The 72089-nt window shown below is 38.1% G+C and overlaps 1 protein-coding gene and 1 long non-coding RNA gene across 5 annotated transcripts; one reads left to right on the forward strand and one right to left on the reverse strand.

The window, feature by feature from the left end:
- Positions 1–1729: 1729 nt before the first annotated feature.
- LOC135170381 (uncharacterized) lies at positions 1730–37086 on the reverse strand. Of its 4 annotated transcripts, none has more exons than XM_064136153.1 (4): positions 37074–37086; positions 8261–8547; positions 5099–5359; positions 1730–4425 (listed from the first exon to the last, which is right to left on the reverse strand). In XM_064136153.1, the coding sequence occupies exons 2-4, from the start codon at positions 8426–8428 to the stop codon at positions 3979–3981; spliced, it is 876 nt and encodes a 291-aa protein (XP_063992223.1). In that variant the 5' UTR covers positions 8429–8547; positions 37074–37086; the 3' UTR covers positions 1730–3978. The 4 variants fall into 4 exon arrangements, with proteins under 4 accessions (XP_063992223.1, XP_063992222.1, XP_063992221.1 ...); XM_064136152.1 differs by lacking the exon at positions 37074–37086 and adding an exon at positions 32456–32680; XM_064136151.1 differs by lacking the exon at positions 37074–37086 and adding an exon at positions 27259–28353.
- On the forward strand, positions 15820–18560 carry LOC135170383 (uncharacterized). Its single transcript, XR_010300376.1, has 3 exons — positions 15820–16408; positions 16506–17061; positions 18224–18560. It is a non-coding gene; the product is annotated as an uncharacterized LOC135170383 (long non-coding RNA).
- Positions 37087–72089: the final 35003 nt, after the last annotated feature.

Genomic DNA, 72089 nt, shown 5'->3' on the forward strand with positions numbered 1-72089 from the left:
GAAAGGGGGGTGATTGGGGGGAGGGGGAGGGGCGACCACTTGATGGGGATGTCAGCATCGGTATATGGACTCCTGGTAGGATGATTTGGTGGTTGGGGCCGTTTAGTTGTTGTAAAAAGTCGGAAATTTTAGTTTTTTTTTTGGAACGTTTTTGTTAATTATTGGAATGATTTTTAATTATTTATTGTTGGAGGCGGTTATTGATTGTTGACAGTGAGAAGTGTTTAGGGGGAATCCTCTAGAATTTAGATTGAATGTGTTTTTTGAAGAATAAAAATTGAGGGAATCATTTTCTGTTTCGCGATTTGAAATTAAATTTTCGGTCGTTTTTTATTTTGGGTTCGACCCACTCAGACATTTTAGCAACAATTTTTCTGCTCATTTCAGTTTAAATGTTTTTGTTCTGAGTAATCGATTCAAAGGATCATTTCATGGTATTAAATTCATCTAAAACTGATGAATTCTTCGTTCGGATGAAATAAACAGTCGTTTTTAACCGCAAAAATATTCACTTGACGTAAAATATTAGAAATGAGAAACAAAAATTGAGGTGGGATAAATTAATTAGTTTGTTTTAAAGGGTGACGTGACATAGCCATTTTTAGATGACGTTGATTCACCTAAAAATGACGGTAATGTAACGCATCGATTTTCTGACTGCAAAGATCATCACAAATAATTTTCCAGTAAATTGTTATTATATCACTTATACAGATCCCCAACGATGGTCGTAATTAATATTTAATTTGTGACTCCCTCAAGTAAATGCAAGAATTTCATCTGGAGAATTTCATCTGGATCAACTGTCACCTGGCAACTGACAGGTTGAAAATGTTCAAACGAAAGTGAACCAACAATTACCGCGTCTCTGAGACAGATTTGATTGGAAAAAATAAAACTTACTCTTTTCCGTAATTCTAGAGTAAAATACCGTTGTCGGTAATTTTACCGAACCGTCATGAAATTTTTCCTGAAAGTTCCGTAACTTCACAGCTGAATCGACTGTGAGAAATTACGATACTGTCGCGTCAAATTTCCCAGTCAATTCCGTAATCGGTGAGCGACCAGTGACTTCCGTAATTTTTACGGAATTTTTCCCGCCGTGAGAAGATCAATTGAACGATTGATATCATTTCATTCAATCAATTTACTCATCGAAGCATTCATGTCATCAGTACAAATAACTCCACTCGCCATTTGATTTAATTCAAATAAATATAACTCACTAAAAAGTTATTAATATTCCCCGCAAGATGTCAAACATTTCTAATTATTTCTAGTGATCAATACATAAATATTGATAACACATTAATTACCAAAATTCAGTAATTTTTTTCTAGTTTCTTCAACTGAATCTTTGGGAATAAAAATTTTGCAAAAATTTTCTCTCACAAAAAATCATCTGAATAAAAATCATTCTTCCGTCACTCTCAATTTCCTCCGAAGAAATAATGTTCCTCTCAGTTGATTATAATCTCGTTTCCGTAATAATTTCGTGCGATGTATCGCGCAGGTCCTCGCACATGGATATTGGTGATTGTAAAATCCGCCCAGCGCCTGCCTCATAGCCCCCTGATATATATAATTAAATAACTAGAGTTCATTGAAATTATTTTGCCATTTTCCTCACCTGAAAAACGACGAAACCAAAAAAAATGAAAGAAAAATGAAATTCCGGGAATAGGATGGCTCAGACGGGTAAATAAATCCACAAATTAATTTACGAAATGGTAACGTGGTATAATAAATAGTTTATCATAATACAAATAAGTATGCGTGTATGCCCAATAAATACACTATCAGTAAAATCGGTAAAAAATACATTACAATAAATTTATAAAATACTATTCTAAATTCATTTCACTCGCAATTAGAAGACGGAAATATTCATTAAAAAATGAATATCACCCATCGAATGCTTAAAAAATTGTCACGGTTTGTGAATGGAGTGTTCTTATCAGTCGATAAATAAAAAAATGTTTTTTTCTTTAAATTTATCTCTCCAGTAACGCATCAGCAGAAAAGAGACTGAAGTTCTCAGTGAAAATTAACGAGACCCTCCGAGATTCCAAAAACCTCAGTTAATCGATTAGAATTTAGTGTAAAAATCCCTTAGAAAATAACATTAATGAAAAATCTTATGTTCACAATATCACAGCTAATAACTTTAAGCTCGCCTGTGCCGCGCGTTAAAGCTAAAACAAATAAATAATTTTTCCTATTTCATCCGAGTTACATATGGAACATGGAATTAACCGCAAAAGGCACATGATGAGAGTGAAATACTCAGTATTTACAAGTGTCTATTTTTTTACACGGGAAACTTGTCCTCTGCACGAAGGGAAAAAATACTGGAAAAAGTACGTGAGAAGTTCCGTGAAATTTACGGTACCATTTTTTTTATCCAAACGATATTTAACTCAAGACCTCTGACATGTCAAGCGAGGCTCTGACCCATACGCTAGACGTTTGTTATTGTTATTGTGTTGACCTTCACCTTCAAGACACTGGCGATGTGTCAACACGGCTGTCAAGGTCATGTGTTTACAACTGTCAAAAGTACTTTCTTCGTCAGGAGAAAGTGAGTAATTTTTAGTTAAAATTCTGGAAATTTTACGAGGTGAAAAAAAATGACTGATGGTACCGTAAATTTTCCGGAGGGAATGATAAACTTTTAATTTTTGTCTCGTATTTTTTAATGTGAATTTTGATAAAATTATTGGAATGATTATTTGGTGCACTATTACGTGACTAGTCACGTACTTTTTCCGGGAATTTTTACTCTGTGTTAATGTTGCAAATTGTTATTCGTTGATGGAGACATTTGCTGCATTGTAATACTGCTTCTAACTCTTAAATAGCATTTTTATAATACTGGTCTCAAGTCCGTGGATGGTTTAGATACCCTGATTATTGAATTTAATTCGAATAGTTTATTTAGATTGTAAATAGGCAAAAGACGCGTCTTATTATTATTTTCACATTTCAAAACCAGAAAAGACGTTCATGTCGTTTCATCTTAGGGAAAATTTCTGTTCAGACGAAGAGACTAATGGGTTTGTTAGTTATCCAAATTTTTCACGTCTTAAAAAATAGGACAAGTGCTATAAGACGTGTCAATTTAAGACATGCAAATATGACAGCACGACGTAGTCGTCAGAATCCAAAATTCTCTATTTAACAAATACGTCTCAAGTTTTTGAATTGCGATACCAAGAATGACTTAATTATGTCTTAAATGTCATGGAAGTTTTCGTCCTCTGAATTATTCTCAAAATATTTTCCTCCCCTTCACACCACAAACATTTCTTGTCGTGCTCGGGAGGGGAATAATTGCCGGAAAAAATAGTCTAGTAATAATAGATCTTGAAAAAATAGCTTATGGAAAAATAGGAAAATATTTTCCGAAATCTGGTATTTTTCCGGAGATTATTCTGTCCATCGGTTGTTTTTTCCTTGTACTGAGAGACATATTCAACCAATGAAATTCCAAATTACGTATTTTTTCAATGTTTCGAGACCAAATTGCGGTTCCGAAAAATTTCCGGAGCTTTCCCGCAATTTTTTCTGAATTTTTCGTAATTTTCATCTAAATCGTCAGTAAAAAATTCCGATATTTTCACGTAAAGATTCTCAGTCAATTTGGTAATCGATAAGCGAACTTCGAGTTCGGTAATATTTACCGAATATTTCTCTCCCTTTAGGGTGCTTTTCCACCGAATATTTCTCCCTGAGCTATTTTTTTTAAATTATTTTTTGTGAATCAACTTTTGACGAACTATTTGTTCAGGAGCTTTCGCCTCAACCAGCGATTCACTTAAATCTTTAATTAATTCTTGAAAAAATGAAAATCGAATGATCAAGTACATTTTGGGTCTTAAGACACCTCAAATGAATGTGAAAAAATGAAATAAATAATTGATGATTTTCATTCGCGAGTTTATGGTTTATAATTGAAGTGTAAAAAAATGGAAAAATTCACTGAACAATTTTTCGTCGTCGATTTCTCATGAGCCTCCGTCTCATCCCACGTCGTCGGGCATTCAGGCCCTCTTCACTGGGTCCCACGCCATTTCGTTTCCTAAATTGACCGTTTGGATTTTTCTTCCTGTTTTGAGGCGGTCGTTTCGCCTTCATGCGCACAACTTTCTTCGGATTTTTCGGCTTCGGACGGTAAGCAGACAGTGGCTTAACAGTCTTGGGATCGCATGTACCGGGGCCCGTGGCTGTGGCGTTGCGAAATGCACGAGTCCAGTCGTTTAAAAACGCCTGATAAAGTCGAAGGACTCCCCAGTCCTGAATAAGCATGAGGGTCAGGTCTCCCTCCGTCGCCCAGTCCGGACTCTCCGTGACAATTTTCGCCTTGTGCACAACCGGGAGTTGAAGACCGAGGTTCAAGATTGCTGTTTCTACTTCGCAGAGCATCTGAGGAGGAGAACAAATAAATTAAGTTGTGCGAGGGGAGGGGGTTCGCGTGCAGCAACAGAAATCAGGGACTTCAATCAATTTCAATTTTTTAGTTATCATTTTGGGGTGAAGTGAATCGAATTTTGGGTGGGAGAAAATTTAACGCTGTCAATATTAAATTTGGGAAAAATTTCTTAAAATATCTGGGAAATTTCTGAGAGTAGATGGAAAATTTTGTAGAAATATGGGAAATTTCTGAGAATAAATGAAAAATTTCTAAGAATATCAAGAAAATTTCCGAAAATTCTGGAAAAATTTCCGAAAAAGTTGGAACAAATATTACATTAAAGCCAATAAAATTTTCGGTGCTGACCCTGAATTTTTTTTCCTCTTCACCAATTGTTTTTTTTTATTCTACAGATTTTTCCCTAAAGTTAAGAGAACAAAGTAAAAATCTGATATTTTTTTCACCTAAAATAACATATTTTTATGTGTTTTTCTGATCGGATTTAAGAAATTGATGTTCTCCCCCTTTACAACTTAACGGGAGAGATTGGAAAATGGGGGTTGCTTCAAAAATTACCGTATCAATCATCGAAATTTGTCGACCGTTTGGTAAATATTCTTAACTCGTTGAAAAAATTGAACTCAGTCCGGATTTTCGCTTAAAATGTCAAAAATTATTTCTCACCCTCAACACTTCGTTCTGCATTCCCCCGATAATCTCATTTCGCCTGTTGATCGTTCGTTCGGCATCGATATTGGACTTCAATCGAAATTTCCTGAGTGAATGAAACGTGATAGCGAACCTCTGGAGTGCATCGTGAAGTCTCGGTAACGCGTGCTCGGCCTTTTTGCTCTTCTCCTTACACCACAATTCAGTGTGATACCACTCCAGCTGGTTCTTCGGTAGCCATGTCATGTGGTATTGCCCCTTCAGCACTTTATAAACCTGTGGACGTAATACGACGTTAATATTTATACTGTCATTCAGATCGATGCTGCAATCACGAAAGGAAATATTCAATAAAAATTTCAATAAATTCTCACATATAATACCACAAGTGGTTCAAAATTATCGAATATTTCCCGATAGATTCGTTGCAAACAAATGAAGGAGTCAAGTTTTTCAGGCTAAAAAATCACGAGTGCGAAGCACGAGTGATTTTTCCTGAAAAACTTGACGACTTCATTTGTATGCAGGGAACCTAAGGGAAATATTCTATAATTTTGAAGCTCGAGTGGTATTCAGGGGATTATTTTTCCTATCCAAATTTCGGCCAAGAGAATTGTGCCATGACATGAAAAGAGGTTTATTTGGTTAAGTGTCGTTTGTTTACCAAAATATTCAAAAAATTATCGCTGATATTCGAGGTAGGCTATACAAAATATCAACAAATGGTGCAATTCTATTGGCTGAAATTTGGGTGGGAAAAATAATCCACAATAATTCACGAACCAAGAAATTTTTTCCGTATAATTGGAAAATTTTACAAAATTTTTCCCATATAATTGGAAAATTTTACAGAACTCAGAACAGGCGGGTTTTTCTCGGTAAAATTTTACAGAATTTTTTCCATAAAATTTTCCAATTTTACGATTTTTTTCCGTAAAATTCTCCAATTTTCCGATTTTTTCTCGTAAAATTGGAAATTTTACCATATTTCTTATCACTAGAATTGTTCTAAACATCCGTCATCCGTCATTCCGTCATTTTGTTCTTGATCATCCGGAAAAAATCATGATCTTGACAGCTAAAATTTCCCGACTGATTGCGTAATCGGTGAGCGAACCGGGAGTTCCGTAATTTTTCCGAATATTTCTCTCCGCGATTATCGGCTTCTCAAGACTATTTTATCTCATGTTTTTTCATGTTATCACTCCAGTCGCGCGCGGAGATCGCGGCAAAAAATAATTTCCTGAGTTAAGAAGATAAGGTAATAAAGTAAATAGTCGATTGATCGGCGATAGCAGTAGGAAAACTTGTCTTCGAAATAAAGACCTTTCTCTTTTAATCTCTCAAACGTTTGTTTCCGTATATTTGAGGTATTTCCAATCTCTAAAATTAATTCCATTGCGTTCGCATTAATTATTCGAGTGAGATAATAAATTATTGAGATAAGATTACAAATTATAGATTATTTTGCACACAATGAGGTGACTCAGAAAAAATTTATGGAAATAAATCCATTGCTGATAATTTATTTCCTCTACAGATGTTCATGTTTCCACTAATCGATTATAAAAAATCGATTATCGAACGGTCTATTAGCAATGCTATCTGTCGGAATTGCGACGCTACTTATCACGATTTTCGAGCTATTTCGAGTTTCGACATCTCGATTGCGATATTTCGATTCGAGCGATCGAAATATGGCGCTGCCCAGGTGCCCCTTTCCCTTTACACTAGCGTCACCGTGGCATTGACGTCTGCTTCGCATTTTTAACTTTTACGGCCATGTTTCGATTATGGCCGCCATTTTCGATTAATCGATTACAGATGTCATGTCTTTTTTACATAAAAAAATGATATGAAAACAATTTTAATAGGAACATGAGAATTTAACAGCCGATGATTGTTGATGGGACACATTTGTGATAGTGGTGTCTTAAATTAAGAGAAATTTAGGCCTAGTTAGGATCAGTCTTAACTAGGCTAGACTAGGACTATTTAAGACTAGTTAGGACTAGTAAATTATACTAGTTTGGGCTAGTTAAGTTCAGTCCTAACTAGACTAGACTAGATTACGACTATTTAGGACTCGTTGGGACTAGTAAATTAGGACAAATTTGAGGACTAGTTATAACCAGTCCTAACTAGACTAGACTAGGACTATTTAGGACTAGTTGGGGCTAGTAAATTATAAGAAATTGAGGACTAGTTCGGACCAGTCCTAACTAGACTAGAGTAGGACTATTTAGGACTATTTAGGACTAGTTGGGACTGATAAATTAGAAAAAATTTAGGGCTAGTTAGGACTAGTCCTAGCTGGACTAGACTAGGACTATTTAGGACAAGTTGGGACTAGTAAATTAGGGGAAATTTAGGACTAGTTTGGCACCAAAAGTCGTAGTTTTTCACTATCACTCGCGGTGGCTGAACATGCGAGGGGACTATCTACTCGTCAACAAGTCTGGACAATGGCAGGAATTTGAAGGGATATGGCACTAGCATACAATGCTCGTGTTGTTTAAAAAGTCATCAGGTGTAGTGTTGAATCGACGTGGGATAATGGAGAAGCTTTTGTAATAGATACGCGTGGAAATGCGGAGCATACGGCACAACTGCTTGACTTGCAGGCATATAGACTAAACAATATCTCAGTTGACAGTATTTTCAGGCGCCATAAGGTGCCGAGAGGCTGGACAATTGTTTTGAAAATAATGGCTCTTTTATCTCCGTGCTGATATCAATGGCTCAAGTCATTTTTGGACATCTTGAAATTTAAGACGAGCAGTTTAAGACTATCATCATTCGCTAGTTGCAGATCGTGATTTTTTAAAATTTATTTGTCGCCCAAAAATTCAGCCAAAATTGTCCAACAAATTATCTACTACTTCAACATATCCGAAAACCTCTTAGAATTAAAATAAAAGAATTAAATAATAATTAAATAATTAAATTAAAATAATTAAAATTAAAATTTTAAGAGGCAATTTTCTAAATTCAACCCACCTTCCCCCCATCCCCCCACCCCTATCTTTGATTTTGAAAAATGTCTCACTAAATTCGACCTATAGACATTTCCTATTGAACCATAAAAATTATCCAAAAAATGATACCATAAATTAACTAAAAAAATAATCTTAACAAAAATATTATCATTAAAATCACCAAGGGCATGAGACGTACCTTCGAATAAATGTCGTGAACATCCTTCAGGTCCTTTCTGAAATGATTTTGAGCAACTCGAAGTTGAGTTCGAACGCGTTTTAAGGCACGATGAACGCTGTGCCGTTGGGGTGATCGTTTCAATGCCGCACCCAAGGGGGTGCCACAGGGTTGCTCCCAGGGTTCCATCGGATGGCCCTCGATGTCCCCAAAACTTAGGCCGTATTGAGGAGCTGCCGATGCCCCACTCAATCCTGAGCTCAGGAACAACGCCAGGCTCGTCAGGGTAGCCGTTTGTGCTACCGGATCTGTAAATATTAAATCACATAATCCATTATTATTATTGATATATCCTTTTAATCATTGTTAATATTTATTACCGAAAATTGTATGAGAAAATTCTATAAAAATCATGAATATTGAGAGGATCATTCGCATCACTTTTCAAGTCGAAGTATTTTTTCATAAATAAATAAATTATATTAAATAATTTAAACAATTTAATGTCAATGTGAATAAATGTGTTATGACTCTGATCAAATGATTTTTATGATCAAAAATTGATTGGTAATTAATTATTTATGAGAAAATGTTTGTAATTTCAAGAAAATTATATTTTTCTAACTATTTGATGTATATTATATATTATATATTATATAGAGATATTTTTATATCCATTGAAAACAACATTTCAACAGATTTTGTCGGCGAATCATAACTATAGAGCCATAAAAATAAAGACTTTGTAATTATGTGCGTAAAATCGAGCGGAACGTTATTTTCCTATGAATAATTATCACGTAATTTATTTTATGTCGTTACTGTGCTCCGGAGTAACGCTTTTGCGGTACCGAAATTACGGTACTCTACCCCGATTTCGTAAGCATGGGGGTGTGCTTATGCATAAATTAGGGTCTCACGCGTGATATTTCCGTATCTTTATGTCATCACCGCGTGGTTTCTTAAATTTTGTGATGCTGATAGTGTTATACCTGTGGGCAAGTCGTTCAGTTTTTTTTTATTGCAAAGTATTTGCAGATGTTGATGTGATCCGGGGCTCAGGGGAGACGTCTGGAGTGGGGTAGACGGGATGGCGTATGAATTGATAATTTTCAATCTCTTCTTGGGGATTTTGATCGGTTGTTGATGCGTTGACGATTTTCTAATTGTTTTTTTTTCGTGTTTTCTAATCACTGCTGGATAATTATCAACTGAAGTGCGAAAAAAACAAATTGTAGTCATTTGAAGCCCAATTCAAAAAACACGAAATTGTGGTTTTCAAAAAACACCAGTTTTTACACAAATTAAACGAGTTTTTAATGACATTTTTTAAAGCTTTGAATTCTGTCAGAAAAATTTCGAATCAAATTATTAAAACTATCGTTCATTGAATTTCGAAAATCCATTCAAATTAATTGAAAAAATTCAAATTGATTGGAAAAATCGATAAAATAATAAACCAATTAAATTTCAATTAACGTCGATGAACATCAAAAACTTGAAAGACATAACAAATATATTTTTAAATTATCAAACAATAAACATTTTGAATTTACTCGCAAAGTTGCGAATTAAAATCGATTCTTGTGCTCATCAAATTAATCCCCTTTTCCCTAATTAATAAATTAACCTCTAGTTTCCTTTTTAGTTTCGTTTCTAGTCCCAAATTCAAATGAACCAGACCCCCAAATCGTTAATTCTGTCGTTTACTTTCAATGAATGATTAATCAAAAAATCATATCAATCATTTCCTGGGATATTTCCAAAAATATTGACAATTCGTTCATCACCACCTGTCACTTCCCCACATAATAAAAAATGAATTATCGATTCTCCATCGTCTGCGAGATGAGTGAATGATTGACCTCCGGAATCAATTTTTGCAGTCAATATAAGACGAGAGGCGGTGCCCTGTATGGTAAAGAAAATAACACGAGCTTCTTCCGACTTTCACACCCGGCAGAATTGCATTCACGTGTGGGTATTGGCTACATGTATAAACTAAAATCCTCCGTGTGTATCACCCACGCGGATTTGCGATGAAGCCGCCCCCGCAGTAGGAAATAGGTTGCAAATCGGAGAATCACGATTTATTGTGCAATTAAATACCCCGGCGGGCAACTTCCTCCAATGGACAACCATCGAAACTCCATCCACTTCCTCGGTGTAATTCATTCATTTCTCGAGATTTTACTCCAATTTTTCAACTGTCGATTTAACGAATTATTGTCCACGGAAGTTGTTAATTTTCCGATTGAATTTAATTCCCGATGATTTTTTCATTCAATCGCGGTTACTAATGAAAACCTACGCAATGAGAAAGTCCATGATCATTAATTATTGAGAAAAATTTATGAGGTATGACGTCAATCGCAGAAGAGTTTGAACTGTTTTAATTGAGAGGATGATTTTATTCGGAGAAAAAAATTTTCGGTTGCGATTTTTTTTTTTGATCTACCGCGAAAAATTCCTGTGGTGTTTAGGAAAAATTCTGGTGTTGGTGCGGGAATTTGTCTGAATCTGAGGGCGAAGTCCAGGGTGAGAGCTCAAGTTCTGGTACCAGCACCAGAATTTTTACGACAGAGACTCGGAATTTTACTGCAAAAAATTATTGTTGAATATAGCAAATGTCCAGGGTTAACAATTCAATGTTAATGACTTTGTCTTTAAACATTGCTGCAATGTCTAGTAATATTTCTAGTCCTGGGACATGAATTTGTTCCAGTCTAAGGGCGAAGTCCAGGTTGAAAGCTCAATTTTCTGGTGTCAGCAACAGAATTTTTACGACAGAGACTTGAAATTTTTGTAGTATTACAGTAAACAATTATTATTGAACCCAGCAAATGTCCAGTGTTAACAATTCAATGTTAATGACTTTTTTTTAAAACATTCCTGCAATATCTGGTAAAAATTCCGGTGCTAACACGTGAATTCCTCTGAATCCAAGGGCCCGGTCCACATTGATAGTTCGTTTCTGGTACCAGCACCAGAATTCCTACAATAGACTATGATAATTCTATACCCTAGAATTTAGGCTCATAACCCACAAACTTTTTAAAAATCACTTTCGCCATTTAATCCCACAACTAACTACCTCACGTTAAGCCACTTAAAATGGATTAATTTTCCATTTAAGACCTTTCTTTTTGGCCATTGAATGAGAACGTGAACATTGACTTTCTCTGTTGGAAAATTAGACCACAGCTTTTCTGTTTATCTTCAAAAATCACTCGACAAGGTTTAGGACGTGTTTGAAAGTCTCCAAAAAAGGACTAATTTATGATCTGTTGGCCTCCGAACTTGACAGCATTCTGATCCTCACCAGATGTGGTATTCAAAAGAAACTCTGCCCTCTGGAGTCATAAAAGTTCTCTTGTTTTTTCCCTTAATAAAGGGTTTTCAAATAGTAAAAATTCAGTCTCTGGACACCGGTCCTCTAGGTCAGTCGTGCCATCCTCGTGCCAGTAATGAAGAGTTCTAGTTGAAGTAATTAATTGTGTTGCTACATTTATTTATATACTTTTACCCATATCCCAATACTCTCATTCAGCTGCGCGATTAAAAATCTGCTGCATCGTCACCATAGACCACACGTGTGAGCAATTAACACGCGAATTAACAGCACGAGTGCGTGTATTAACACGGACGTTAACCCAGCAGGACACCCATGTCGTAACAATTCCGTCACGCGTGTCACGCGTGAACAGGCATCATCGATGTTTTCGTCCCCTGTCGCACTCCCGTGAAAACGAGAGGCATCATTTATTACCAACTCGTATCAAAGTACAGCGCATGCGCATAGACTGCTTGATGCCGGTTTCCCAGTTTTATGCCGGTACTGCGGGGAGGCATGTACGTAGTGAGTTAAGAAGTCATTCCAGGATCGTTTTATTACCTGGATTACCCGCACAAATTTATGGATAAATTTAAGATGCCGCGTGGAATGAGAGAAGGGGGCGCCAGGTGTCTTAAGGTAGCTCCGCCCTTTCAGTAAATTCGGGGGTTTCGGGAGTATCAGAAGTTTTGGAAAATTCGATGACATTTGGAATCGCAATTTTTTCCTGAATTTAATCGTCGTTTTTGTTTTTCAAAAAAATTTGAAAAACCAGAAATTAACAGAATATCTTATCGAAAAATTAACATTTTTGTTGCCGTAAAAAATTGAAATCCCAATTTTTGGGGATCGAAGTCGTCAGATAACACTATTTAATTATTTATTATCGCGATTAAAAATAATTAAAAATATATTTACTTATGAACTGATTGAAAAATGGAAAAAAATCGTAATTTGGGTTCATTCATTGCACGGGAAGTGCTAATTTGTTTAAAAAATGATAAAAAATCGGGATTTCCACACATTCTCACGAAACAATAATTAATTAACCCATCGCTCCATCCATCAATTATATCAATAATTTTCTTTATTTCCCAACTTTCAAAAACTTTATTCAATTTGTCCACCCGAGAACTCGGAATTCGGGCACATAAACGTCCGAAAATTGGACCGGATCATTACGGATGTCGGCACCGGTCAAATATTTGCGGTTAAGCGGGTGGCGTTGGGTAGGAAAGGGGGGGAGGGGGCTGTGAAGACCGTTGGTAAGGGTGCAGAGAGCGTGTCCAGTGAATGTTTCATCTCCCTCCCCTCATTTTTAAAAAAATTTTTGTACTTTTTCTGCGTGAGTAAGGACGAAGATTGTTGGTTTTGCGTTTGCACCGCGGTATACAGGAGAGGTGGAGGGGGGAAATGCCCTGAGGGCCCAGAGCGGGAGGCGCATTATTCTGGGAACGGGTCCGGGGTCGGGCCTGACCGGGAGCGGTGATTGCGTGGTGATTAGACCTCCACCTTCGCTTCCTTCGTTTCGTCAGGCGAGCCATTGCTCTTTCGCGAGAGAGAATGAGGGAAAAAGGGCCCAGTATACAACAATATAAACCATCGTTGGCAGTGGAAAACAAGTGGCTTCCATCTTCATTCAAAATATCAAACGTAAGTTCCCTCAAAACGGTTCGCAAAAAATTTTTTTTCAATATCAACACATTGACATGTCTTAATCAAAGTCCTCGATAATTTTTAATTTAAACAACTGAATTATCTGAGATGTTAATCCGCCCCATTTCGGGGCCTCATCATCGTCTTAATATACCACACTCATCTGTCTTAATTCACCCCCTCAAATAATTCTAAATTAAGCTGTTGATACGGCTTAATTAAAGCCGCTTTTGTTGTCTTGGATTAAGACATGTCAACTCGATTGGAAACTCAATGTTTGTCGTCGTTCAAAGGGATTAATTTAATGCTCAATTTACGACAGTTCAATGTCCTAATTTAAGACATTGATCCGCCCTTCTGCTGCATTTTAATCCACCCAAGACCTTTGGCGACATTACGTGGCGTCACCAGAGAAGACGCGTTTGTACCGGTGTCACATATTTTTCAATAAAAGGTGAATGGAAAATAGTCAAAAGGAGTACATTGAAAAAGAAAGGATAAGGATGTTGCACGCGTCCCACATATCTTTGTGGACGAAACACGTGGTTGTAAACCGGCCCAGAGACTGGGTAGACATACATAAACCCCTGACATACGGTGTTGTATGAGTATCCATTCGTATAGGTTAGGTTAAGTCGTACGTTGTGTTCGTAGATGAGTATATTCACATTGAAGTGTCCTCGATGGTGGAGTGCCCGGTTGTTTCTTGGTTGTTTGTACAGCGGGTTTTTGTGCTTAGCCCGGCGACAGTAATGCAATATTTACTGAAAAATTCTCTTCGAGGACACTGCACGAAGTACTATGTACACTTGATCATAAAATAAAACTGAGACGGTATGAAAAATTGGGAGAAATCAGTGCTAGGACGGATTAATTATTTGTTTTCGAGGCGGATCAACGTTGTATGCATGACCTAATGCTAGTCTTACGTTGACCTAATGCTAGTCTTAACGTAAGACTAGCATTAGATCGACATTTTACGTTGAGACGTCGTTGTCTCCACCTTTAAGACATGGGAACACTTTGCTTTAACTATGATGATGATTATTTAGGATAAATCAAATTTTACAATGAAAAGGCAGTTGGTTTTAGCATTAAGACATGGGTATATCAGAAGTTAACACAAGACCTAGTTGACATGGATTAAACGCTTCAATTCAGACCCATATTTTCGTATTTAAGACATGAGAACACCCGCAGCGACTTAAGAAAACACTTCTTCCAGTTCGGTAAAATACTTCGATTAAGACACAGTTGTGTGTATATTTAAGACATGAGAACGTTCACACTAATTCCCCACCAAACTTATTTAACATAGATTAAACACATCAATGAAGACGCAGTTGTTTTCACCCATAAGACATGGTAACGCCCAAAGCGACTTAATAAAGACTTCTTCCAAATGCATTAAGAAATTCAATTAAGACGTAGTTGTTTCCACCATTAAGACATGGGAATTTCCCGACTGACTAGAATACAATCCATACATCAGGGGGCTTACGTCTTAAATTGAGGACAAAACCATCTGTTTTGTCCTCACGATTAATCCAACTCTTGCAACCAAATCTCAGTAACGTTTATCACTTTGAATGTTCTATCCACAAAGGCACATCAGTGGGACACGGACACGATCCTCTCCTCCTCCTCCTCCCTCCAGTCAATGTAATATTCCTCTAAACAATCCTCCATTCACCTCTTTATCATCCAACAATATGCGACACGAGTGCATATCCACACTCGCATTACCCACTCCGACCATGCATTCTTTCAAAGTAAATGCATGAGCAAATTACGATGGTATCCGTAGGATGAAGGCATTAGTTACTGGCGCATGAAAATGTTAATGTAAACTTGAATAATTGAGTGAATACTGAAAAGGGGCGTCATTGATTTCTCCGAGTAAGCCACACGGAAGATCGTCTCTTCGTTCCCTCTTGACGTTAAAAAATTGAATAAAAATAAATAATTAATTGATTATCAATTAATTTTTCGAAGAAAAGTTGATGTGCTCCGAAGAGCGGTTTGAAACTTTTCCTAATTCGTTATTGTGTTTGATGGTATTAGTTAGGTTTTCGTACAGTTAAACAAATAGATAACAATTAGGTGAATGTTATCTGTATTTTTATGCAATAGATCTTGATATATTTGGATAATTACTGACCCTGGGGATGAGACAGACCATTCACCGAGTCAATCCAAATAATACTTTGAAGAATTACCGATTAATTCAGGGACGCCACCGCCAGATGGCGCCGTCTTAACTCTACCATCTTAACCCCATTCAACACCCGATCATTTCTACCAACTTTACCACGCGATTTTGTCTTTTCATCAGTCTTTTCTCGTTTCCTCCGAAAAAAAACTACCGCAGTGAAAATATGAAGAAGAAAAAAACGAATAAAATCGATATGTCGTAGTCGGTCGTTAAAATCGCCGGCGGATGTTTCAGACAGATTAGTAGACGCGCGCAGGCAACATTTGCATTTTGCGTCTGCGGGTATCCGAAAATCGAATACAGGAGAACCCACCCATAAACTGCGGCGACGCGAACTAGGGTGGAGGAGGGAGGAGGGGGGATGATGGTGGTGCCTCCTCGGGACCTTTTATATACCTGCAAAACCGCTGCCTCTGTGAATTAACGAAGACGCGGGTTGTACAAGGGCCCAGGATGATATCCGTTCATCCGTACGCCAGAACGACTCGTTGTTCTTCGTGTTTCATTCGCTGTATAACACCTTCTGCCCACACGAGTCTATCTGATGTAGAAGGAAAGTTGGATAAGGAACAATCGATGAGTTGAAGGAAGGGTTTGGATGGAGGACGTCAAGTTGCGGTATAAGAGGACTTGTGTCATCTTTGGGACTTTGAGTTGATGATCAGATGATTTTGATGGCTTACGGCGAAACGGCTTAATGACGGGGCAGTTTATTTTATGGGGGAGATAACATTGACTTGTTGTGGTGTGTGTGTATAGGTTTGGGATTAAGACCTTTGGGCCTGTGGTGCTTTAGGCCCCAGTTGGGGGGTCAAAGTTTTTTGAGGTGTAATGGAATATGTTGTTTTTGTCGCACAGAAGTCTGGGATCAGTTTTTGGGATGAGGCAGTCCAGTTGGTGGGTTGAAGGGGGCGAAGAGCGAAGATCTGCGGAGTAGGTTCATCTTTGGATTCTTTTACTTGTGGTTTGTGATGCAATTACTGTAATTAGTTTTCATAATTTTAATAAACTAAAAGTGTGAGTTGATGATGAGGCTAATGACTCAAATGTTTTCATTTCAGGGAGAGTTGACTTCAGAATTGAAAGTTTTCAATGGAGTGGTAAATGAAATTTGAAAACAGAACATGAGACTTCAAGTTTCACTTAAAATTCAGCAAATTGAGTGGGATTATTGTTAACATGAATCGTCAGGTCCTGGGTGCTGTGGCCCTTTAATCTTTCTAGTTAGTTCCTGTAAGGAAACGAATTGGAGCGGTTGTGCCTTTCGAGCGTATAAAATAAAAAAAAAAATAAATAAATATAGAATAAAAAAAATAAGTTAAATGATGCTAAATGTGTGAATAAATAACATTCACACGTTTAGAATCATTAGAACTATCCCATTTCTAATAAACCCTATTGGGATATGGGTAAAAGTATATAAATAAATGTAGCAACACAGTCAATTACTTCAACTCACTAGAACTCTTCATTACTGGCACGAGGACGGCACGACTGACCTAGAGGACCGGTGTCCAGAGACTGAATTCTTACTATTTGAAAACCCTTTATTAAGGGAAAAAACAAGAGAACGTTTAGGACTCCAGAGGACAGAGTTTCCCTTGAATTCCACATGTGGTAAGGATTGCAACGCTCTCAAGTTCAAAACACAACAAATCATAAATTAGTCCTTTTCTGGAGACTCTTTCAAACACGTCCTAAACCTTGTCGAGTGATTTTTGAAGATAAACAAAAAAGCTGTGTTCTAATTTTCCAACAAACCCTTTCATGAATTATTATATAATTCCATCAGAAGCACTAGAACACTCGATTTCTCAAAATATCCCCTCCCCCCCATTTTCTCGCACTTGAAATCGATAAAAATTTCCCAATTTCAACACAAAAACCTGTCAATAATTTTCTAAAAATTTCCTATATTCGTCTTAATTGTCCAATAGTCTTCTCATTCCAACGCGACAAAAATCGTGTTGAATCGATACCGCGTAGAATTATTAAACAGTATCGACTATTCTATCGTGGGTGGAGTAGTCTCTCGGAATCGTGCCTGACCACCGACAACTTTGATTCACTGCGATTGTTGGGTTTGTGTGAGCGAACGTGAGCCCAAGCCAAGTTCAATGATCGGCGCCGGTGCGCGGGCGCGCGTTACAAACCACCAGTTGCTTGTGTTTTGAATTACCACATTCAAGGACTGACCCCTGATCTCCAGGATCGGCCGTCAATAAAACGAATGTTAAATAATTTGTAGGAAATTTATCAGCCGTCCAATAAATCATTGACGATGATTAAATTATGCACATTGTGTTAGCGGTTTTCATGATGCTGTAAAGAGTGGTAAATAGGTAGAATAGGTTGCAATTTTGTTATTATAATTCTTGGATTGTCACCTCAGGTTATAAACGGACTATGACGTCAGGTGCTTAAGACCAGCGTAAATGACATCAGTTGATCCATATCGCTGTTGACTTACAACTGGAAATTATATGGTGCATCGTAGAGGATATTGAACATATAATCGTTGCGTCGCATAAATAAAAATTTTGCCATATCTTAATTTAAGACGTTAAACCCACTCTCAACTATTGCCTCAATAACCGAAATAAAAGTAATGGCTGAAATCGAGAGATTATATCGACTTTTTTAAAACCTTTGCCTCAAATTGACACGTTAAGACATGTCAGAATACTCGAGTCTTATTTATTGTCCCTCCGTGACTTAATTGAAATGTCTTTAAGACCAGAGTTTCTACTTTGTCATAAATTATTTTCCGACATTTCAGTTTCAGCGGCGGATTATTCGACAAAGGGATTGAGGACAGCAAATAAGTCAGTGTGGACATGACGCAGGGTTTATCGAGGGAAAAAGACATGTCAATAAAAATAAAAGTGAGTTTGAAATTTTTGCAGTTGAAAATTAATGTCTCGGGGATAATCGCATGTTTGTCCACCCTCGCAGGAAAGATTTTCTTCGACCGGTGATCGATATATGGACGATTTCGATCGTGGGTTCAATTGCTGGTTGTTTATCCCCCGGGTTTTATAGGATAATAGCACCTGGCGTGGACACGCGTCGGTGGGATATTATCGATTGCTGTTTATCATTGAGTTGATGGTGTATCGTAGCGCGGGTGGATATGGATAAGAACGGTTGTAGAGAGGCATGAATGGACGCGCCTGTGGCCTCGGAAGGCGCCGGAGATCTCGGTGATTTTAGGTGGGGGACGGATGGGGACTACAGCAGGCTGATGTCTTAAATTAAGACGTTTTGGTACAGAGGGTTGTACCAGATCGTCTTAATTTGCATGGGTTAAGGCGTGAATTCAATACTTCAACGAGGTTTCGCGTTTTGACGAAAAACTTAGGTCTTAAATTAGGACATGTTGGAGTCTTAAATCGATTTTAGGCTGACAGTCTGAGGGGAGTAAGTGAATGGACAAGACAGAATTTAGATTTTAATGAAGACAAACATCCATTGAATTGTGTTTTACTTTACATTCATGTTCAGTCTTGGTTATCATGTCCTAAATTAAGACCTCTCAAGTTACCGTCCTACAATGAGACATTTCCCACGTTCATTCATCTCCGAATTTATGGGGTTGCGTACAAATCATCAATATTGGTACGGCTGTCATGTCCTAAATTAAGACACCTCAACTTGGCGCCCCAAATTTACAAATTTCGAATGTTCTTTCAACTGACAGGTCCCACACAAACCCTCATCACTACTTTCAATCCCGACCAGTCACAGCACGGGGAAACATCCCAATTAAGACCCTTTCACACATGTCTTAAATTAGGACCCTCTTTCAAACACCTCTACGACACTACTTTTCACGCTGAATAATGGAAGACATCATCGACCAGAAAAAATCGAGACCACTTCCCCTCCCAACCCATTGTTTCACCCGTGCGCATCCAATCATAAGTGTCTCCATTCATGCCCCACACAAACCCATAGACGTATTCATGAATCAACTCCCCACAATTGACAATTTGCAAGTAAAAAAAAATTTTTTTTTTACTATCCCCCGGGTCTGTCCCTGCGGTCGGAGGTGACGCGTCGGCAAGAGGTGCCGACATTTCACGAAGGCGTTACGGAAATGTGTGATGTATTGTAAAAACCTGTGCGTACGCGACGCGTAGCCGTAGGCACTGTAATTGCTACGGTAGACGGTTATAGGACAGGGATTTTTGAGGGGGGCGGGAGGGAGGGAGGGGGACAGAGCCGAGGGCATCGTAAAGCTCGGCCGTGTAATTTAAACATTGCCTCACTTTCTATACGCACACGAAGACTCTACATCCTCCACCCCCTTTTTTTACGGTTTCCACAAGTGTCATTTTTTCTCCTTTGAGAGATTAAAAAAGTGACCCATTTTGTCCCATGTCTTAAACAGATGTCTTAAATTTTAAAAAATGTTGTATTTTGTGGAAATAATTGTTGATGAAATTATTAGGGATTTAACGAGAGTGGGGTTCATGTCTTAAATTAAGACACTTTAGGCCATTGTTTTTTTTGTTTGAGACGCTGATGTTTTCGGATTTAAGAGGTTTAGGTTATGATATTCAGGTCCTGGGGAGTGTCTTAAATCAAAGGGTTGACAGAGGCGTTGACTTATTGAGTTAAGACGTTTAAGTTAATGTCTTGAATTAAGACATTCAAGTATTGAATTTCTGGTGGACAATCGTCAGATTCCTCAATTTCTGTTTCGGCGTCACTTGAATTAAGACACGTTGACTCAGTGTCTTAAATCATCCCACGCGGGCTTTTCTTTTCGAAACATTCAGTTTGGTTTTAGTACTTCATCTTTGCCATCTTAAATTGACAGACTCGAGAATTTTATTCACGTCTTAAATTAATTTACTGCACCCTTAAGCAGGGGATGAGCACGAGGGGGGGAGGCACGTACGATTTGGACCTATTTATATCCCTTTACACGTTTCCATGTATACATCCTATTCGATCATGACACATTAAGACCTCGTGTTGTACCCTTTCATTCTATTGTGTGTACAATAAGAAACTCAAGTAAAAAATTTTGTTTCATCATTTAAAATGAAAATAAATTTACTAATTCAAAAATAATAAATGCTATGTCCTTATATTGTTTACAAAAATTAATTTTAAAAAGATGAATTGTACACATTTTTTTTGTACATTATGAACAGAATATTAATTGTGCACACGTGTGTTGAAAAGATTAACAAAAGTCCAGTGGATAATTGTTTCTAAACACCTGACTAAATTATTATTTAATAGTTTTATCACTATTCGAGTGAACAGGCGAATTATGCACACAATATCATCTGGAATATATAACGACGTACACAATATTTGACTCCAACACTGAGAGAAAAATATAATTTTGTCAATTAAATATTTTTCTGGCAAAAATTTACAGCGGATTTTCCAATGGAAATTTCGAGCAATTGTTTGTCCAAAATAAATATGATTCACAAAACTATATTTTTCTCTTAGTGACTATGTCTATAATTAAAATGAATAAAAATAATTCTATTCGCAGCGCGTACTCAGCAAATCATCAATTTATTTTAACGATCTCCATGAAAATCCGATAATTGATACAAATATAATGAATGAAAAACGTCAAGATGACACACGACAAATCGAAGCCATCAGTATCCTCAACCCCCACGTGCCCACACACAACTTCACTCCTCGTCCTTCGTACCAAGAAGGCGTAACCCACATATTCTACCATCGTTGTCGGGTGCACCATTAAACCGATTAACGTATCTCGTGAATGTGTCGAGTGACTGATTGTGCGTATGGAGACCAGCTACGAGAGAAATCATAAATGAAGTCTGATCGCATAACAGTGTAACCCAACCCCAGTGACTGCCGTTGGCTCGATTCGATGATATAAAGACCCGTTGGAGCATGAAAAAAAAAAAATTCAATCACTGATATGTCCACTGACCAATCAAGTGGCATTACTTTGTTATCTCTTGCATGATCATTTTTTTTTTCATTAACATAACGACTGCAAAAATTCTTGGACGTGTTTTGTTGTGGCTTTGGATTAAAATGGGTTTGTTCTGGGGGAAATTTAATGACAGAGACATTGCCAGGTGTTTACGATGGATTTTTTTTTCCGACCCTTCGATAATTGGAGATCGTTTTCAAGGTTTGCAACAGTAGGCATAACTGTTTTTTTATGGCCGGAGGTGAGGAATGATATTTTAAATAGTTTTAATGGTGCAGAAATATTTGCGATTTTAATATGAAAGAGAAAAAAATGTTATGAGGTGAAAGAAATATTCGAGGTCTGGGGAATTATTTTCAAATTGTGGAAGAAAATTGAATTTTATTGCGTTGTCGGGGAATTTTTTAGTCGATTAGTGTGAGGACGCCACCGCCAGGTGGAACTCCTGCGGAGACGATGCCCTAGAGACGTCGTATATTCGAATCGTCTTACTTTAATCATTTGGAATGTCGTAAAGATAACGTGAAGTGAGTCGACTTAAAGAATCTTCAATAATTAAGAACACGATTCGCATAGAATGTTTCATCGGAATTATTGAAATAATTTCGAAGAAATATCAATCAATAATAATATGAAGAAGTAAAACAAATATGAGGCTAAAGAACAGTCTGAGGTCTCGGGAGAATTGTTGGGGGATTATTTTCAAGTTGTGAGAGGGAATTGTATTTTATTGCGTCGTCGGGGGATGTTTAGTCGACTAGTGTGGGGACGCCACCGCCAGGTGGCACCCTCACGGACTCATCCCACATTGGAAACGTCTTAATTAGCACATTTGGAACGTCTTAAAATTCGCGAGAAGTGAATCGCCATAAACATCGATCAGGAATTAACCACATGATAGACATAAAAAATTTCACCGAAATCATTGAAATAATTTCCAATAAATATCAATCAATAATTCATAAAAACGTCACATCGACAATCAACAAATCGATACATCAATTCTACCTCTTTCCACAACCCATATTTCAGTTGATACATGGGGGCAAAACGGTTAGCCACAACTATTCATGAGAAAATTACTATTTCATGGTACAATGACACCCAGTGAAGTCAACGTCGGCCAAAAAAAATTCAAGTCACCGAGTAAATAGTGAATAATTCTCCGGTCTCAATCAAAAAGTTCTCAACGAGTCGTCTATTTGTTAGAATCCCCCGGTTTCCCGACGGACGCGTCGGAATATATCACACAGGGCCCAGGCAAAGAAAGAGGGTTCGCCATAGAGCTGTCCCCCCCCCCTCGACACTGCCCCTCCCCCACCACCCGCTGCGTAGAGGATCCACGGTCGATCTCTCCTTTTTTTTCGACTTTTATTCTTTTTCAATATTTTTTTTTTCTCCTCCTTTTTGCTCCACCGCTGGCTCTCTCGCATCTCGAGGAACGAGTGAAAATCATGCACATACGTCATGCGACTGGTGTATTAGTGAACAACTCGCACGCACGTCTGAGAGAAAAGAGACCTCGTTTAGTCAGTTTTTTTTTTAAACCCCTAATTTTTATCCTCTCGCGTTTCACCTCAAAATCATCTTCATGTTCAGAATATTATCCGAAAATATAAAATCGGAGCGGAGAGTAGAAGAAAATGTAAGAATTCTATGGGATTTGATGGTATCAATCGGGTAAAAATCAATAATTTCGGCGATTCCTAATGTTAATAACAACAATGTTTCATCGTTTTTTAAATAATTATTGATAGTTGGAATGTGTTGAGCGGAGATTATTCTTTTTGACTGACTTTCGTGTGAGAATTGATTCAGTTTCCGATTGTTTTATTTCATCGAATTTCGCGGCTTAAATTAAGACACTTTAGGCTATTGAGCTGCATTAAGACTATCTTTTGCCTTTTCATGTATTCGACGAGCCGCACTCATGTGCCTCGTTAGGTCCTAAATGAAAATGTTAATAATAGGACGTACGTCTTAATTTAAGACATCGCAAGGTGACGTCTTAAACAGCTAGACTTTTGTTATTTCGTTTAGATGATTCACGTCAAAAACTTGAAATCATGATCATTATTATTATCATGTATTTAATATTTTCGAAATGTTATTCCTGAGAACTTGAAACATTTTGAACTTTTGTCTTAAATTAATTTTCCCGATAACGTGATTTCCTTATCATCATCTTCATTTCGTATTTTTAATTAATTTTTATGTTAACTCGAGTGATGTAATTTCATATTTCATCGTCTTAAAAAAATCCGGAGCTTAAATTAAGAAAATTTAAGACAGCGGATTGCATTAAGACCTTGAGAATTTATCTCACGTGTCTTAATTTAAGACCCTTGAAAGCAATATTTTCAATATCGATTTTTTCATTTTCTCGTTTAGACTATTTACGGCGTCGGTTTAACATTATTATTGTTATTATTACTGATATAATACATTGAAATATTTTAAGCTCGTGGATTAAATCAAGACCTTTTGCATCTCGATGCATCTTAATTCACAGTGTGGACTATAAATAGACGACTTAATTTGAGACAGATTAAGACGATGACTTAAATAACCGACATTTTTATTTTGATTTTTCAGGAATATTTAATCCACAGGGCTTAAATAATTTTGAATATCATAAATCACGATTCGTACGAGTATTCACATCTTAAATTACCGCATCTGAAGCTTGTCTCTTAAATTAATTACCGAGATATCATCGCGTTCTCAACATCATCATCATTTCATATTTTTCAAATAATTTGATGAATTAATTTGAGATAACCACATTTATAAAATAAACATAATCGACTCCAGTAAATAACGAGCGGTGAATCATCGTGTCATATATATCCGACGATTTTTGACCGATAACGATAGCACTTCGAGTCAGATGATTGAGACTATCATAAATACTACAAACTCCCGACACCGAAACATTCACTAAATACCGATAAAAAAATAATGCCCTTAAGAGGTTTTTACAATTTTCAAAATCATGAACATTAATAATAAGTCTCACAATACCACAATACGTGATATTTAAACACCTCAATATTATAATTCGTTGACGATGAGTCCCACAGCGTCTCAATTCGACTGGGCCTTATCTCAAAAATTGAAAGTCAAGCGGAACCCCATTTACTAATCCTTGTCGAGCTAATCGTGTTTTATTTGATAAATAAAATGGCCTTTGAAATATATTTGCCCACGCTTTTGTAACTCTACTAATGTTGTGACGCGAACGCCGGCGACGGCCCTCTCGGGATGGGTCGTAGGACCCTTGGGCCTTGATGCCTCCCAACGTGTCCGTCTCCTCGACTCACTCCACATCCCATCGTCGTTTTGTGCAAACAATCGTGTGTGTCCCGAGCCAACAGTGACAGCCATACCCTATCCGTATCCCACCTTCTCAAATTCGTTGATAGCAGGTGGTTTGGGAAATGTCAAACATGGAGATGGTCAATTTTTTTGGGCCTTTTTAAATGGCAGTGTCTACATTGATAGAGCGATTCATTTATTCCAAATGGCATTGGCCGGATATTAACGAATAGGAGAGTTGAATATAAAGAAATAAGTATTGTTAATAGTTAACGATATAACTATGTACATTTGTTAATAGTTAACGAATGGCTGAGTTAGCGAATGCCAATTCAAATAAAATTTGTCAAATATGGACTCATTAACTATTAAAAAATGGTGGAGTTGAATGAGGAAAAGATAATATTTGTTAATAGTTAACGATATAACTATGTGCATTTGTTAATAGTTAATGAATGGTCGAGTTACATAGCGAATGTCAAGTCAAATAAGGTTTGTGAAATATGCATTCGTCAACTATAAACGACTTGTGGAGTTGAATATGAAGAACTGAATGTTCGTTAATAGTTGACGAATGACGAATGTCAAGTAAAAGGTTTTCCAAACAATCATTCCTTAACTATGAACCAAAAGTGGAGTTGAATATGACGAAGTGAATATTTGTTAATAGTTATCGAATGGTTCACTTGGATGGCCCATGTCAAGAAAGCAGGTTCATCAGATATCCATTCGTTAACTATTATCGAATAGCTCTGTTAACGAAGAAATCGCTTTCGTGATTAGAAATTGTCTTACGTCGTGATAAGACACTCATCCCCACGTTAAACTGTCGTAATAAACTTTTGAAGACTGAACTGTTTGAAACTGTGACTGCAACTAATTATTACCTATTTAATTTAAAATAAAATTATTAATAATTATTAGTTAATATCCACAGTTCAACTTGAAAGAAAGTTCAATAGCATTTGATTCATTTTTTCATTTTTATCGTTCCATCTGGACCACTGGGTTTGGCTCACCAGAAACTGTCCCAATTACCTCAGATACTTATGACTAAAAAGGGTCCAATGCCCAGTCTTGTTACCGTAAATCTGGGGGAAAAGGGCCCGATGCATTAATCAATTTACTCTATATATACGACTGGAGTTATCTTAGGGTAGCCCTAGCCCTTTAATCAATTCAAAAATTATCTAAAACTCGACCAAATTTTTAGAAAACTCGATCACATTTGGAATGACAATTGTTTAATTGTAAAATTCACTGTGGCGCGTATGATTAGTCGGTTAATTGCCTCTTTAAATCACTCAACTCGGTGATTATGGGAGTGTTGTATTTCGCCATTGATCGATGTAATCTATTTTGTGTTGTGGAAACATTTCCGAGAGCGAAGCCTCATAAACACTCGCGCGGTGGTCCAAGGGGGTCGCCCTTGATGACGGAATCACCTATCGCTTAGTCATAATATAAGTCCCCTAATTCCTTTATCGGCTGATTGATTTATTGGATATCAAAGACATGAAATGATTTCGCCGCGTCAGGAAGAATAAAGAACTCAGTTGAAACGGTTTTTCAATCTTAAAAGTCTTAAAAAGGTCTCCCTAAATTAAGACGTTCGGAAAATGAATTTAAAACGGACTAAAACGGCTCAATGAGACGAGTATTTTTTGCTAGATGTCTTAAATATTGATTAGGACACTTCAGACGTTAATCCAGCAAAGTCTTTGCAAAAGATCCGGAAAGGCCATAAATAAGGGCTGCTTGTCTTAATTTAAGACGGAGCAATACGGATTTTTCCTATTTTTAAGGCGTTTTTCAGTCTTCAAATGTCATTTAGATTCTGGAACGATTAGAAAAATTCGTTATGCCCCGTCACCTGAGGAATTATGCGAGGGAATAATTACTGTCACTGTGAAAACTGATGTCTTAAATTAGAAGAGGGGTTTTAAGACGTTTATACTAGTAGATTTAAGCCTGAAAAATCCAGGAATCGAATCTTTTTTTTCTACTTCCACAACATTACGGTAAAATTCTTCCATTTGACATGGAATAAGTTGTCTTAAATACGATGGCTTAAATTTTAAGTCATCAAAAAATATCTGGCATGTCAAGAGTTTTCTTTAAGACCTTAAAGAAAAATCTATTTCAGAGCCTTCGAAAATTGAATTATTCTCATTCAATACTTTCTTTACTCTCTTAAAAATGTCAACTTAATCCGGCACTAATTAAGACCGCGTAAGACCAAAACCTTTCAATGAAAAAAATCCAAATATCGTATAATTCAATATAAAACAGGGGAAAAGGTCGTTGGCAATCAACAGGTTTTAAATTAAGCCGCTCCGTCATAATTCATGTCTTAAATTCGTCTTAAACGAAATCAGATTCACGGAAAGAGAGGGAAACCTCTTGAATATGGAATGGAATGTTCTTTTAATCCAGTTGCGGACGTTTTAAATTAAGACATGTGGTATTAAACCCCCACTCGAATTAAGACATTAATTTTACCAGTGACAAATTAACTACAATGGAATTATAAAATTCAGCAATGTACACACACCGCCTTATTGTGGCGAGGGCGATAACACCGGCCACCAGCAGACCGTAGATCATCTCTTCCTCTTTCTCCAGTGTCTGGAGTGTCCCCGTCTTCTCCCAATAACACCACCACGTTCTAGCATCCACTCGCGCACTTCAATCCCTCTCGCCGTTAACGATCAACAAATTTTTAACGTCAAATCACAATAAAAATATTGCCGTTTATTAAGTTTTGTCTCACCACAAATACATGGAGTCATCAATAAACAATGTCTAATCGCGAGAGGCACGGCACATCGCCGTCGGCATGACGTATCAAACTCGAAACTTCCATTATCAGTTTATCGTCTGATACAGAATCGTCACCAACCGATTATTGCCGATCTCTACCGATTTGCGAGCACTCAACAATTTATTTAGATCAAGAGAACGTCCAATTTGTTCAATGAAATTTTTAGTAACAATCACTTGCCGATTTTTTTACCGATCTCAACCAATTTACGCACTGAATGATCGATCAATATGGAATGAAAGTTTAACGTGTTGGATCGAGGTTTAAGGAAATACTACCCGCCGATTTCAACCGATCGCAACCGATTTTTCAGCATAAAATTGTCGATTAAAATCCCACCGTCTCGTTTATTCAATAGACAATTGAAAAATCGTCAATCGTCGATTTTTTCATACCGATTTCAACCGATTTTCAATCATCAAATCAACAGGTGGACTTGAACTATTGTATTGTCTGTTACGTTGAATGAGGTAAAAATTATCCCTAAACTTTGACACGACACGACACATCTGACCATTCGGTTTGCCGATCTCGTGGTGACTGAGAGGGTCCCGTGGCGACTCCCAGTTACTCACTTGTGCGGACCTCACTACTCACTCACCGCCTCGGTCCCACCTCCTTCTTCTCCCTTCTTTCCGCACTCTCCGGCTCCTCAAGCCACCTTTTTTTCCCCTACCCGTTTTGTCGACTTGAAGGCAACCGGGGCACCTCTTGCAGGTCTCTCTCAGCTTCACTGCCACCCTCACCGCGCGCGCGCGATTGTGTGGGGGATTATTGTTGGAGACGGGGGAGAAGTGTTCGGTGGTTGAGACCCCCAGCCCCCCCTTCCTCCGCCTTCACCCCCACACGGCGCCCGTCGACGGGGAACAGGCGAATTTCATTACACGTGTCATTGAACACGAGACAACGATATCATCTTACCGATGTCAAGATCTTAATTTAATTTTCGGTGAAATTATTGGGGGCAAAATTACTGTCCAGATTAATTTCTAAAATGTGGAATATTACTGCTGGGAATTTTTTGAAAATCTAGGGAAGTTGCCTTTCAAGTCTAATTGTTGTCGACTCAAAATTGAATTTGGTTCAAATTATTTATCGAATCTGAGACGAGATTGTCAATCCTCACATTCGTTAAATATATTCTGAACACAGTTACAATTTTCTAACATCTTTAGTTTATAAATAAATAACTGGAGTTGTGTAAAATTGCAAACAGATTATTTTTATGACGATAAATCTATTATTTATAAATTATTTAATCGATGTTCCTCGAACACGCAACTTTCAAACATTTTTTAGACTGAATCCATTTTTCCCAGCGGCTCAATATCGAGATTTGGATTTAGACCCATAAAATCGAAATAATAAAAACACAGTAAAATGTACGGAAACTCGCGATCAAACGGCTCTCTAATTAAAGCTCTGATGTTCGGTAATAAAAGTAGAAAAACCTTTCACTGCAGGAAAAAAACTTTAGGTACTCAGACACAAATGGATTTAACACGAAGAGAATGAAATAAAAATCATAATATAATATAATATAATATAATATAATATAATATAATATAATATAATATAATATAATATAATATAATATAATATAATATAATATAATATAATATAATATAATATAATATAATATAATATAATATAATATAATATAATATAATATAATATAATATAATATAATATAATATAATATAATATAATATAATATAATATAACACACCAATATATTTCAAGACATTTCCGCAAATTTATTTGTAAGAAAACCCAAACACTTGCGCCGCAATGTTTGAATCATTTCGTGGTGCGCCGATGGTTGTAAAATACTGGACTGATTGAGGAGTCATTAGGAGCCTTAAGTATAATGTTTTCAAATCCGTGGAATATACACGAGAGACGCCGTGTAATGAACCATTGCCGCGCGTACAACTTCAGTATTGTACATAAGCAACATCACGTAGCACCGTGAAAAATTGTTAAGTTGAATTACTGACACCGATTGCAATAGTCATGGGTATGCCTGGTATGTGAAATGACAGGAGCACCAGCAAATACCCCACGACAATTACTCGAGTTATGACTTTTTAAAAATTTACTCGATTATCGTAGATATCTGTGGTAACAGGTATGCAATGTAATAATACTGTGAAAAATTATGTCACGAATAAGATACATTTGTTTTTTAAGGAGGCATCGATGATCAGGTATTTTTGGAATTTGAAAAATTGATGTAGAAATTTACGGGGAAATTTGTCACGTTGGTCAGGTGCAACCGGACTTGGGTCTGATGATTTTTTCACTCGTCTTAATTTACTGATCCGGTAATATGTGATAAGGAATTGATCAAGTGTTAATGTAATTACTCAGTTCTGTTGTTGTTACAGATATTTATCATAAAAAAAGAGGAGAACGAACTTTGTGTTAATAGAAACTAGAAAACTTGATCAAGTTGATGGTCACAAGACTTGACTTGACTCAGACAGACCTGATCAAGTCTGAAATTATAGTCGGGATCAAGTCCTGCATCATACACTTGATCCGATCTAGACTCATATTGATCCAATCGAGGTCCATCGACTTGATCCTGTTCGGACCCACAGACTTGATTTAGTTCAAAATTATACACTTGATCCAGTTCAAGATTACGGACTTGATCTAGTCCAAAACATTAGAATTTACAGGTTAATCTCCACTAGAATAATAACACAGCTCCTAATCAGTTCATTCAGTTGTTGTTGTTTTGACGATGATAATTATTTTCCGTAGGGATTACGTAAAAATTGGATAGCGGCCGCGTGATGCACGGGAAAACCCCTCAGAAACTGCTGACTAGCACTAGTGTACGCAGCGCGTTATCACAGAATGTTTTTTTAATTGACTATCACTACCACTTGTCTCTAGACTCGTCACGTCAGCGCTCCATCCAGTTACTCAGTGAACTCCTTGAACTTCATAGAAAACAAATAGACTACCACGCTAGTAGTTCGTGCAATCGATACTACTGGTGACTCAGATAAAAACACGAGACCTTGAGCATTTCGGATGTTTCACTGCCTGAACGTCCGATACAAACGACAATATGTGGAATTAACTCACAGAAAGTGAAATCCGTTCAGTTTTTTTTATTTCGGGCAATTTTTTTTACCACCACAAAAAATCTTTTTTTCTGTAATGAATATAGATATTGAAAACAAGGATAAATTGAAAAATTAAATTAAATTCAATTGCATTAAATGAAAAAATAGGATAAACTTCCTTTTAGTGAGAGCGTAATTTCTAACAAAATCCAAAATTGCATATTTTATTTCAAATTCTCCTCCATTCATATATTCATTTCCGCGGGGAAAGGCTCCGCAAAATAATAAAAATAAACGTTCATACTCCCGTAAGAGACGGATAGTTAATTAGCGCCGTGACACGGTAATTGTTGAGCTGAGGAGGTTCGATCCCCTGCCTTCTGAGAGGGAGGAGAAATGCATATTCTGGGACCGACGTGGGGTTAAGTGGCTTTCGCACGCGTCATTAAATTGAATGTCTGGATGGGAGAGGATCGTTACACCAATTTTAAGTCACCTAAAAATCCGGCTGTTATCATTTACGTAGCTGCCTCGAGGGCCACGTGACGTATATTGGACATATCGTATCTCTGACGTACGATTTGTTAGTTCGATAACTGACGTGCGAGAGCTGTCTTAATTTAAGACACGATTGAATTTGATTAGATTCTTCAAATTACTATTAATAATTAAGACCTCAGTCTAAAGTATCGTAATTGTTTTTCATTTATCTCAAAATTCATATTTCAAGATCAATGCCTAAAGTGTCTTAAATTAAGCCACTGATTTGAAATGTTCTAGCTACTTCCACCATTTAATCCCTAAAATTCATGAAAAATTCAATAGTCCGTCCTCTTCACTGGTTACTCAACATCCGGTATGACCCCCCACCCCTCCGCCACTCACTATTCGATGCTCCACCAACAAATTCGTATCACCAAATGACAATTCCACTTATCACTCTTTAACGTACCAACAGCCAGTGCCCGTAGCATGATTCATCCTGATAACGAATTACTCTTCAGACAGTGCGACTCACCTAGTATCGCATCACCGGCTCCATCACTTCACAAATCATACCATTCATTACCGAACGCAGTGACATAATATGCTAATTCTCCGACACGATAAACTTCGCACCCTGATAGAACGATTAGTTGTTCCAAATATGACTTCTTAACTATTTATCTCGATTCGTTAATAGTTAACCAGTCGTGAGAACCGTTAATTTTTATTCGCATTAAAGACGCAAGAATTGTATAGTCTTCCACATCTTGTCACGTCACAGCAAATTGTTGAATAGGATTTTAGATTAGATAGGAAGGATTCCAGGATTAATGTAGGAATCAGAATTAATCGTGACCCAAAGATTAATCCTAGCCCAACGATTAATCCAACAACCAGGATTAATATGGATAGATATTTTACAAGAAAATTGTACTGAAAAAGTGGAATGTCTGGAGCGGGATTCGAACCCGGAACCTTCAGATTATGGATCTGGCGCTCTTCCAACTGAGCTATTCGTCTCATAACCACCTTTTCACTCCAAATTTCTTCTACATATCAACCTCCGGCGTCCGTCTTAAAAAAATCCTTTTTTTTCACATATCCCTCGATATAATTGAATCCTTCCTCCTGTTCCATCACTCCGTCAATTCCCACGTTTATTCCCGACAAAACGATAAATAGCGCATCCACTGGTACAAACAAATATATTACACTGTCCCCTCGCGATTGGCAGCAGATCCATTAGTCGATAAAACTTGTTGTGAATGCCCGGAAAAATCGATGACTCCACCGCTGCTATCGCTCAACCATTAAATCATATCTACCATCCTATGTCTTAAATGTCCATTGACTCACCTATTCGCATTCTTCGGTGGTCCAATGCCAATTCCTCGAGGTGGTTTATTCGTCGAATGAGCGTTGGGGGTTGGCAATCGGGTCAGTTGTCGGCACGCGACGGAATAAACTCGCCGAGACTAACTCACTCGTGGTTTTAATGAATGACTACACTATGAGTGGAACTATGAATGAACTCCGCATGGCAGTTGCGGAGTAACCATATAACTGTGCAACGTGTGGGCGTCCGTTGGGTACCTCCAGCCAATCGCGCGAGATCGCAGGTTACAGACTATACCTGGGAAATTGTCATTGCATTACTAATCGATATATTTTTTTTTCTGCCAAAATTAATCGGCGAAATTATTTGGAATTCTTTTTGTACGGATTGAATGTGCAATTATAGAGTTAAGTCTCCTGGTGTTTGTTGACTTTTAGTTATAAATAATTTATTTAGAATTCAAATAATTGAAATATATATTTATGCGCATGTTAATAAAGTAGAAACGGTGAGATCGATTTCCTGTGGAGCCATTTTTTTTTCAAATATATTTTGTATATTATATATAATATATAAAATGTATTTGATATAATTTGAATATATATAATATTAATATATCCATATTGATATATATTAATATTAATGTATATAATATATAATATTATAGACTATAGATTATATATTATAGATTTATGAGTGAAGTACTGCATTCACGACAAATATTTCTGATTTTACTATAGAGATTTCGATTTTGATACAAAAAGTTAACAACGGAATTTTGTAACTTGATCAACATTTATGCTGTTGTCATTCTTTTTAAACTTGATTAAGGAGGCATTGGAATACCTTTTCCTCTCCAACGTGTTAGACGTTCTGGAGAGAAGGGGGCGGGGGGGGGGGGGCAGAGGGTGATTTTTTGGGCATTGCAGTCCCTCAGAAATCTAACACTCTGAATGTCCCCGTATTTGTACGCTGTAACGGTTATGGGGGTAATCCAAGGTGCGAAATGTGACGTAAATGATTATCCTGAAATGGAAAACCTCGCAGGATATCACCATGCAGCGGGATAACGATGAATTAATTGAGTTTCCAGCTCAACCGGATTCATGCGATATTCATAATTTCTGAGACTGCGAATGAGAAGGGAGGGACAGGGGGACGGGGTGGAGAACCAGTTTTTCAGTGATTTCAGTAATATGACAGGAATAAAACGAAAAATTTCCTAAATTAAATTTATAGGAATGACCAAAGTCAATTCAACAGCGAATTTTTGTTAATTATCTCGAAATCTACAGGAGATACCGAGAACAATAATAAATATTTTTCCGTTGCATTTGATTTTTGAGGAAAGAAATTGGATTTTTTTCTGTCTAGACTGACCGGTTGAGGGAATAAATTTGGATTAGTCGCGATTCTATCGAAAAATCGATATGTTTTGGGCCTCAAGTTGAGAGAAATGAAATCACAACTTTCGCAATCCGTTCACTCATGCAATCGGAATTTACCTGCGATTAGATCGAATCGCAAGAGAGTTGGAAGACTCCCGGCGCCAAGGGCCAGCTCATCACCTTCGATAATCGATCCCAGTCGCGAATTTACAGAAATGACGCCATTCACGATTCACATCCAAACATTTTGGTAAATTATCTTTGATGTCATAGATATCGAACATGAATCATACGATATTTATTTGATTGAATATTATCGATTCATTTGTACTTATCGAAATGAAGTGGATATTGGTCATTCGATTCGACGCGGATGAGTAATACAGTATTGCAGTATAGTAGCATCGTGTGATCCCTATAGTAGTATATTAGTAGAAGTGTATAGTGTATCCCTATAGTAATAGTATAGTATTGCCTATTAATTATTCGAATAACGAGATATTTCAGGACGTTTTTTGCTATGAATATTGTGAACGTAACTATCCGCCCATCGGGCTCTTTACTACACTCGATATCGTAGCAACTATTAAACATATGATAACAGATAATAGTTTGGAGAAATTAACTATCACAACTATCCCATATAATTTCCAAACTATTTTTCGTAAAAATCATTTTGGTGGAAATTATTATTTCCACGTGGAGAGAAGTGAATGGTAGATATCACTATAATATATAGGAACTCCTACTATGCGACTATAGCAAACATTACTATTCACTATAGCAATAATGACGAATTATTATGGAACGATTTACCATTGTGGATAGCTTAAATGCTACTATCCGTCCATCGGGACCTTTATTATCCTCAATATCGTAGCGACTATTAAATATGATAACTATTACCATAACTATGGGCGCTAATCGCTCCACTATTCTCATGTTTTAAAGCCCTGTTTATCGTTTACCATATCATATAGCCTCCGTTACTATGTGATATAGTAATTTTCCTCGTGCAGCTGCGGTACATTAGGCCAGCCAACTATCAAATCCTTTACTATAGACCATAGTAACCGTTACCATGAGACACTGTATTTCTCACTATATCTATCGAATCCATTGCTATCCAGGGTCTCACCCCACACTATGGCAACCGCCATTACAGTCCACAATAGTGATTATCACAACATAGTAATGCTCACTAAATTATCGTCATTATAGCCAACTAGCCGTGAATATTCACATAGTTCTCTCTACTATGACTTTCCCTGCAGACTGCACTGGCATAAAAGGCGGAACGATGCAGTTGCATCAGACGAAACTTTTTAACTGTCATCACGATCCTTTAACTATTAACGAGGCGACGTGATAGTTAAGAACCCACGTTTCGCGGAACTAAATCGTTCCTCACTGTGTTAGAACACAATTATAATTTTCAGAATCATCTGACGGTATCAGTGCGTGCTGAGCCGCTCCTATAAGTCCCAATTTTTCCCCCACCCATCGGATCCACGTCGAAAACTATTTTTTCGTCGAAAACGAAAAAAATAATAAATATGTCGCTGAGGGAAGTGAATCTCTTTCCCTCTCTCATTGTGTTTTATTTTTTTCTTTTTGTGTACAAACGACTTTGGTATACAGTGGATGCGTGCGAATTCGTTCGCCGTTAGGGGGCGTCGGTTTCTCAAACGGCGTGTGTTCTATACACCCCTCCCCCGCCCCTCATCGTTCCCACATCTGGGTTATCTGATGGCGGTGGTAGCGGAGAGTTCTCGGGGTTTGTGTGTGCGTCGGCGCGATCGCGCTGTCAAACTCTATCCCCGAGCAAATCTCTCCGGGCTCTTGGGGGCGTCCCGCGGCGCCGACGAGACCCCCGTGCCATTGTTGCGTTTGGGGATCTCTCTTGCAGGGAGTTTCGTCATTTTTGTTTCCCAGAAAAACTATCGGGCCGCCATAAGTTATTAATATTTTTTTGGGGGAAAGTTGTGGAGAGATGCGAGTGAAGACGAAATTGGAAAACAGGTGTTAGGGTTTTGTGGGGTTTGTGAAATGGATTAAAGTGTCTTAAATTTGGAAAGTGCGAGAGAAAAAGTGCGTTGGGAGGTCTTGTGGCTTGGAGCGGGTTTACTTTAAGACGGCGGGTGTTGGAGGATTTTTAGGTGTAATAGTTTAGGTCTTGATGGATTAAAGTCTTGAGGAATGTCTAACAGAAGTGAAAACATTTTAATTTATGGTAATGAATTTTTTTAGGTCTTAATAGTGGTCTTAAGGTGGCAAATTATCAGGATGGTTGGGTGTAGTCGCTTAAAAGGGGATTACTTTAAGACGTAGGAGGATATTAAGTGTTAATTTAATCCAGATGGCTTAAATTTCAAGGGATCCTCATTTCTAAAAAGCGAATAAGTGTTTTATAGTCCTATGGGTGGAAAAATTGTCGAACAAAAATTGTTGAAGTTAAAGTTCAGAAGTTCCTAAATGAAATATTACTAACTCTTAAATGCTATTGACACGAATTTTCATTATTGCCATCAAGTCAATGTCTCTGATGTTGACTTACAGTTCAAGTGCTATTTTTTTCTCAAATTGCTAATTTCCTCCTCACTTCTTATTCTTAAGACCCCTTTTCATGCAAATTTAATCCAGTTCTCGCTTCCCAAATTGGCTTAAATTTTTTTTGAAGACTGAACAACTCATCACTTACCACATCACACTGTCTTAATTATTTTGGGTCTTCATAATTTGAGTTGAAAGTGGAAATTTTTGAGGATTAATTTAAGACGACTATACCAGACGATCTTAAGAATTCTACTCCATAAAATTCTATTTTTAGACTCTTCACGCTGAAGGGTCGGCTTTATTGGGAATTCCATTCGCTCTTTAGTCCCAAAAACAATATTTTTGATTCTCAAAGAATTATTTTAAGACGCAGATCAGCACTACTCCTATCGGTGAAGTAGGCCTCGAAGGTCGTCTTCATTTCCGCGCCACATCCCGTGGGAACACGTAGTGTTGACCCTGAAGTGGGTCCGCTCTCTGTAACAAAGGACGACCCGATCCTTGTGGCCGATTCGAAAGAGGCCCGCGGAGAAAGGATCTATTCTTCTCACCGAGGAAATGTATTTATTTGAGTGTCGCCAGGGCTTTCGATTTTTTTTTCTCTCACGAGATGGGTAAAAGAATGCATTTTTCCATTCAATGCAACAACATAGCTCGTTAAGGAAAAATTTTGGGCCAGTGAAATCTCACTCACCTTTTCCAATAAATTTTCCACCTACGGCTGGACACTTTTCTCGCATCTTCTTTGCGACAGAACACGTGGATGACTTCTTGGTCCAGTCAGTTCTTATAGTAGTTGGAATGAAACGGACTATTTTTGGAGTCGATGTGCACAGGGATTTTCCAATTAAGCCTGAATTTAAGACGTCCTTTTGGGAAGGCCCTGGGGCAATGGCCTTTCGCTAAAAATTGCATGTTTTCTATTTTATATTTTTCTTGTAATAAGTCGCGATTAAAATTGAAATTAAAATAGTTGAAGAGGTCTTATCTGTCTTAACGGGTCATTTGTTGATGATATCTAATTTTGGAGGCAATGACTTATGTCCTAAAAACATTTTAATGTAAAATGTTTGATGGAGATTGAAATCTAATTGTTTTATGTATTATTTTCGAATATTATATGGAGGAGACGGAGATGCCAGAAAAAAATTCTTGTTTGACTATCTTAAACAAGAAAAGCGGGGAGTCAATGTCTTAAAGACATAAAAAGACGTTAGAGTTTGAATGGGGAAATTCCAGGAAAACGAGCGGCATTGGCATTGAGGAACGAACGAAAATTTCCCATTCACAACTAGAAAATTTGTCGTTTCATCACGAAATTTTCGTTGTTCCGAATGAAATGAAAAATTAGTCGCTACACGAGAAAAAAACTCCCCATAAATTTTGTATTTTTCCCCGTAATCGTTCATTAATTCTCAATTTGTTGGTATTTAAATTCACGTTCGATAGCATCGATCCAAATAAGACTGTAATAAACAAATTAATTTTATTTATTTTTTTTTTTTTATTACTTTCATTTCATAATTACAGGGAACAATATTTTCGTTACTTAAAACATACTCACTCAATACATTACATTTACTAATTTTCAAAAATGTCTGCACCCGATTCGTCTCACATACTTTTTCCAGAAAAACTCCAGATTTGAGTCGACTAATCCCATTTCCAGAGGAAAATATACTTAATAATTTCTGATTATGACACAATTCGTAACAACTCGCGTTAATGTTGCGCGATGACACCTTAAATTGTCATTTGTATGTCCCAACTCGGGACAACCCAAGGCAAGTCTTCGGCTCACGTCGGTGAGGCGAACGTTGTCGAGAGCAGACGTACACAGCCGAAGGCATTCCGAACGGGAAAAATTCTAGTGTTCGCGCTGGTGCAATTGTTAACCTTCAAAAATTGCTAAATTCTTAAAAAAATGTCCCAGATTATGACGGGATTAAAATCCAAAATAATAAAACACAATAGTTCAAGTGGAAATGAATTTCAATCAAAAAATGGATAACACCAATTCCTTTTTCTATCAAATATCTCTCTCCAAAACCTTCGAGAACTGAACCGTCCTAAATTAGGACACCAGACAAGTCTTATCAGTTCCGCTCTAAAGTTCATAAATAGTCCCATTTAAGCCCCTAAAAATTCCTCTTGAATTTCATCTGACGCATGTCCTCATCTCACCGATGATCCCGTTTTTTTTTCATCACCTGCAAAAGCCAACCGGCAACATAACCTCACGTGCAGTTTTTCGTTTCGGAGAAGGATCGATGGATTTTGCGAAAAATGAAGCGTGATTTGTGCCGACAGGTATAAAATGCGGTGGTCAATGTATAAAACAACACTTGGGCAAGGTGTTTACGGGTTAAGATGTCGTGCATTTATGCCGAGACAGGTTGACAGGGGCTGAACCAATTACGTGAATATTATCTGTCGGACGAGTTGCACTCCCCTGCAATCAGGAGCGTGATTAGTGCGCTCTTGCCGACAGTAACACACGCACCATCACATCGGCTAATTTGTTAACGTTTCGCACGTATGGTACATGAAATTATGTAAGTCGATAATCACAGAAAAATAATAACGTAAAATTCTGAAAAAAAAAATTATAATTTCGTGTCTCTTTCTTTTGCAAATTCGTGGAATTCCATCGGAGAGAAATTGATTGATATGAGTGGAATCAAAGGGGCGTAAGTGTCATCGAGAGTTCGTGTTATTCGGCTAGATTTGAGTGAATTTTGTTGCGAAATTATTTTCTGAAATATTTTTTCGTCATCACCAATATAACTGATGGCCCATATTTCAGTGTCAGGCGCCCTAAATTAATCCGTCCGCAAAATACGGCCGTACCCTAACAGGAGATGAGGAATGGCCGACCGTTGGCCGACTGTCGGCCAGCATTGGCCAAATGTCGGCCCACTGTCGGCCATTCCTCATCTCCTGCCAGGGTAACAATCTACAATATGCCCTTTGAAACGTGACGACGATCTCACCAGGTGATCGACTGTCGTCAATGGCCGAAGTGGCTAAGCGCTAGCCTAATGTGCGGAAGGTTGTGAGTTCAAATCCTAGCAGATGCGAATTTTTCACATCCAGAGGCTCGGACGAGCAGGAGACTGTCGGTACGGCAGTCGCCTGCGCCGATAAGGGTTTTCCTGTGGTCTCCCATGCCAACTTTTATGTTCCATAAGAGTGTGAATGCGGTGCAGTGTAGAATCCACAGCCTAACGCACAGGGTTAGGGTACGTTAAAGCCAATTAGCCGGAAGAGGGCGAAAAGGGCCGGAATATAAAACAAAACAGGTGATCCACATGTCCCAAAATTCCGCGGGCGCCAGGTGCCTCACCCTCACCATTTCCTCATTAATGAGAAGGTGTACATAGGTACCAATGGGTATATAGGTGTATCGCTTACGTGGAAACCGTTAACTACTTATTGTCACCTCTAACGAGGCAGTGGCAAAAACTCAGCTATTCGCAGGTGGGAATGCTGGCAGGTTATGAAAGCATCAATTACCTTCCACATCCAGATCCCTAATGAGGGGACACAGAGAGTCAGTTGAAGTTCTGCGAGTGCAACAAGTCGACACGTAGATTCCGACGAATCGGTGAAAATCATAATTCAACGGATGCAACTGTACAATTATTTGCGAATAGAAATGGACAAGATTTTTCTTACTGGAGATCACGCAATTTTTGACGCAATGGTCTTTCCGTACTTCGTTAAGACTGAGGAATAGGAATCCCCCACTTCGCACAATTCCCACGGGCGAGGTGTCCCCCACCACTGCGATCCGACGGAGCGGACGCGTCAGCACTGGGCGACGCCACTGGGATCGCTTCGGTGGGTGTGGCCTGAGTCCGGCCGTCTGGCGGCGAAATGCGGAAGTGGCGTGCTGAGGATAACGATCAGCTGGTCCAGGAATGAACATTAATTTTTTTGTCTTATGTCCGCATTTCATCGTTTGAGGTCTACAAAATGGAGATTCTGGGGGAGGAACTTTGGAGATTTACGAATGCACTGGGGGAATGGATTAATTGTTAGACATGAATGGATTCTGGTTGTAGGTTAGGGTGGAGTTGGTTCCACGAAAGGTTCATTTGTTAATAGTTAACGAATGTATAATTGATGAATGATTAATGAACATTCATTTGGTGACAGTGAGAGAAAAATATAAATTTACCAATTAAATATTCTTGTGAGAAGAATTTAGCGGATTTTCGAATGGAAATTTTGGACATTTGTTTGTCCAAAACAAATATGATTTATCGGCCGTCTATAATTAATAAATGTCGTTTGGCATAAATAAATAGTTCAATCAGTCTGCGAGACTAGAAAATTTTGTTCTGAGTCTCAGGATAATTATCTTCACTTCACCGCAGATGTAACTGATATTTCCAATCAAATCATTGCACCACAACTGCCCTCGTGTAACGTGACACCAGTACCTTAGATGGCATTCGAATGTATTTATCATGACGTCAGACAGCAGTGGCCCATTGTTTCAGGTAGCAGGCGTTCAGTAGTGATAGAAACAACCAAAGGGGGAAACCCAAAGCCGACCGACGACTCACGCGGAGGAGTATAGGGTAGGTTGTGGACATGTCACTGATCTTAGCTGCGTTGGATGACGAGGAATATGTCCAACCAACGCGGAACTCCATGACACTTCGATTCACCGGTGAATTCACTCCTATATCACCTTGATACAACGAATTATGTCATCAGGAAGTGGCTTTCTCTTTCAGGAAACAGTGGCCCAGACGTTTTGCTGCTCGTGCGGATCCTGCGAAAGAAATATACATGTGGAAATATATTTTTCATGTATCTGAATCATGTGACATATAAAACGGCCCAAAATGCGGTATGTGAAATGTATGTGATAAAATATAAATTGGGCAGATATATTTTGCATGTTTTTTGTTGAATTTTTGAGGATTTCTTCAAGTACAAAATTCACTATTTCTGCTGTGGAAATATGTTCTACAGTTTGATTGCGGTAGGGCCCCGAATATATAAAAAGAGGAAAGGCGTAATTACTCGCTTTTCTGAGTAACATTTGGCGACCAGAAGTGGCTAGGGAATTAGAAAGGAAAACCTTTTTGAGGGTGGAAATATTCTGGTCCTCAGGGCCCAAAATAAGGCCCTACTATCTTTATGTTTAGTCTCTCTTGAGAATCCGTCGAGTAACGTACCTCTTGACTAAAGTAGAGTCACGAATTATTCAGAGAGAATAAACGATAGGGAGTGAAAATACAACCTGAAGTGTTATTTATTTTAATCCCATAATCCAATATTTTCGAATTATAAAATTACATATGTGAGGCATATATGATATTTATTTTTTTTAATATATGTAAATCGGTCAAAAATGGTGTACATCCTATATACGCTACATATATGTAATATATATATAACGTATATGTCGTATATTTTTTTGGAAATGTATGTAATATACACGGAGATAAAAATCTGACAATTTTTGTAGGAAACAACATTACTATGTCGTCTAGTAACATTTCTTTATCAGCTTAGAAAAACTTCTATATCGGCCTCGTAAAAATGCAACGTCTGAGGCTTTTCCCATGACGAAGTCCAACGTCGGCAATAATCGGCTACGCTCGACGCTCGTCATTATCCAATCACCGAGAGCTGCGTCCAGGGGGTTAAAATCACGTTGAAGCTGTTGAACGTATCGTGTATTGTATTTATACACCGAAAGGAATTTTGAATGGAAATTAGACCTCTAGAGGGCGAAATGAGGGATGAAAGTTAGTTTTATCGTTAAAATTACGCTCCGAAGTGGAATTTTTCCGACAAAACTTAACTTAAAATTGATTCATTTCGTTCGGAGTTTTGCCCTCTGGAGGATTAATTTTTATGGAAAATTTATTTTCGTTTAGGTGCGGACCAATTGATCCGAGGGGGAATCGAACGAGAAATCTGAGATGATTGATGATTCGAATTCGAATTTTGAATTGTTAAATACTCGCGGATAAATTGGAGAGGAGACGAGAATCGGAGGTCTTTCCGGTGACCGGGACATCTGAGACAATCGTGAGTCATTTCAAAAGGCGATAGATCACGATGCCCTGGAGTGGGGGATGAGGTTTCAATCGAACCGTTGGGTGATATCATTTACGCGGCGGTGAGAAGAAAAATTTGATCTGTCAAAAAAAATTTTACATGGGAGAGTAGTTTATGAAGCGGGAATGAACGGATTTATGGGAGGGAAATCAACATAAATTTTGAAAGTCGCGCGCTCGTGGAGTGAGGGTCCTCGGGTATCGATGATCGATTGTATATGTTTAGGAAGGAATATTAAGGCGCGGTAATCGATTGATTATTGATAAAAATATTTCGAGGTTTCGATTGGAGTTTGGAAAATTTCTGAGATAAAAAAATTACGAATTATTCGGTATTAATTACAAGAATCGGTTTCATTAATTAATTCAAGTTAAATAAATTTGAATCTAAACTCAGTAAATTTTGAAGTTTTCAGTCATGATGTTTATTCCTATTATAAAAACGATAAAAATCGATCCATTGATCTCTCGAAAATCTGTCACACTGACTCGTCATTGGTTTACAGCTGTCTAAGGCCGCTAATTTGAATTCAGAACTCATTTAATTTTGAAAATCATTATTTATAATCATTATTTTTATAAATAAAGCGTACGATGGCGCTTGTTTGGTTTCATTTACTAAAATGATAGAGTTTCTTCAAAACGCCTCTAGGAACCTCATTTTTCAAAACCCAAAAATCCACCGAATTCCAGAATTAGTCATCGAAAATGCTAAATCATAAATAAATCGTCCTACTTGATTTTTCACGAGATAGTCATCAGTCCGGGCGTGATGACTCTCACTCGCATACATTAGGGGTCACCGTAGTACAGCCACACGATTCGCCTATTCCGTCGGCGAACCTGACGTCATCGCCGCAGAAAGTTCGGTGTCTTCTTTACTGTTTCTTATCTCATCAGTTTTCTATATCTCGTTTACTAATTTATTTCGGCACATGAACAGTGGGAGAAACAGGTGTTCTCACTCCCCATCTGTCCCCTTCCGCAGGCAAAATATTTGGAATTCTGAATTGAGAATTTTGTGATGACTCAAACAATGAGTTCGTTGCACCGATCATTTGGCTCACCTCGGGGCCGAATCATCTTGAGAATAAATGAAAAGGAAATGAAGGACGCATCTGGGCGAGGCGATGACGGAAGTTAATTGATGGCCTTCGTGCATTTTATCTAATCCAGAACCGGTCGGAAGGCGCGCAATATTCGAGAGTGAGAATGTCTAGAGTGGAATCGGTTAAGTGAACGATAATCGGATGTTGAAGTTTTCTCGGGCTTCTATAATGGTGTGTATTAATAATCGAGGAGTGCTCGCTTCACTTCGAATTTGATTATTTGAGAATTATCGGGGTGATATCGGCTGAGGAGAGTGTCATTTGTATCCTCGGGGTGAGCGGACGCCATCTGGCGGTGGCGTCCCTGTACCACAGGGTTTATTGATTTTTTAAATAAATTTTACAGTTGTTGAATAATGTCTTATGTCAGCCGTTACAGAAAATGGATTTATTATAGGAAAAATCGAATAAACATAATTAATATAAAGGAATTAATTTTTTTTAAGTCAGGAATTGATTTTATAGATCGCATACAGGAATGTGCTTTTGAATGCTTCTCGTTTAATTAATTTTTGCTTATTGAATCAAATCTATTTTCAACTAATTTGTTGAGTAGCTTGAGACAAGGGATAAGTTTGTTGGCCCACTGGAGATATTAATTTAGAATTCATTTTTGGTTCTCCAGATTAATTGAATATTATTATCAGAATTAATTATCGAATGCAAACAATGAATTTTTTTCCGACGATTCGACGTGATCGGAAAAAATCCACAATTTCAATGTCAGCAATTACAATCGACTGATTATTTAAAAATTATGTGGTTGACTGAGATGTATTGGGAGATATCAGTTCAGGAGAATCTCATTTGTACCGTCGCGGTTAGCGGACGCCATCTGACGGTGGCGTCCCTATACCACAGGTTGTATAAACTTCTTTTATAAAATTCCCAGTTACCAAATAATGTCCTACGTCTCTCATAATAGAAAATGGATTTATCCCAAGAATAATCAAATATTAAAATCTTTTCCACGAAATTGAAGAAAAATTAGGATCTGCCCCGTCAAAACTCCGTAATTTTCTCATAAATTTCTGTCACATTCTCCGCTAATTTTTCACCGCCTGACATTTCGCCCCAGAATTACCAACCTTTTCGGATAATTTCGATTGGGCATTTCCCTCCGCGAATTATCCTCATCACCGCCAATCTTATATCCCGTAATTCCAATAATCAATAATCAACGTAGAATAAACAAAAATTTCCCATGCTGTCCCCCTCAACGTGATCGACTATCCTCCGTACGATTGCGTTTTTCGCGATTTTCTCACGATGATTATTCCGCCGGTTGAAACACATACACCCCATACAAAAAAAGGGGGGAAAATATATATGAAAGAAACCGAACGATGGATCTCAACCAAGAGGTTCGCAATACACTGTAAGAAAGAAGCCCACACGGGAGAGAGACACAGAAATTGTTTTGCCGCTGCCATATAATTTTCGCTGAGGGGCCGCTGCTATCATGTATCATTTGCAGCAAATTATAAATTCATTATATCACAATTATCATAATGCATTTGCGAAAATGCCGATGACCCGATGCCGCGGGGATCCACCGTTCGATATATTCCATTCGTTCCCCACTGGAATCGATATCTCAAAAATCGCCATTGCCTCTGCCTCGTTGTCCTTCTTACCGTGCACGCATTACATATCCGGTTACCCCTTCGAGCAATGATTATCCGATTTCCCAATGACTCGTCCAATTCCGTGACAAAGGCTCGTGACAATCAGTGAATCAGGTAAAATTTCCGGTGAATACAATTTTTATTAACTTTTTTATCGCAATCGTAAAATTTTAATGGCCTATTTCATTGGGCCTAGTCACACCGATTTGGCGGTGCGTGGGACGACAAGTGGTTTATGATCGCAAGTCAAGTTTCCAATGCACTTTTGCGCGGGAATAAATGACGGAATTTGATCTCGTTTGGAAATGCCGTGGAAAATAATGGTATTTTGAGTGTTGGCAAATTAGAACACAGCTCTTCTGTTTATCTTCAAAAATCACTGGACAATGTTTATGATGTGTTTGAAAGAGTCTCCAGAAAAAGACTAATTTATGATCTGTTGTGCTCTGAACTTGAGAGCATTGCAGTCCTTACCACATGTGGAATTCAAAGGAAACTTTGTCCTCTGGAGTCATAAACGTTCTCTTCTTTTTTCCCTTAATGAAGGTTTTTCAAATATTAGGAATTCGGTCCTCTAGGTCAGTGGTGCCTTCCTCGTGCCAGTAATAAAGAGTTCAAGTTAAGTAATTGATTGTATTGTTACATTTATTTATCTACTTTAACTCATATTCCAATATAAAAAATTATTGATTGATTAGGTGATTAATTTATTTGAGGGAGTATTAAAAGGGTTAGGCAGATTAACACAGAGCAGTCTCATTTGATTCATTGCATTCTGTGTGGACAATGCAATGTTAAATTATAACTATATATTTTCCTTCGTGACTATTCTGAGTTCTGTAAATTTATGAACTGTTTAAAATTATTCCGCGAAAACAAAACAGTCAATCGATCCGATTTTTTAAAACTGTATTCAGTAAAGCGGTTTCTATCACAAGTAATTTTCATTTGAAAAACTATCCAGTCGTTAATTTTTAAAAAATTCTAAGCCACAACGCTTCGTTTAAAAAAGTGAAACGTCACTATAAAAGTTCAAAAACCTCTATCTCATATTCAAACCCAAAATATTAACACAAAAGTTACCGAGCCATTATTTTATGCGACAACAACCTTAAGGTCGTTCTACCTCTTTTCGCCAAAATTCACATTCCCTCTTTTTTCTCACAAATTATCACGTTTTCATATTTTTTAAGTATTCAAGCGCTCGCAATATTCCACGACTATGCAATTATATTACTCCACCAACCCTCTGTCTATCGACCAAATAATTTATAAATAATTATCCATCCTCTCCTACCGACAACGCTCGAAAAAAATCGAAAAGCACCCGATCGACATCTGTTCCCCGAAACAACTCCCCACTCCGCCTGCCAAGTTGCCCCGCCACCTCGCGGTGGCGTCCCTAACCTCATCCCTCCTAACCTCTAAATAATCATTCCCTCTAACTCAAAATCCACAAATAACAAACCACAACTAAATATTTCATTTTATCGTCATCTCCCGCGAGCAAATGCTCAAGTAAATCGGCTCGCGTTACAAATCACCGTATGCTAATTCAACTCCCTCGTTCAGTCAAAACCCCTGGGGACTATTTCCACAATACAAGCACTCCCTCCCTCCCACTCCCCCCCCCCCAACCCCCTGTTCATTCATCCTGTCTCACGTCCCCCCTTATAAAGTCGTCGATGGATATAATTACATCGTATCGAGCGCTCAGGGGCCCATCACTGACCCGCGCAATGGGTTTAACACATACGCAAAATAACGACTCAGTGATTTACAGTTGCGACGAACGAATTAAATGCAATTAAGTCGCCGTAAATAACCTGTGCGCATCAGCTCCACGAGTGTTCATAAATCACGTCTTTGCGTCCCTGTTTCACCGGAAAATTGTTGAAGAAGAGAAAGAACGTGTACCACAGAATGAAATTCTTATTCCATTAATTTCAATTGTTTTCCATTGTTAATTGTTCCCAGTGGTGCATCAGCGTGGAATTAAAAATCATTTTTATCCACTGGATGATAATTTTTTAACCGCATTTTTATATTCACCGACTCAAGAAGACATTCGGTGTCTCTTGTGTAACTCTGGCGAGTGTCTTGCGTGCCTCTTGCGAAGGGCGAAAACCGTGTACCCAATTAGCTGCACAACTGCGACTAATAGTGAATGTGAAACGTAAATGCTTGTTTCGCATTATCGATTGACATAACTGAGAATTGATATAGAGAGATAAATAATGTTTATTGATTTCCTAGGGGAAAACCAGTCCCTTGGGAGTTGCTGTGGTAATTGTAGCAACATTTTTCACATTTTTGGGTGGTAATGGGTTATTTGTAAACGGTCACATTCATGGGTTGATTTTTGTTGAATGGGTTTAACATGACGTGCAGAAATCGCGATTTTTGAGAAAGAAAATTGTATTTTGGACCTTTTTGTTTTAACACGTTATGAATCAAATAGTGAAGATTTTTATGAAAACATGTAGCTTATAATATATAATATATAATATACAATATATCATTCATCATATATAATATATCATTTATAATATATCATATATAATGTATGAATGAAAATTCGATTTGAATATCTGTAAATTCATGATACGTTAAGAACATTTTAGAATTCGAATTTCGCGCACCAAAAATATGGGAAAAATATTTTTTAAAAATTCATTTCTCCTCTACAATGGCAGTACCATTTCCGAAATGCCTATATATCAAGTTTTCCATCTTGGAATCAATTTAAAAAAATTAATTACATATTAAACAAATTTTCTGACTTTTTTTCGATTTTTTTGAAGTGGTGTTTTTCATTCTTTGAATATATTTAAAAATAAATCAATGATAAGGAAAAATCTGATAAAAATCTGTAGTGGCATTCTGCAAAATACCCTCTACATTAATTATTATTGTTAAAAAAATTTTATAATACAACAAAAGTGGTTTTGAACTCTCAATAAATTAGTGAAATTTTATAAGAGTTTTTTCCTCTGAATTTAGTTGGATTTGAAGACTCATTACTGGAACACTTTTTTACTGCGATAAATGATCAATAAATTGTTTGCAATTTTTTGACAAAATCTCGCAGTGCGGTTCTTGGAGATATGTTTCTCCTCTGAATTTCTCAATCCCCAAATTTATTCATCCCCTTCATCAATTTATGCAACTAGCCGTAACTGAAAAATTTTCATGCAAAGTATCGTTAATGACACTCATTAGTTGGCACGAGGGACTGATGAAGATAAGACGAAATTGAAATGTGATGATGAGAATATTGGGGAACGATTATCAATTTTTTTCCTCGTGTTTTTGTTTCGTGAAAATTGAGACCAGCCCACGGCTAAATATCGGCGATTCAGTGGCTCGCTCCTTCATTAATTCCGCGATCGGGGGCCCGTGCACGTCCCGGTAATAACTGGAGGATCGTGCCCAGGGGAGTCCAGTACTCGTTCCTGCATAACTCCGACAAAAATCGGATCTCAGCGAAAGTCTGACTAAATCGCGAGATCTTAAAAAAATTTTCACTCCGAAATCGAATTTAATCGGAAAATATCAGTCAAATAGCGATTTTCAAGTGAATTATTTCCCGCAAATAAAACGATCAATGATTTTGATTTTTTTTTGGCTGAATTCGATGATGCGACTTCTATCACTAGCAATTTTTATTTGAAAAAATATCCAGCCGTTGATTTAAAAAAAATTCTCATTTGTGACGCTCGATTTTAAGACGTGAAACATTAAACGAATTTCAAAAAATTCTATCTCAATTTCAAAACGAAAAATCTCAAACAGAAAATGACCGTTTATTTTGAACTATTTCATATAAAAATTGAAACAAAAACTTGTCAAAGTGTTGTACAGGACTTAAGAATTATTCATTTGATGTAAATTTCTGATTTTCTAAGTATAAGAATTTCGTTGAAGTCTATGATATTTATAATTATTGAAGGACTTGACTCAATATTAAAATTACAAATATCTTCTTCTATAATAAATAATTACCATCATTTAACCTAATCAGGTCTGTCTACTAACGCTTCAGCAAGAGCAATACGAGTTCTAAAAAATAAATCTTTCCAAGAAAATCAATACGGAACAAAAATATATTTTTTCTCAACAAAATTAATTTTGCATTTCTTTTTTATTCTCTGACATTCCAATAATACTCGCCGGTCCTATCAGTTCAATGTTTCACGTCTCGAAAACTTCCCACACAATAAAACAACGAGATAAGAAAACACAATTCCCATCGAAATGAACGCATTAACTATTTAATCACCCGATAAATTGTTATCAAAAAACTGAGATCGTTAAATACCGCAACTTTTCGCTACACTTGTCGATGATTATCAGCGTCCGGCTGAAATATGGTATGGTGGGAGGGGGAGGAAAGAACGTGCCTATGAAAAAGATCTTCCGGCGGAAATGTTGCTGTTTGTTTTCCACTGTAGCCACCGATTGCAATTTTTCTAATTGGCTTTCACCAGCCTCCATTGGCACGAAACCCAGAGATATTTTACCTTTTCTTTTATAATAATATTTTGTTTTGTTGGGGATTGGTGTCACGAACAGAATGGAGTAAAGCTAATTGTTGGAAAATTGTAATTGTGAATGGAGACATTTTCATGACTTGTACAGTTTATCGTAAACTATTTTTTGAAAAGGGAAAAAAAATTTATGAACCAAAATTACTGTTTCTGACAATTTGTTTGTGTAAGAAATATTGTTCACTTTAAACTCATATTTATTGATAGGAAGTTGGGAAATTTTTATACGCAACGGATTTGATTTTCTTTTTATTTTGATTTTTGATTTTGATTTATTTTGATTTTTATTTTGATTTTATTGTGATTTTTATGGTGATACGAGTTCCGAGGGGAAACGTAGGAAAAAATAAAATTTCTTTCCTCGCGCAGAAGCGAATAAAAAATTACGTTTGCGATTTTTTTCAAATGCCAACAAAAAAATCCTAACGAAAATTCAAATCTTCGTTAAATTCCAATATATTTATAACAAATTAACCCCCGGGTGGAGCCGGCGAAGAAAAATCTTATGACCAAAAATTATTATTTCTGGTAATTTATAACAAAATTTAATAAAATTATAAAAAATTGATCTTCACATTGAGTCGACGCATAACTCTACCGCGTTGTTATCGAGGTTAAGACACAATTTTGAAGTAATATATAATCTTCAAGTTTGTATTTTCATAAGTTATTCCCAAGTAATTCAGTGCAGCGCATGTTGATACATTCTCAATTTTTTTAACACCAGAAATTACGGTGAGTATACAAACAGGGTGATAGAATAAGCCCCTCGTTAGCGGTTTTGGGGCGCATGCCAAGGAGACCCTGCGCCTCTTTGTTCCCATCCCGACCATTTATTTAAATACGCATTAATATTTAGTACTACGAGCGAGTGTTTAAGTGGGAGTTGCTCTCGCCAGCCCATGAGGGCCTATGTAATTACACGACCAGAGCCCATACTATACAAGTTGAGTGAAGAACGTGAAGAGTGGACTGAGCGAAAACATAATTTTCGGAGTTATTACCTAAATATATGATAATTCCAGTGTAATCCAGGGTTTACCATGAAGACGTCATAGTATTGGGTCCAATGATGACGACGAAATTCATGACATTTCGTTCGGAATAAGATTTTTTGTGATTTTAGTTGAAGATATCACTTCTGTTATTGAGTACAGTGCCGCCTGGCGGTGGCGTCCTCAGACGCAGGTGGACGGAACCTTCACGATGACGCAGAATCTTTCGACTGCGTATGGAAAGCTAAAATATAACTATATAGTTACCATATGGTGAGATGAAGGTTAGTTTCATTTCAGTCATTTAGTTAGTCATTTTATCCCACGTTTCGCCCTCTCAAAATCTCATTTTTATCCAAATTCTGGCTCCATAAAAATCAGCAGTCAACAACTCCCAAAAGTTAATTTATTTTTTTTCAAACAATGTAGCATCATTTTAATTAAAAGTGATAATTACTTCTGACTAGAATCAATGTCACAGTAATAACCAGCTCATCCCCAGCGTCATCTACTGGAATTTTTACCCGCAGAATGAGTAAATAATTGGATCCAACAACATCCAGAAACAAGTCCATGTTGACACGTAGCACGAGCGAGGAAAATTTCTCCCGTTGACGGCAAAAAACTTCACCGGAGCGATTCGTGCAGCCAATAGGCGTTGGTCTACCTCGATGAATTATACGCTGGTGTACCGTGAGCACTGTTAGCCACACGCACGTGAGCTCGACCTGTACTTTTTACTCATTTCTCTCTCCCTCCCCCCTCTCTCTCTCTCGCCTGTCTTTCATCTTTTATTTTCTCAAATATTTATTTTTTTGTTTTGCGGTCGCGGGGGTTCTAGCTTACCACGCGTTAACTGCGCACCGCTCTGGGCGTCCACCGGTAATTCGATATTGGCTCCGAATGCAACGAGCTCGGTGCCTCGTCCTAACAGATTGACGATGTGTCCGGTTTTAGAAAAAAAGGACTAGGAACGAGGTGTGGGTAAGGGAAGTCGTGTCAAATTATTTACAAATATGTCAGGGGGTCATGGGAGACGATGAATTCATATGCAGAATTCAATTCGAGATTTTCGATATGAAGTTTGATTATCGGACGCAGCAGTCGGGAGGTTAGACCGGTTGTGATGGGTAGAAATATCGATTATTTTGGTAAATCGATAAAAAAAATCGATTCTTGAATCTCGCAATTCGATATCTCGAAAATGTGGCATTTGGCGGCTGTTTTGCCGTTCCTTTTCGATTAATCGATTATCGAATGATTGAGTATGATAAGGGAATAATCGATTATGAATCTGCCGTCTTCGAGATATGAGAAATGTTTTTTTTTATTATCGACTAGGTCCGTCAGCGGCCGCGTATTTGTTGTGTCGCGTTCGATGGCGTCGGCCATGTTTCGATTATATCCGCCATTTTCGATTAGTCATCCGTTATCGCTTTTTACATACGATACCGTAAGGATAATAAGGATTTTCAGAAATCGATAGAAAAACAATCGATTGTCGAATTTCGAGATTCGATAATTCGAGAATATCGATCGATAGATCGACTGAGATGAGAAGTAGGTCTTCGCGCGCTTCAAAGGTTAGGCTGCATAACGATCGATTATTTTCGTGAATCTCTAGAAATATTTTTCTTCCACTTTCGGTAGAAATGAAAATCGATAACAATTTTCGGAATTTGAGGCGGAAGATTGCGACGAAAATTGTTATCACGTGGTCTTCCAGGTGAGCGGATGACGTATTATAGCAAAAAACCAATGTTTTTCTCGCGACTAATAATATCAATAATGACGATTCCCCGTGAATTCGCCCCATGTTTGCTCCCCACTGATATCCGCAAACCTGACTGACGTACATCCTCGAAACCGATGTGATCACCCCACGCATCATTGATTACCGCTGACGTCTGTCCAAGACAATCGATAACAATTTACGAAAAAAATATCGATATTTCTACGAAATACGACATAACCACTACTCCGTCACTCCATAAACTACTTTATCTCCTATTTACTCATGTACTCAGGCGCATACAGTGCACACAGCCACTCACCTACGTCACCTTCCCCGGGAGCTTATCCGATCGGGCTCTATCACCGGAAGTCGTGAATCTCTAATACCTCTCGTATTACAATTATCAACTCGATGGATCGTTTATCGGTCGTGTCAACGCACCATCGAGAAGCTATTGTTTCGTCTCGAAGTTCTGTTACAACGTCTCCAGGATTGACAAACGATACCCTGGTGATAAAATGATATTCAGGAGTTGGTGCACTTTGTCGTGATGGGATCGTGTCCTTGACCCCTGTCTTCGCAGCACTTTGTACCTGCGAAACCGGAAATACAGCAGACGTGAGACAGGTGTATGTGTGAAATTCTGGGTGAGATAAGAGCGAGAAGAGAGGACTGTTATCAAAAATTAAATTTTTTTTTGAATGAATCATATCGCTGAAAATCTCAGACAAAAATTTTCTGTAAAAATTACCGTATGATAACAGGAAATAATGGAGATCTCTCGGTTGTCAGACAACCTGATGTTGTCCAGATGACATTTCTCACGAATTCTGGTAAAATTTCTGGGGAAAAAATCACCTAAATTCAAAGTAGAAGTGTAATTGAATAAATTATGCATCAGATTAAGTCTATCAAATTTCGAATATCTTGAATTGTATCACAATACACAAGAATTCATTTCTAATATAACGTTAATCATCCACGAAACCCCTGCAGGGTCTCTTCGGTCTTGGAAAAATCCAGATCTGCTAGGAAGTTGGAGGTGTCTCCGCTAGGATGGCACCACCCTTCCCAACTGCCGATACTGCACTCGTGGGAAACCGGGGGAGGAAGTTCACGGCACACACCAAGATATGTAGGGCCGCATAGCAGTGAACACGGCCCCCAATGGTCCATTTCCCAAATCCACAAAAGATGTGACATTATTAAAAATGTCTAATGGGATTCGCAGCTCAGAGAGGTGCCATTTTAAATGGTTTGGCTACCGTAAGGCCCCGAGACACACTGACGGAATACACGGACCATCTCTATATTATCAAATGGATTTTTCAAAAGCCAGGAGGCATCCGGATGTTGGAATTTTCCAAAAATCTCCATTTTTTTGTCCTTTGGGTTCTACACCTCTATTATGGCATAGAAATAAAGAAGATACAGAACGCGCCCCTCCTCCCGCGCTGCCGCTGCGCATCGCCGCCGCGCAGAGAAGCACACGCGTCCCCCACCCTCTGTCAGTGGAGTCAGTAGTGGGGGAAGCAACTTCCCCAGTTGAAATCGTAGGACCGCTAATGATAGACCAATTCTACTGCCGCGCAAGATTTTTTTCGTGATATTCGGTCGTTTTCTCTTATCGCCCCAGACTTAAATAATTTTCGGGCTGTTAATCAACAAATTTCCAAGTTTCGTCAATAAATTTTCATCTTAATTTTTTTGAAAGAACTTTCACGGTGAATCACCGGATTCATTAACCCACGTGTGTGCTTTCTCGTTGGGACGCAAAGAGAAATTATTGTCGACAGGGACATCGAGGCGTAATTGAACGGAGGAACGTAGCCCCAAGGACGCCATGAAGATGTCAATCGATGGACGAAGACCTAGCGACTCCCACAGTGTGTGTACTGACCCCCCGTTGGTACGTGCTTGAGTCAATGATCATTAAATCAGTGTTGGGAAATCATCGATAAAGGTTTGATGAGTGGTCTCCGGGGTTGAATGTTAAGCCATTGTTTCTGGATTTTTCGAGCCTCAGGTGCTCAAGGGAAGCTGAGTCTGATTTTTATTTATGCCCATGGTCTTATCCAGCCTTCGACTGCACGTCATCACTGATATTGTTGTACGGTAAAAATGTACTCTATTGGATTATAGATAGGGATTGTCTCAATAATATAAAAACGATTTAACTATCGACTTTAATTATTTATTATCGCACGCAGAAGGTATGTCTTTCTGGTATGATGTCTCCAAATCAACTGACTCTTAGTGACAAAAGATTTGACACTCTAGACCCATTTGATAAAAGGCCCTTGTTCATTCATTCCTTATTGTTTCTTCTCTGCTTCTATTTATTAAAACTATGCTAAACATTTCAGTACTATTAGTATTTCAGTACAAAAACTATAAAAAGTATAACATACTGAGATGGACTGACAACAGCTATAGACAGACGATTCATTTTTGTCCACACATATCAAGCACTCTCAATACACTCGCATCATATATATTTTATACTTAATTTCAGTATATTCGATTTTCGATTAAATGATTGAGAAGAAATTGATCTTCCCAGGGGTGTATTATTGACTACGAATAGATTAATTAAAATATTGAAAAAGTTTTACCTTTAATATGTGAATTCTTCATCCCCAGAGGGCTCCTAACCCCTCATGACGTCGTACGCCCCTGACGTTGTTGTGAACGCCTCAATTCCACAATAACATCGTTACTCTTCAGTTTGTTTCGTGGATCAATGAATTCAGTGAAATAGTTCATAATATTTCATTGCATTGACCAAGAATTTGTACTCAAAAAATAAATACTTCCACGAGTACATTCATTGTTATTCCTTGCAACGACGCAATGAAAAAATTATTGTCACTCCAACTGAAATTCTTCGATAAAATCAATTGTCCTGTGAGTCCAGTGAACCGATCGCTAACCGAATGCCCTCTCATCTCACCAACGAATTTCTTTCCTGAAAAATTCCCGGACATTTCTCGCCGTCTATTCACCGATGGGAGATCCTCCACCTTGACTCGGTCGAGGAGCCCCAGACAACGAAATAACCGTAGAACTCCCACACGCGACGAACCCGAGGACACTCCACTCGTTTTGTATTCACATCGGAGGGACTGAAAAACTGAAAGAAAGAGTTAAAAAAAAAATAAATAAATTGTCACAACCCGTTATTTTGCATACAACCCATGCAAGTGACGGTTAATAATCGAGGGGGTTTACGAAATGTGAAATATAATGTATTTACACTCGAGCAATTACTGTCAATAAAATTAAACTCGATTATATTGTAAGGATTATTGTTATGCTGGCTTTTTACATTGTTGTACGTGACATTTTTATGGTTAACAAGAGTTAGTGGCTCTTTGTTGTAAATTTGTGGTGTTGCTGGTGTATTGTGCATTTATACGACTCATGGTGGGCCGGAGTATCGGGGGTGTCACATTTTTTTTCTTCCCCTCATCCCCATCCTCCCGAGAAATCGTGTATTAAATCTCTCGAGGGCGGGGGGAGGGGAAGAGGCGACGGAGGAATCTCGAAGTTTTCTGAAAATCCTGGGACAATTAATGGTAATATTTGAATCGTCGGGACAAAGAACTTTTTTTTTATGAAAATGGTGGAGGGGGTAAGCTTGGGGAGAGGTTGTTGTCACCGAGCCTTAAGGCGTCCTGGACGGCGTGGGCGGGCAGACGGAGATGAGAGAGACTCCAGGTTCACAAATGAATACTCTGGGGTCGACGCGAATATCGTTTGCGCACCTGAGTCGCGGGTGATATAGGGGGCTTTTGGGAGGGCCTCGGGTGAAATATTGGTGGCGCTTGTGATTAGATTGGACGAGAAAAGAGTTGGAATAATGGTGGAGGGCCAAGTTATGGGGAAGTTCTTTGTGAATATTTTGGGTTTTGGGGAATTTTCCAGCGGTGAACTGGGAAATTTAGTGAGCGCTCCTTCGTTTTTGTGATTAATCGGCTTCTGTCCTTTTTAATTCTTCCGTTTTTAGGTTGAATGATAATTAATTTTATTGGGTTTGAATGAAGAAATACAGAGAGTTCAGAAATTAGGTCAATTTCGAATCAAATTTGAGTTTTTTTTCACTTCAGATGTTTTTTATGAGGTCGGAATAGGCCGGATTCAGGAGAGAAGTACTAGGACGCCACCGCAAGATGGCGTGGCACTCAATCATGATTATTAAATGCGATGTGGGATAATTGAATGATTTGAAAATTGTAGAAATTTCAAATTCACGTTCATGAACAATTGAAATTTTTTTAATTGTTGGATTCTCCCGTTTTATTTATAATGATAATTTATTTTTCAGAATTCGAAAGAGAAGGAAAAAATTCTCAGAGTTTTAATGGACGTCTGGTTATCTTTATGATTGATAAAGCTTTTTTGAGTGTCATTCCTCTATCTTTATATCGAATGGCAATTCATGTTTCAAAATTTGCATAAAAGAAGGAAATTTCTAAGAAGTGAAAAAAATAGAAATCAAATTTCACTCCGAGTTTTCTCTTCACTTTATATTTTTTCTCTTCAGCTATTCATAAACCAAATTCAATAGCGAGGTGAACGGATTTGGGGGCCAGAAGTACTAGGACGCCACCACGAGGTGGCGTTAAATTGAGTCTCATGTGGTAAATACGATGTGTGAAAATTTTATCGTTTAGAAATTTCATAACATTTAAATTCGTCCTCACTACTAATTGAGTTTTTTCATTTTTCATTCTTCCGTTTCCACCTGGAATGATCAGTTATTTTTCCGAATTTGAAGAGAGATAAGGTAACTTCTCGAAAAGGGAAAAAAATCAAAATAAAATTTCGATTGAGCTTCGTCTTCACTTCAGTTTTCTTCTCAATTCATATGCGAGATCGAATATCCGGGTGAAAGGAGTTGTGGAGGCAGAAGTACAGAAACACCAATCGCAGTAACTAAATACTCTTCATTGACTAGAAAACGAAAACCAAATAATTTCGACGTATAAAAATTTGATTTGATTCCACAAATTTTACATTCATCTTCTGATTGCTCGATTCCTCTCTCATGTTTTCATTTTCCTTGGATGACAATTTATTTTTCATTAATTTCTAAATAATAAAGAAAAATTTCTTAAGCCATAGACGAACTTAAAAATCAAATGTCAGCTTGACATTCCTCTTCACTTCATGACTTCTCCTGAATAATTTATATGTCAGATCTAACATCCGGGTGCAAGAGTTCATGGAACCCAAGTTACAGTGACGCCACCGCGAGATGGCGCAGTTTCAACTCAAATAATTTAATTACTCATCACCAACATTGAAAAACGTCTGCGGGCTGACAAGTACACTAAATTATTGATGATTAAAAATCCAATAAGTTGAGAACTTATTTCCATAATAAGAACTTTAAAATGTAAATAAAAACAACCGCGATAATTTTAAATTGAAAAAATGTTACCAAAAAAACGTTTGAAGTAACTTCAACGTATTTAATGAACTAAAAATAAAGAAAATTAAAGTCCTCACTAAAATTGAAAGTGACGTCTCGAGAACTGTCTAGATGTGTCTCTAGACTGTCCGTGACGATCCGGATTTTCAATTCAAAATTACCCATGAGCCCTGAGGCACGAGATTTTCCACAGCCTTACGGTCAATATCCGGGTGAAAGGACTCGTGAACTCGGAGAAGGACCCAATCACGATCTACAACCGCCTTATTCACTCATTCTTCTCGAATAAATTCGACACTTAATGGACAATATCAAAATGTAAATATTTTCACCCGTGAAACCATTCAATCGATTTTTCGTATCTCTTTATTCGGCCGAATAATTTCAGATCGAGGCGAGAAAAAGGGGAGAGGATTGTTGGGTGTTTGGTTTGCGCATTGGCCCATATCTCGGTTAATGCGCCCACACTCGTCTCTGCATTGTATCGTCGGCTGTGGTACTCCATTAACGCTTCACCAGACGATGAATAAAAAGCTTGGAGAGTCTTCCTGTTTGCCGATCACGTATTTATTCCCATGTGGACACAAACACACCAATTATTCACGGTGGGGAGACAGAAGGAGAGACTCAATGAAATTCGTCATTGCAGAGCAGTAAATAATTGTGCAAATTGAGAAATTATTCATTTTCGTAGGAAAATATTCTTTCGCGCTTTCAGTGAGCAGTTGGTATTGGATTATGGGGAAATAAATGAGGGAACACTTCGAGTATTTTAACACTAAATTATTATTCAAATTTTGGTTGCGATTACACGAAGGAAAAGTCGCAGAGGAATTACTGCGTCGGGCTGCAGAATCGATGTGCAAAATGTTGGAATAGTGAGATGTGTTTTATTCGACCATAAAAAGTCTTATCAATACATTAAATTTCGTTAAAGTCTATCATCGTTTTTTTTGTTTAAATGAAAAATTGACAGAAATCGTTTAAGAATTTCCATCTGGGTCAGTTTGTTTTATGGCGTTCATTTTTTACTGGGCCACATCGTATTTTTTGTTTAACTCATTGTGATTGGTTGACGATGAGTGCCGAAGCCATCCGATTATTTCCGATGTTGGATTCTGTCATGGGACCTGTTCCGTCAGCCATTTAACCTCCATCTTCTCGTCGCCCATTAGTCTTTGAATTTTTACGAGGTCGGTATAGAAGTTTCCCGAAGCCGATAAAGAAATTTCATTTGACGGCGGAGTAATTTTTCTCACCTCCACACGATTTCGATTCCGGAATTACACGAAACCAATCAAACAATTCCAATTCCGGCATCAAACGATTTCAATTCTGGAATCAAACGATTCAAATTCCGGAATCATACGATCGTAATTCCGGAATTCCACGATTCCAATTACGGAAACACACGATTCAAATTCCGGAATCATACGATTACTGTTAAATCGCCGGCTTTCCTCGATCGGCCACTGCTTTCAATTCAATTTCTCGAAATCTCCACTACAATCCCCGATTCACCTTAAGAATCAGCTCCTCGATGACAGTGTCCCACAACCAAAATCTCATTTCTCCAATTCATCATCCCCCTCCCCGGTCCCCACCGAGCAGAGACCCATCGCCTCATATCGCAGCCTCAAGAAACACTCGAGGAACTCGATCTCGATCGCCAACCGATCGAGGCAGACTGGCTGGCGGCGAGTCTGGTGTATTCGCCCCGGGCAACAAAATGACGTCACTATCTCTCTCTCACCGCCCATGCATCTGATGTCGTTTGCGCTGCAGGCACCGTTGGCTATCCTCCCATACACGTGACAGCGAACATCGTGCGATTTCGAATTTTTCAATAATAATTAACTCCCAGAGAGAAAGAGCGACGAAAAAAAAAAATGAAAATACAGGTTTAGCTTCGGTGAGAGCCATTTCGATATCTAAATAATATGCTAATTTAATTGGCAATAGAGTTAAAGCCCAATTGAGACGTTGTAATGACCCGTAATAACTAATTCCACGATGTGCATTAGAGATACAGTAACATGAACTGTAGCTATTCCCCTTGGGTTTGAAAACCGATCACTCGTTAAAATTAGAATCTGATCTAAACCCGAGTGAAGTGTATCCACATTGCCTACGCATTTTCACGTTACGATTATCAGACGGTTTCATCGAATTCTAATAGACTCCCGCGCGTTATATTTTTTCGATGATTCAGTGTGTGAGGAAGCTGGAAAATTATTTCTCACTTCTCTTTGTGAGTGTATTCACGATGTTTTGGGACGCCCCGGGCGCCGCTAGATCATAAAAGTGACTCGCAGTGTGTTTATGTATGTTTGCCTGACTCATTGAGAAACGATATCTCGTACGATTTTTCAGATTTTTGAGGATTAACCGGCGGAAGTGCTTCGGGTAAGATTTGGAGGATTAGACTGCGTGCTGCTGTGACGGGTACATACCGCACCTAAATTCGTAAATAAAAAATTCATGGGTTTTGCGGAAAAAGATATGGGATCGGAAATCGATTAATCGAAAGGGGCGGTCATCATGGAAGAATCGCAGGCGACATTGAAAGGGAGATGGGAGATAGGCGGCCGTTTAAGGAAGTAGTCCATCGTGAGGTCACATGACGAGATGTGAAATCGATTAATCGCAAATGGTCGCCATTATCGAAATGCGACGGGTGATGTAGGAAATGGAAACGCCTCATGGCGGCCGTCTGTGGAACTAGTCCGTAACTAAAATAGTCATTGTCCTTGTATCGAACATGGCGGATTTATGGAGATAATCGATTATTTCGTAGTGATAATCGATCATTTAATAGTCGATAATCGATTAGTAAAAAATTTAAGGCAAAATCGACATCAGCGCCGCGGCTGTGGTGGCGTTACTCTATCACATCGCAATCGACAATTATAAAAAATTATTTCATAGTCATAATTGATCACACGATAGTCGATAATCGATTCATAGCATACTAAAAGCAAAATCGACATCAATACTGCGCAGATTTTTTCTAGAACCCCATTGTTCATCTCAAAAATACAAGATAACCTCTTGTGCTCCATTCCTTCATCAATAAATCCAGGAGAAATCATCCCCAGTTCACCGACGCCACCGCCAGGTGGCGCCGCAGTAACCCCCCACCCCTGATCATCACTCACCAAATATTTTCTCATTAATCATTTGCTCTATCTCACGATAATAACATTACAATCCTCTTTCTGAAATTCTACAATTCTTGAAGTGCAGATCACTCGTTAGTCATCAGCTGTCAGATCTTCTATAATTCCTCATTATCATCGGACATAACAAAACTTTCAGAAACAATATATCACCTACCTCGTCACCACGACATATCTCCACTGCAATTCATCACTTTTAGTCAATAACATTCGTATCGTTTTTTTCTACCGTCGTGGGCGGTTTACGAAAAGTTCCACCTGACGCCTCTCGATGAAACGTGACAAAGGGGACTCTCGCACTCTGTGTGCTCACTTTTTCCTGGTGTCGTTCTCTCTGCTTACTCACCAAACATGTTAATATCGTGTCCGTTGACCACCTAGAACCGGCCGTTCGAGTGTCTTCCTGAAAATAAATCAACAAAAAAACCGCTGATTTTCGTCTCATCGGTATAAAAACTTGGGTCTTAAAGTTGATGTCTGGAAAACGGGTTTTTCTTATGATCTTCCGGATCTTTGTCATTGCCAATGATTATAACAACATCCAGTTATTGACCGGAAATATTATTGTCTCTCGGAGATGGTCCAGAATTACTCAAAAGACTCGTCGATAGGTCCCAAGAACATCTTCCTGGTGACCCAAAAAAATTCTTAGAAAATTTCCGAACGACAATTTTGGTTTCTGAAGATTTTTTGAACTTGAGTTCGGAAAATATTCGTAAAAATCTCTGGTCCATTTAGAATTGTTTAAATTATTGTAGTCAAATTCTAAAATTTCTGGTCAATCATTTCTACCCTCACGTTAGACTGAAAATTCAAATTCTCTTAAATTATGTAGAACTCTCCAAATTTTGTAAAACCAAAACGATCGTTAAGAATTTTTTTCTGGTATTCGCACCGAACTATAAAAAATATTAACACAGCCGCCATATTTTTATTTCAGCCACCAAAAATGCCGCGATTTCAGGGGTGAAATCGACTGAACACTCGTCATTTTCGATACTAATTTCCCCAACGATGAAAGATAAAATTGTAAAATCAAAAGTGACTGAAGAGTGAGAGCAAACGAAAGTGTTAGCACGTACACCATGTTGTTATATGTGTGGGTGAGCCTCATGAAAACTGGCTTTGCTGAACCCGAACTGCCCACACTCTGCACTGGGTGATACGCGACTATAACCGAGATGACGTCACTTTTTCCAACTGCACGCGGGGGCACCCATCCCACATTCCGCGATGTCGCTTACTGCGGCTCCCTTCGTCGGAGTGATGAGAAGGGGTCGAGAGGTGGGGTAAAAAAGGTAAAAAAAAAATTTAGAAAATCCCATTGAAAGTATTTTGGCATGTTTTCGATGATTATCAGTATAAAAATGCAGTGGGGGGAGAGGGGGGTTTTGTGCGATAAATCCCAGGGGATGATGAGACATGATGTGCCAGTGAGAATACCAATCAACTTGGGCTAGAGGATTTTGCTCCCAATCTGCATAAATATCGAGTTGCCGAAATTATCTTTCAAAAGTGATTTTTAGTCGTTATTTTTTCGACGCTCTCATGATACTCATTCAGTGAGAATGTGCCCTTGGAGGTGCGGAGAAATACCTCGATGGTGAGGTCAATGAGTGAGTGAGTTGTATCGATACGGTATAGTAGCGAGAATTTTTTAGATGTGGAATTGCGATGATTGGAAATCGGCCGGGAGATTGCTTGGGATGACATGCAGTGCCACCTAGCGGAGGCGTCCTTGAACTAATCGTTCCATAACCTCGGAGATCAGCGAGTGATGAACACCGTCAGCAGTAATTTTGTTTTAATGTGGAACCTGATGTAAAAGGGTGAATGGAAGAAGTATCATAAATCGATGTGAATGCAATGATCGATAATCAGTCGAGGGGCAATCGATTCTTCGATCGAGAATTCAGGTAGTGAAGCTGTCGAGATGAGATTGAAGACGTGAGTGGGGATTGACGTCGGTGATTGGAGGCAACGCCACCTCGCGGAGGCGTCCTTGTACTAAGCATTCAATAATTTCATAGATTAGCCACTAATGATGAGCGTCAGCTGTGATTTTTTAAAGTAATTAATTAAGTAGTTAATTAATTAACTGCCTTTTGTCAATCATCAGAGATCTGGCCCAAATAAGCTATCTCCCGTAGTACCACTCGCTTTATGTCCCGAAACTTTCTCTCTTCGAAGTCACCTTGAGTCATAACGTCAAGTCAAATGATTCTGCCCAGCGATCTTCCCTAAATCTTCCGGACAATCATCGAAAGATCTTCAAAACTCGTCCCTGGTGACTTCAAAAGCTTCTTCGTAAACACTTTCATTCAAAGATGATCATAATAATGTTCAATAAAGTCAAACTCAGAGTACCTTCAGGCAAAAATATCGTCCTTCGAAACTCTTCCGAAGGCCCTTTTTCGCTCACCAAAAAGATCTTCTGAAGATTTGAAAAACCAGAAAAGACCGTCTTTATCACTCAAACTCTTCCCCACCTCACAGTCCACATCAATCCCTATACAATATTAATCCGCAATTCCCCCTGACCAACCTTCATCGTAATGTAGACCACCACCAGGATATGGACCTCAGCACCTGCCTAACAAAGCAAAACAGTCGAGTTCTCCATCGATCCCAGCAATTATCCCAACGAGCAAAACGACAATGAAAACAGCGCGATGAAAGGAGGGGTGGGAGGGGGTGGGGAGGGGAATACTCACCACAAAAAACAACGTAAAGGGGACTTCTAGTGCACAGGCCCGAGTTTATTTGTCACTGGAGAGTCATTACGAGAATAAGGTGCGCGTCAGTCCACCGGTGTCCGCGGAAAAGAGCCTGAACCAAATGAAGGAGGAGGCCTGATACCAACTTTACGTGATTAACCTGTCGGTGAAACAGGGATAGCAATGGCGAATGGGAGAGGGGGCGAACAGGGGAGGTGGGGGACAAAAACCAAACGTCGACATTCCCAGAAAGCGCGTAAAGTCTTCTTGGCGTAGATCTTAGGATGCCGGCTCGGCACAATGTACCTCCAAGACGACCGGTATATCTTGCCAACGTTTGTCCGCTCTTTGGTTCTTGTCCCATTTGCCGTGGGGCCTCCAAGGCCCCGCGGATTGTAATTATCCCACTATGTCCACTCGTTCGATCTACCGGCTATTTTTCCCCTCATCATTTTTTTTTGAGTAACAGTTAGTTTCTTTTTGCTCGTCGTCTCTTTGTTTTCTCGGACTGTCTGTCCGCTGTTGAGGTTCACTGGAGGAGTTTGATGATTGTGAGGTTAGGGGGGGGGGAAGGGTGGGCCCATTTTACCTGATTTTTGGGACAGTTGGGGAGAAGGATTTGTTGGTAATTTGGTTTGGGTTTGCTATTGGTGATGGATCAGTTGTTTGTTGTAGGGAAAAACATATTTGTGGGGGGAGGGGGGTGAGAGGGGAAGGATTCTTGGAGTAGATGAAGAGTTTTGGGGGGTGGGTATTGAATTTCGCGCCGCCTGGTGGTGGCGTCCCTGTACTATTTCAAGGAGGTGTCGATTCAATTTTGTGATAGTTTTTAGAATTGAAATTTAAACAACTGCTTATTGTTTATGTGCAGTTAAATGTTACGTGTGGAGAGACTAATTAATGCGTTTTTTCACAGAATCATTGAACGATCTTCGGAAGATCTGTCTGTGGTTCCAAAAAATTTAGAAAATTATCGGAAGACAATTTTTTCCTAAAGTTCGAAAATTGTCTTCGTAAAATATTCTGAAGACTCTCAAAAAAAATTATCTTCCGAAGATCTTTCCTAATCGATTGGTGTCACCAGGGGGATCCTCCGAGAATCATTCGATGATTCTTCTGAAGATCTCTTCAGGATCTTCGATAGACAAATTTTTACACCCAAATTTGTACTCTTCAACCCCCAATTTACTTGATTTCCTCACAACTATTCAAATAATTTTCATTCAACTTTCCCCTCCAAAATATGCCAATAAACGGACCCAATTGTTCCCCTTTCAGACCCCAGTTTTTCTAATCCAAAACGTCTTCACCCCGTCGAGTTCAACGTCATCTCCAACCCCCATTTCTCCCTCAGATTACTTAAACAGCCAGCAGATCGTATCACGGGATCCTTTTGATTATGCAATGCCGATAGATCTCCACATCCACGAAAACCCATCGCAACTAAGGAACATCGGAGGACCTGGGCCTTAATTTGGGCCCTCTCGTTCGGATGATGAGTTTTACTAGACCACCGCCCTGGGGCCACTGTACGTGGGAACACGCGCGTTTCTTCAACGCTCGCGATGGGTGGCCGTCTACGCCGCACTTCAGCCCCCTCGCCACCCTCCCCCGCTTTCCCCCACCCCTCTGCCATCGTCGCCCCCCTGTTCAACCCCGTTTGTCCTTGGCATTGGTCAAGATTGCCGCCTGTCCTGCGGTGACCAGTTCATTTTGGCACTTCAACTTCCGTTGGCTCATCCAAAATTCCCTCATTCCACCCCATTATTCCCTCTCCCCCCTCTCCACCCCCCTCCCCAAATGGTCACCCTCGTATCTCCAATCTACCGCACACTCGCAACATTGTGGAGCAATAAAATTTGATTATCGGAAGCGTGTGGGGTTTCACCATTTTTCTGTAAGTCCCATCCCACACATGTGTATCTGAAAATGGGGGGGGAGGGATGGATGGAGGGTGGGGGAGATGCCGAGATTATGGGGACATATATCAGGGGAAACAGGCGAGAGGCGACGTAAACAAAGATCAGATGGTTGGGGGAGTCATTGAATTGCGGGTGTACACGGGTTAATACCAACGTACGACCGGGCTACTGGGACTCACAATGGGCCCAGTAATGCTAAGTCCCCTTCAACTTTTTCGTTATCAATGAAAAAATTGACGGGTTTTTCCAGGATTGATTGGGATTTTTTTGGGGATTTATGATTTTTAGATTGAAATTTGTGGGGAATTGTGAGTGAGACAGAATGGAAAGTGGAATTATTTTGATAATGAGATCATTTCTTGTGAAAGTGGGACTTACGAGTCATGCGATAGGGGAGAATTGTCACGACTGGCGATGATGTGACTGACTTTTCAAAACTTTTGTGAATAATGATTGATAGCTGTATTTATAATATATAATATATAATATATAATATATAATATATAATATATAATATATAATATATAATATATAATATATAATATATAATATATAATATATACAAGCGTTTTTCTTGGAAAAAAGGGTTCATAACCGAATAAAATTTTTTTCCCCGGAAATATGCTCAAGGTTGGTTCAACATCGGTCCAATGTTGGTCTAATGTTGGCTCAACTTTGGCTAAAGATTGGCCCAGAACCTTTGCCATGCATCTTACCAATTTATTATCAAAAATGATGAGACCATATGAAATCAAAAATAATATCGCACCTGTTTCTCTCTTCAGTGCCAACATACGACAAAAATTTCACTTCCCTAATGTGTTTGGCCACTTCATCAAAAAATCCTGTTGCCACTACTGGATATAATGCCATGAAACGGTGAGTTTATTGACGAGTATATTTTTCATTCAAGTACGTAATTTACAAGTCGTGTGACAGGAGAGAAAACGAAGGAGAGTACGATCCATTGCGGCTTTGAGAATGGCAAGATATTTACTCCTCCGGTGCAGAACAGTAACCTGCATTCCAGTGTTGCAGGCACCTTCGTATTTAAATATCGGATGGTATCGGAAGGACTCAAGGAATACGCGCTCAACAGAATACAAGTCCTCCGAGGTAAGACCCAACAGTAGCGAGCCTGCACGATGCCACCAAATGGCCAACCTTCGACCCTTTTTGTCCGGCCCGAAGGTTGGCCAGGAGCAACAATGACGTAAATAGTTGATATTTGGATGGGTAATATTGGATTTAATCTGAGCCTTTTCCTCATACAAAAAACAAATTTTCAACCCCCAAAATCTCACCCCCTCACTAATTTATGACCCACTTTTTCCAATTTTTTTTCCATTATAAATAATATTATAAATAATTTCAATCCCTTCAATAAAATTTCACACACAATTAATTATTACAATAAAAGCACGTGACCTTCAAACAATCGTTCGAAATCATATCGTTAATATATTAATCTCAAAAATCAATTTCCCGTTTATTTTTTCAATTTCTCAATGAATTATCTTCGATTTGGAAACTTGTTATATAAGACTGGATTCAGGGACGCCTCCGCCAGGTGGCGGAGTCGACCCTGATCGCACGCTAATCTCGTGAGAGCAACGAGATCATAATGTCTCCCCACCTAGCCATTTCTACAGCTCCTCAAACCTGGAAAATTCATCTCGAAGATGAAGTCAGCGTCGATGACCTTCTAAGACTGAAAATAATCTCGGCGGTTCTTCATCACGGCCCCACGGGTCACGCTGGCCCCCTCAACGCCCAGCGTATAAGCTTGTTAACGCATACAACACCCGAGAAAGTCTCCCCCCAACACAAAATCCAGGAGAAACGTGTCTTCCACAAATCATAAAAACGTGAAATATGACTAGCTATCGTCGGATACTCCTCCAACAGCCAGAAATTTCATCTCAGGAGGCTCAAAAGAGATATAAAATCAGAATAAAAATTAAATCCAGAGTTGTCGGCGGCCGAGGGACATCCAAAGGCCGAAACGACCCGATAATTAAATGAAACGCTTCGTGTTATTTCTCATTTACATACTGTCTTGGTTTTTTTAGGGAAACTAGTCGTCTTGATGATCCCCTAATCATCACTTTCGTTTACAATGTCGGCGTGTGAATTGGTTTATGATCCTTATCATCCGCAAACAGTCAATTTACTCGTGGAATTCTCAACAACTGCAGCGTAAGGAAATGGGGAGGATGAGGGGATTTGCATTGTTAATTTAAATATTCGAAATTAATTAGGGGGATTTTGTTTAATTTAACTGGATCAATTTGATTTTTTTTGGCCCTTTAATGTAGAAAATTGATTCTACATTGAGGATGATGGATTATGCGTTAGGTTTACTTGAAGAATAATTATGAGCTTTGGAAATGGGTTAAAAATAATGGGAGGGATGATAATTGATTAATTTTTTAATTGGAAAAATTCCAAGGGATTTATTTTTTTTTTGTGGTTTTTTAAATTTTCATTTATTTATGAGATTCTTGATAACTTCGATCATAACAAAACGTAAATATTCAGTAAAATATTCAACAATATTTAGTGCCATTATATTTCATTTTTTTTTATATTTGATGTTAAAAAATATATAAAAATTTCAAGTATCACAACATAAACTGTTTTCAATATAAAGTGATTTGTCAATTATTAAACTAAAGGAGAAAATTAGTTGTTTATAATATGGGTCAATCGTTTTTTAAAATTGGAATCAATTACAATTCAACTTTTTCTGCTGTTTTTCAACGAAAAAAACTCATCAGCTTTCGTTATTGGAAAAATAATATTTAAATAAATAACAATGAAATCATAAATTGATACTTCTGTCAGAAAAATAATAATTCTTAATGTCCCCACGAATCGTCCAAAATTCAAACCTCACAAACCGCAGAGTTTAACCCATGAAATATCTCGCCCGAGTGCACTCCGACAACAAAATTCTCCACAAATCATAAAAAAGTGATATACCACCTTCTAGCGTTGTGGTGATGTCAAGAGAATCCGTGTCGAATATTGAGTTTTGGTGTGGGGATTTTTCCCCACTCACGAGGATCACCTAATAGTATTTTTATCGCTCGTAAAGTCACCGCGAGGGGAAAAGAACGGATTCAAAGGACGAGAAATCCCACCACACGACGGGATTCCCTTGTACTATATGCACTCTGCATACTAGATTTCACCCCCTCCCCCTTTCCCCACCCTCTTGATATGAATTTACGAAATGTTTGAAAAGAAAAAAAAATGGAATATGAAATACAGCGTGAGATAAAAATTCATGTCAAGCGCGAGATTTTATGCCCAAAAAAAAAAACGAATAGAGAGACAGAGGAATCATTCGTAAAATCATATGCAAATTCTGAAATGTGTTGAGTATCTATTTTATTGGCTGGTTGGTGTTATACAAAGTATTTGGAATTAAAACGTGATGGCCGAGAAGACGATTTAATCCTGATGTCATGCCAGAACACGATCTCGGTCAACGAGTTGGGAATAATAAAAGGAAGCGAAGAAAATTGGTTTGAATTTTTTCTAAAAAAAAAATGTCTGTAAGGATTTTTTCCATTTTTTTTGGGGCAATTATATATACCATATAATATAGTATATATTTTGTATATTTTATATAATATAGTATACATATTATTATATATATATTATGTGTTATATATTATAATATATTATATATTATATTTTTATTTATAATAATACGTAATATAATATATTATATGGGAGATATAAAAAAAAATTCGTTTTAAATAGTATTTTCTATGTATTCAAAATAATTATTATCAAGCAATATACTGTTATTATGATTATTATCCTGATTTTTATCCTAATCTATAAATAAATAATCTGCGCAGGATCGCCACCTAGCGGTGGCGTCCTAATTTAATCACAGCCAACCCCACCCAGGGTACATTCAATCGAATTTCCCTTTCCAAACAATTAACAATTTAACATTCATCCGCTCCCTCCGGCCAGATGGAACAAAATGATATTACCAAACTATTAAATTTGTCCTCTGTCAGCGAGAAGGACTAACTGTTTAACTCAACCATTCCACTCACAGAAAATGCCTGATAAACTTGTCACATGTAGTTATCCATTGCAGGAAAATTTCCATAATCCAGATATCGTTTGAGAGGTACAACACATATCGCTAACTAGGTACAATAATTTGCATATTATTTATCCACCCACGTTTATATTCATTCACATTAGATGCCAGATGTACATAACCCATATCTATTTATGTCTATAATTTCTACATTTTTAGTGGTTGAATAATTGCTGATTTATTCGGACACTAAATTGACATAGAAAATTACTGCCAGTGGAAAATTACTGCAATAACTGTTTGATCATGTTTCCTGGAATTCTGAGAGGGGGTGGGGGTGGGGAGAGAGTGAAATGAAGGATTGAGAGTTGTTCACCAACTTCACGAATTGAGATTATCACGATTCGGTCGATATTATTTGTTATATTTTTCAGATGATTTCATGAAGAATTTTGTGATAACAATTCATCATTTTTTAATTTATATAGTTATAATTATAATTATTTGGAAGGGATTTGTCTATATCAAATTAACTGTTTTTGCTGCTGTGATAATATTTAGTGTATTTATCAATTGAAAATATATAAGAGGGGATTAATTTATAATAAAAATATTGTGAATGTAATAATAAGAAATGAAGGGTTTCAGGCCTTAAATCAACATTTGTTTATTATAAAAATTGTTTATATGAAAGAAAAATGATACTTGAAGGGGTTAAAAAATGTAAATTAACGTGACCTAAATGAACTTTTGGTCATCAAAAATAAAACACGATTTAACAAACATATGAAAACAAATACAAAAAATCTAAACAAAATCCTAATAACTATTCATTATAAAAAATATTTCCATTAAGGAACAACAATATTTCAACGTCTTGAGGCGGTTCAATAAATGAGATATCAATAAATAAATGAATATGATATAAATTTCAATGAACGAGATATAAATGAACTTTTGTTCATCGTAAATGAAACACGATCTACCAAACATCTCTTAAAAAAACAATAAAAAAATTCAAACAAAATCTTTCGTCATTCAATCTCAGTCCAATGACCACCTTCCCTCCCCCCTCGAAAAACCATAAAAAAATGCCGCTAGCCATTTAAAAAGTTCCCATAAAATTCTAACGTCTTTCGCCTTTCCCGCGATTTATTTCCCTCCAAAGTCTCATTCGCGAGGGAGAGAGTGTCTCATACAGCCGTAAAGGATACATATTGTCCTGTCAGAATACTCCGGTATTTGCGGGGGCGAGCCCTCCCCCAGGATCATCCTTTTGCTTCATTTTTTGGGCGAAAAAAAATGTTAAATCACTCGTTTTCGGGAGTCAGGCCGTTGCATACCTTTTATTGGTCATTCTCGTTCGTTCGAGGGTGAAGGGTGGGGGAGATCGGAGGGAAGAAATTCGTGACGTAGTCCCTCCTGAATCCGGAGGGCGAAGGTGGCTATCTGAGGATCGAATAATGTGTGTTGGGTCCCCCCGGAGACATTTGCATGCGTTCGTTTGCAATTTATTGTATTATCGTGGATCTAATTTATACGAGAGGAAAAGGCACTTCTCTCTAGGTCGTGGGATTATTTTATCCCTCGGTGATGCTGCAACGCCCCGATGATACTTTTACAGGTTAGATAATGATGATGGGACAAATGTTGAGGGTGAGGTGGTCAATAGATTTTTTTTTGATTGATTTTTGTTTTTTATCGTTCGACGATTGGCACTGGCCCTTTTGCGAACTGGTAAAAGTGAAAATCCCCAGGGAAAAGTGGCGTTTGTCAGTAGGGCCCTAGGGATTTTTGGTCGTGTGGAGTGTCGGCCCTCGCCGTCAGGTTGGGTGCCAACGTTACGCGGGTAAAAACCCCTATGACAGGGGGATCCTAAATAATACTATTTACAGAACTCATAAAAGAGAAAGTCACTAGGAAAAATTGTCATTCATTACTAGGACCCTAGGGATTTTTAAGGATCTGTTTGATCGACGATTGCAGACTCGAATTGGTGAAATAACTTGATGGGACCGGAACTTCTTTGGGGGTTATTTACGTGAAAATTAGGGAGGGCTGGAAATATATGTCATAATGTTAGGGAAAAAGTTACAACAATTTCTTGTCGCCATATTTTTATAAATAATGTATTTCTCTGAAAAACTTTCTGGGAGGGAATATCTCAGTTGTAAATTTTCCCCGAATACAAATTTTGTTCCACAAATTTCTGGGAGATAAATTTTCCAAGAAAAAATATTCCGTTTGTTAATTATTTGCCATTCGGCGGTAATCGATGAC

The sequence above is a fragment of the Diachasmimorpha longicaudata genome, chromosome 17 (genome assembly GCF_034640455.1).
Source record: "Diachasmimorpha longicaudata isolate KC_UGA_2023 chromosome 17, iyDiaLong2, whole genome shotgun sequence".
Taxonomy (NCBI): Eukaryota; Metazoa; Arthropoda; class Insecta; order Hymenoptera; family Braconidae; genus Diachasmimorpha; species Diachasmimorpha longicaudata.

What these genes read in the sequence shown, in the direction of transcription:
- LOC135170381 (XM_064136151.1), bottom strand. Translation starts at nt 27,313, where the DNA reads ATGATCTACGGTCTGCTGGTGGCCGGTGTTATCGCCCTCGCCACAATA. An exon ending in CCTCGCCACAATAAGGCGGT is followed by an intron (nt 8,548 to 27,258) that starts GTGTGTACATTG and finishes TAATATTTACAG; the next exon opens with ATCCGGTAGCACAAACGGCT. An exon ending in TGCAGAACGAAGTGTTGAGG is followed by an intron (nt 4,426 to 5,098) that starts GTGAGAAATAAT and finishes TCTCCTCCTCAG; the next exon opens with ATGCTCTGCGAAGTAGAAAC.